Raw genomic sequence first — 72,089 nt, 5'->3', positions numbered from 1 at the left:
AATAAGAAACCCCACAATAATTCTTCAAAAATCCATACTAAATATTCTAAATTCAAGCTAAAAACTGACCACTTTAATAACATTATTTATCATTAACTTACACTAAATGAGCTGAAAATAAGAACAAAATCATAATAAAAGCACCAAAGATAGCTAAAATTCATCATAAACCTACACTTAATCAGCTTGAAAGAAGAACAAAATTACAATAAAAGCCAAAAATCAAGTTAAACTCAGAATAAATCAGCTAAAAGAAGGCAATATCACAAGAAAACAACATCAAAAACCCAAATAAAAACAACTAAAATCAACCCAAAAAAAAGGGGTAGAAAATTACGTGTTAGAAGAAGGGCCGAGAAGAGGATTCTCATTAAGAGGTTGAAAGGAGAAGCGACCCAGAAATCGAGCAACACAAGTATTAAACCCAAAATTATTTTTAGGGCAATTGTTGACGAACATAACAATTATAAACATGGCAACATTTGCAACAACAATCATGGGTACCAACCAAGATGTCCATTGTCTTGCAGAAGATTCAATGTGATACCCAGATGCTGCAACTGGGTAATTCGACTGATTTGCGTAATTAACATTATTCACGTTTACATTTCTGTTCTTCTCCGGATCTCTACTACCCATGTTTAATCAATTGATTGTTTTTCTCTCTCTGAGTTTTAATGGTGGATTGAAGAAGAATTGAGAGTGGTTGATATATGAGGAAGAAGATGAAGTGGGTGTTGGTGATTGGGTGGGTATTGATTGAATTGAATTGAATTTTATGCGAGTCGGTGAAGTTACTCTTACAGGGGAGAATGGGAGATATTGGGAGAGAAGAGAGGAGAGAGAAAGTGAGATTATTTGAAGAGGTTGTGTTGTGATTGACTTGAAATTGATCAAATCCCAGCTAATTTGTCCTGTGTTTCTACGAATTTTGTAACATTATTTTATCTATCTAACCATGTCTTAATCGCGTTTTATGTAAAGGATAATGACCTATATGGTGAAGTGGGATGATAGGGAGAAGGAATGAAGGATCCTATCTTTACTCGGGTGTAAAATTACACTCGGATGTTGTATCATATTTTTAATGTTTTTTTTACTATATATATCTATTTATTGTTATTGTCGTAGTGATTGAGCAGTATTGGAATTCAGGATGTATATGAGTAATTTTTGTTGATTTAATTATAAATTTGTCACTTGGTTTGCAAATCAATAAAAATGACATGTTGATATTATACGGAGTATTTTATGGAGTATGAATAATTTTATTGATTTAAACAAAATGTCAATTAGTTTTGTAATAATGCTACTAGCAAGTTTATTATGTTAGTGATCACTTAGGAAAGAGAATGCGATGGGTGTACATAGTACACTAGCCTAGCTAAATGTTGTACTCGTAGTAAATACAATTAGAAAAATTCGGAAGCAAGAGCAAACTTTAGTAATAAAAAATATTTACCTTGTATGAAATGTGACTTGATTATAAGTGAAGAGAAGAAAAAAAATGTGTATGTTAATTTGAAGCAAACAGATTGAAAATGTTAGTTGAAAATCACTTATGTCGAGAATTTCAAGCTTTTTTTTTCAAGCTCAATAGCCTCAATTCCAATGATTTATAATAATTCTTTTGTTTTTTGTTAATCAAAATGCAATGGGGATCAATGAAAATATTCCAAAAAAAGAACAATATTAATAGGAATAGCAATATTAATCCTATTTCATTCAAAAAAAAAAAAAAAAGAAAAGCAATATTAATCCTATTAATATTGAAGGTGACAACTCATATCATATCATCAATAATAAATTAATAATGTCTTTTAATGTTTATTGCCCATTGAAAATTCATTTCCTCTTGGACAATACTCATCTATACGTAGAAGATATTGAATCCATGCCACTCTTGGGGGAGATGGAGGGACAGTTTGTCTCTCCACTCCATGATCCTGGTTATTTTTTATTTGACTACTATCCCAACATATGTCAAAAACTCAAAATATAATTGTTTATAAAATAATGAAAATTCATTATAATGACGGTAATAATGATTCTACATATAAGGGCTCTTAAGGCCTTAGACTTCCCTTTTTATTTTTATTCTACATACATATATACATACATATACACGCATATTATATAGTTAATACTTAAAAGAGTAGACAAAATTTATTATTTACGGGTAAGACATTACGATATGACTCTCATTTGACCAAGCAAATTAACCTCATTGGAGTAATAAAGGAGTAGTAAGCACATGAACCGTCAATGTTTTATTACTATTATTACTATTATTATTATTATTATTATTATTATTATTATTATTATTATTATTAAAATTAAAAAAACCTACAAATTCAATCAATTTACAAGAAATTGGTAGGGAGCCGATATACAATCTGGGCTCCCACCCCTCTAGCTATAGCGAACCCGATCCTACTGAAGATGTGAGCAGCTGCACGAGCACCAATATCCTGAGTCTTAGCGAACGCCTGAACCCGCTTCAGCAACGCAATAGCATCATTGTCTAATTCCCCTAATGAAGAAAAGGAGAAAGGAAGAAAACCATAACCATTAGCCCTGCAACGTGCCCCATACTTGTCCCGCTTCCGCTGAGCCGCCGCCGACACAACACGACCAGGAACGAAGTCAGACAACCCCGAATGTGTCAAAGGTGAAGACCCCGTCAAGTCGACACATACATCACGTCCTCTATCCCAGGAATAAAGCAACACATCTGCTGGTCGTAGCGCCCCCTCGTTCCCACCAGTCAACCCAACGTTGACCTCCTTTTGAGCAGAAATCCCAGACCGAAAACAAATATCAACAAGGGTGTCACGAACAACGTTGTGCCGATGTTTAATACCTACTATCCCAGCACAAGATACTGCATGATCCCCATAAATATCTCCATCAAAAACCCTTGAGCAAGTAGAACACGGTGTTGAAACGGAGAACAATGGAACACCCAATCGATAGCAAAGAACACAACGGTAAGTCTTACCATTCATAGTCTGACCCAAACCCGATATCGGGACCGTTCGCAACCAGGCCGAAGAGTGATTCCCCTGTTGGGACTTCCATAAGGCAACCTGACGCGGAGATAAGGAGAAAGTGGAATCCACAGATGAAGTGACCTTCGTGAAATATATATCTGCCAATTTTTTCATGAGTCTGGGGGCAGCGATCTCACTAGGGTTATTGAAAAGGTCAGTCTCCACAGTCCTGTTAAAAAGACTAAGAGCACCATCAAAGGCCGGTCCCGGACCAACAATACCAGAATCGCGAAGAAGCGTAGCCTGAAGACCAGAAGACTGGAGACGCGACGCAAGGAAAGCGTAATGCCGAACATCACCCGCCGAATATACACCCAAACCACCATAAGAAAAAGGTAAGGTGGCAAGTCTCCATTGCCAATCACCAAAACCAGGCCCCGAAGCAGTTACAATACGCTCTAAAGAAGCTCGAAGGGCCACGTCAAATGAAACCTGCGCTGTTTCAAAAAGACGAGGAGGACAAGTGCGCATAGCAAAGTAGAGTTTTGAAACCCCAGTACACGCACGAAGAAGTAACAACTCGCATTGGGGATAATCGAGCTTAGCAACAGCATCCATTAGCACAATGGTCTTCGACACTCTCTGCGAAACAAGCTCACCACAGAAAGAGGAATCAGCACTGACAGGACCACCCAGCAACTTAACACCATGCAAAGGACGACCAATATTTGGAGGAAAGACACCGACGAGACGGCTACGAGGGTCCTCCAAGGGCCAGAATACTTCCGTTTTCTCAACGTTGACATGGAGTCCGAGACGAGGTCCCTCCGCCAAAATCAACTCCAAAACTTTCCCTACCACTAAGGTATCACCAATAATAGTACCGTCATCTAAATACCAAGCTTGCAAACATAAGTCAAAAGAATCCCTGATTTGGCACACTAATGGGTGAAGAACCAAAGCAAAAAGCAAAGGACCTAAAGGATCACCTTGTTTCACCCCCTGACATGACCATAAGATATGCTCCCCGTAGAACAACCTGGCTGGAGTAGAGTAGCAGAATTCAACCCAACGAGAGAGAGAAGGACAATGGAGACGAACCTCACGCAACAAAGCCGACCGGTCTACCAAATTAAAGGCATTCTGGAAATCCACTAACAACATGGAGAGACCAACATCACCACCACGCGCCTCAACCAAACGATTAACTGCATGAAGAATAGCCTCACCACCCGCCGGCACCCCAACACCAAACTGAAGACCTCCTAGATAACTTCCTAGACGCGGACCAATCAAAGCAGCACCAACCTTTGAAACCAGACGCCTCCAAACAGTACCCACAGCAATAGGCCGAATACCACCACCAGGCTTGACAAGTGGCGTAAGAGGAGCACTAGCAATGTATTCTCCCAACACAGCAGGACATTTCCCAGCGAGAAAAAGATTAACCACTTGCGTAATAGATTCCACCAACTCATCCGAAATAGCAACTGCAGCACCACTCAAACAATCCATAAGGTGTTGAGCACGCAAGCCGTCTCTACCGCATGACGTACCTCGCGGAAAACCCCTAATCTGATCCAAAACAACAGCAGGAGTAGCAATAAGGTGCTGATCAACGGGAATATCCGGGAAGATAGGAGCCGGAAAGGAAGGGTGCTTAGCTTGTAAATCTGCAAGAGTAGCGTCATTGTAAGGGGCAAGACCAGAAGACGAAAGAACCCTAACCGCAGCAGTGTAATGTCCGTCAGAAATCTTTCTCTTACACTGCTTAATATTACACTCAGACAAATCATGGTCCTCATCAGCATCCAACAAAGGTGGAGACACATCAGCCAACGTGTCACGCACAAGCTGCACAGAACCACCAGGCTCACACCAAGAACGAATAGCAGAGGTGATACCCTCTTCCTGTCGCTGACGCCTGACACCCGAAGAACACTCGCGACTACTCCTTGGGGAAAAGGTTTTAAGGACACAGAGAGGCAACACAAGCAATTGAACCCAACAAGAGATGTCATCAGGCTTGCCAATCACCTTATCAAGGGCCCCTTTGAGAACCCGAGAAAAACCCAAGCGACACTTAGGAGGGATAGATTTCACTGAACGAAATCGCTTAGATAGCAAACTATCAAGAAGAGCAACATCAAAAGCAAAATGAGGCTCAAGAGGCCCTCCAGGAGATCCCATCGAAGGAACCTGCGGTTTAGGAAAACCGAAAAGAACAAACCGAACAACACCATCTCCCAAGTCAGGAGGGGCCACAAAATCATCAGAACCATGACCATGCCGACACTTCATACGAAGAGAATGCGTCTTGAAACACTCCCCACAAAGCCAAATGCCCATACGACGGAAGGTCGTCTCGGCCTCCAAGAAAATAGCCAAATCCGAAGTAAGAGAGTGTCGGGTCAAATCCCGCGCATCTTCACAACAATGACGGTCACGAAGATGAGTGATCAAAGAGGTTTTAGTGAGCCCATTACCCCTGCCATCTTGACACCCCCGGAAAATACGCCGGAAAATGATGTGGAACCCTACCCAACCCTGCCCTAATCGCCTAAAACGAGAGAATTATTATTTTTATTATTATTATTATTATTATTTTATTATTATTATTATTATTAATTTATTATTATTATTATTATTATTATTATTATTATTATTTCTTTTCCATGCACGCAGCACGCTCTTATATCTACCTTGATTGTTCCCTAGCATCAACTAGGGTTTTGATGAACTTAAATATTTTTCACCTCCATTGCACACCCTAGCTTTAATCCTAATCCTAATAACCTTGGTCAAAAATTAAATTTACAATACAACCTATTAGGTTCCTTTAATCCTTTTGTAATGGATTAAGTTTAAACTAACTTTGAGAAATTCATTCCCTCAACTTAAACTACATTGATTATAGATAGTACTTTATGTTCCTTTTTTTTCTTCTAAAAATAATAAAATTGAGCAACATCTTCCCACTATAATTAGTTAAAGCGTGTGGAAAATGCACAAAGACGTTGAAATGAGACAAACTTCTTTTCTAGCAAAATCCACCAAAACTAAGAATTAGATAATTTAGAGGGTCCACATTACATAATTATTTATAGCAATAGATGTTAAAAAGGCAATGGAATGATATACATATAGTTGTTGAAACTTTTAAAAGTTTGAAAATTACTTCTCATCAACTTGTTGTGCTAACTAGCTATTTGTAGAGGTAGGGGAAGTAAGTAGCAGATGAAGCAACCTTTTTACCCATATCTTTAGGATGCGTATCAACTAATTAGGTAAGAGTACAACTCTAGAAATCATCTTTTCTTTTCTTTTCTTTTTTTAATACTTCATGATTGTAAATAAAAATTCTAGTTCTTAACCGCAATAATATTGGGGAAAGTTTTTTCTTTATTTACAGGTGCTTATTATGAGTTTATGATTTTTTGTTCTCATGAGAATAAAGCCCTTTGCCCAAATTGATGTTTGATATGGATATAAACTTTTATTTAAACAAGGATAAAGCCTAAATAATTAAAAGGTAATTGTTTACTTGCAACTTTAAGAGTGGAAGGACCATTTTAGGACCCTTTAAAAAAAATGGTTTTGCATGTCCATCACATACTCAATAATTATCTAATTTGACTTGACTCGAATTGCTTATACACAAATGAAATGATCCATATTTATTCTCTACTTATATACCATCATACTCTCTTCAAATATAAAGAGTAACCTCGCTTATTATTAACAAATAAATTATGCACGACTGAGTTTAGTGTATAATTAAAATTACAAAAAATAATTTACTAAATCATCACAATTATATCAAACTTTTTCATCTTTTAAGATAATAGTAATAATTATACATTACTTATGGAAGATTCTAAATGTTTCCATTTCTTGGTACAACATTTTATTTTACGTAGTAATAACCAATTGATCTAGCTAGTAATAAGTCTAGGTCTAGGTCTAGGTCATAGTCAAACTGTTTAGAAATAAAAATTGATAAAAATGTAACAAGTTGACAATAAAAAATAATGCAAGTAATCAAGAATAGGTATAGTGCATTCAGTTGGCGCCCGCGTTTTCACGTGTGGTACCCGGCAATCAACGTTTACGGACAACGCGTATATCTTACTTTAAAGCCTCAAATAACAGTAGACAGTAATCTCAGACAAGAACAAAGATTGGAAGTCTCCTATATTTTCGAAAAGGGTACACATAGACATAGTCTATGTATACCCCACATAGACAAATGTTTTTATTGGCTGGTGAGCTTGGCCTACTTAGTCCCACTCCAATAGTTTTGAAAATTTCATTTTGAAAAATTTTGAAAAGAAAATTTTGAAATTCAAATTCTAAATTTGAAAATAATTGTACTTTTGGGATGAATATTTGCGAGTAGAGACTTAGGATGGCCGACGACGGTGGCTTAAGGGTGAGGATCGAAGACGGTGGGTTTAAGGCGAGGGTCAACGACGGTGGCTTGCTTTAAGGCGATGTTCAACGATGGTGGGTTTAAGCTGAATAAGGTGGTTTCAAGGAGAACGACGGTGTGTTTAAGGTGAGGGTGGACGATGGTGACTTAAAGACAACGGTGGACGACTGTGGCTATAAGGTCAGTAAGGTGGTTGAGAGTAAAAGAAGGGACGAAGGTTCGATGTAATGAAAAATTGATGTGGTTTAGAGTATGAATTGATGTTCGGCGAAATCATACACTGATGTGGTACATAAGATGGTGTAGAACAACGGAGGGTGAAATAAAAGGTGCCGGTGAGCAAGCGAAAGAGACGACGGCGACCAAGTGTATTGTTGTAGTATTGAAATTGTTTAGAAAAATTATGTAATGCATCATTTGTGTTATTTTAGTATAAATATATATTGTTTTAGGAGTATATGTAATATATTTGTATAAAAAAGAAGAATGTTTCATTTTAAAAATTCATATCAAATTCTTAGTTATAGTTATGGATATAAATGACAAAAAATGTTATGATGTATATTGGTCAATTTTGTTAATTTAATTGTTAGACTAGTTGTATAATATGTGATTTTGAACTTGAGAATGAAAAGAGTTTGTGAATGTAGATTACAATTAGTGAATTTAGAAAAGTTAATTATTGTAGATCTGTTAGATGATGAATTGTGTTTTAGTATAGAATTAAAACATTTGAGAAGAAATGGTGGGTATGTGATCGTTGTTGAATTGGTGATATGAGTTGATGGTAGACATATAAATAGAGGAAGTGTTACCATTATGGTGGTTTCAAAATAGGTGTGATTATTGTTGGGTCACTAAATTATTATGAAAAATTGAATAGTGTAATGTAAATTAAAATTTGGACATGTATATTTGGTGAAAAGTTATATAGTACCTACAAGAGTACAAGGTGTGGAATGAATTGAATTGATTTGTGGGTTATTAGGCCTAATTAAAAACTTAGGGTGTGTTCTATTCACCTCATTTTGTCTATTCTGAATTTCTCTTAACTTATCTGAAGTTACATGAACTTATCTGAACTTATTAGACGTTATTCAAAGTTATTTTAGATGTAATTTTACTTTAGCAACTCTTATCTAAACTTATTAAACTTGTACCGACTAATGTGAACTTGTTACACCTAAAATAAGTGAAAATAAGGTATACTAAACATACCCGTAACTGAATTTATCCAAACTTGTTACACCTGAAATACGTGGAAAAGAAGGTGAACAAAATAGGTCTTAAGCTTAGATAAGTTCTCTAAAGTTTAGATATGATAGTTTATTATTTTAGGAAAAACGAGTTTTGATAAGGGTTATCCATCCTTTTTACTAGACTCTATTAAACTCAGTAGAGGAAGCCGGTGCGATGTATGGTTTGTTTGAGTTCTTTTTATCATTCATTTTTGTTTATGTGCTAAAATTTGTTACATATTAAGATAAAATTCCTAATATGAAAAGATAATATTATATATTTAATTAGTTTATACTTAAAAATCTCATTTGTCAATTTCCCTTAACTTAAAGAAATAAATAATCTCTTATTTGTTTGGCTACAACAAAAATTTATAATCCTACATGGCGCACTAAGAAAATAAAATCCTACGTAGAGGTGTTAATTCGGTTAACCGGATAGAGTTTGGTTCGGGTCTACTCGAGTCGGGTATGTTCGTATCGGATATATTTGGGTCAAAATTATTCTTTTAACTCGGATCGGGTCGGGCCGGATCAAATTAGGATCATGGTAAATCGATTCCGGGTCAGATATGAGTCTGATCAACTCTAAATCGGTTCACTTTCGGTTCGGATTCAAAAGGGCTTTTACCGGGTTATTTCGTGTCGATTGGATTTGTGTTAGGTTGATTTCGGTTCGGATGATTTCAATTCGGTCAAGTTCGGTTTGATTAAGATAAGGTTGATCTGTAACCTTGATTCATGATTAGTGATCAATTTCAATTCAATTCCTTTTTGTGCTTGGCTGGATTTTGGTCGAGTTGACCAAATTCATATCCGAATAAGGTTCCTTTTAAACTAGAGTTATTATTGAGTTTTTACCTTATTATTGGGTTTATATGAAGTCGTATCATATAAGTGAAACGATAAAAAATATAATGAGCTAGTGATATATTGACAAATGATAGTTACATATAGTGATATATAGTATACATATAAGAATGTCATATTTTTAAGGTTATTATAAATCTTGAATTGTACAATCTTCAATTTCATCTTTTAGATGAGACAAATGTAAAGCTTAGAAAGTAATTTTATACAATTGGTATGTACATGAAGTAAACTTGTTACTCTGGAATATTTTTTTTGTAGTAAAATAAGTTAACTTATTAGTAATTAATTAATATAGTAGTATAAGAACTAAAATAAAAAGTCGATAATTAATTGTGATCGGGTTTTTCGGATTGGGTAAAAATAAAATTGAGTTAAAATCGGGTCGTGTTTATCAGTTCGGGTCAAAACAGATCGGATTTGATCAGTTATTTTTCGGGTCAACTTCGGATCGAGTTGTACTCGGGTCGGGTTAAATCGGTTCGATTTAAGTTCAGGTCGGGTCAAATCGGATTCTGTTGTGTTCAGTTTAGATCAAATCAGTACCGGGTTAAGTTCAGATCAGGTCAAGTTCGGATTCGGGTCGAGTTCGGTTTGGTTACTGATCGGGTTTGGGTGTTGATTTTATCGGATCAAATCGGATCGGTTACAGTTTGAAATCGATAATTATTTTTGGGTCGGTTCGGTTTTGACACCTCTAATCCTATGTCGTGGGTCTCTAAAATGAAATCCTACATTAGATTGGAATTTATAACACCTAATTTAGCTTTATTGGACCTTATTAAAGACCTTTTAGAAGTTATGAGACATTATATAACTTATTGGAATTTGTTAGGTGTTATTTATGTTATCATAACCTATTGGACTATATTGAAGTTATACCACTTTATTTATACTTGTTAGAGCTTATTAAAGTTATTGAAATTTATTAGACGTGAAAAAACTTATGTAATTATAGTTAATTTAATTTTCATGTTTAGTTAACAAATATCTTCCAAATTATTTTATTTGATATATATTATACCTCTCATATTAGGTAATTCTTAATTTTCAAAAATGATTACATACAAAATCAACAATATAATATAAAAACAGACACCAGAAATGACACGTGTCAATTCCTAGTGTGGTATTTTCCGTCCAAAAAAACCCTTCTCTTTTTTGCTAACATTTTTTTTGAAAAATTTGGTACTCCATATAATATAACTATCATAGTATTATTTGAAATATTTTATACGAACTTTTTGTACTAACTCCGTTTTTACATACTTGTTCTACTTTCCTTTTGCGGCCGTTTTTAAATACTTGCTCCATTTTCTTATCTGGAAAGCTTTTATAATATGTAATTCATTTTTCTCAACTAGTAAGACCCAATTTTATTACTTTTAAATTATCTCTCCTTCAATTTACCTTCCACTAACCCCACTTGCATCTTCCCATCTTTTAAACGAGCATCAACAAACACTTTGCACCCTATGACGTTTGACCCTTTGCTTTGTTTATACCCCCCATTTTACATTTAAATATTAATCGTTGCATCATATGGTACATTGTCTCATACTTCCCTACCCCTGTTTGAGTAACACCTTCGTCCTTGTACTCATCCACTAGTTTGCTAGTTTCAGTGAAGAACATGAAACCCTTTTTGAAAGCACAGTCGTGGCAAAACTGGGCATACTCTTCTCCTGATACAAAGGTCATTCCAACTTCTGGGTCATTTGCTATTCCCCGATCCTCTTCTTCACAGTACTCAAACACCTCGTTTAGATCAATGTTTCTTTCTGAATTGCCCTCCACATTTGCCATTACACTACAACCCAACCCTGCACAACACAGCTAAACTCATAAATAATTTCCCACCACAATTAAATAATATACATGTAATAATACATAATCATACCACTATAATTATATTCATACTAAAAAAAATAATTTCATACAAAGATTGTTTAAAATCAATTTTATAAACTCACGATAAAGGTACATTATACATTATTAACTACAAATCAATAACTTCCATATTTTTTCATAATTTAAACCATGGATTGGAATTAAATAGCAAAACTATAATCATATCTATCTTCTTCAACCCAATTATATTTCCTTATAAACAACTTTTTCATCAAATATAACATATTACCTTATTACTCACTATAACTATGTCAAATCAAGAGAAAAACTTTCAATTAAAAATACTTACTGTCAATGCCCCCAATAAAGTTTTGAGCTTCTTACTTCAGCTTCGATTCAACAAATGACTTGAACTTCATTCGCCAATACCGTAGAAATTGTTTCTAAAATTATATTAACATACCTTGGTGGACTAAGTAATCGTACGCTGAGAAAGGAGAATACCCACTTCTGGTCGAATAATTGAAATTTTTGAGTAATACTTTTAGCAAAATGGCGCCATCTAAAACTATATTAACATACCTTGCTCGACTAAGTAATCGTACGCTGAGAAAGGAGAATACCCTCTTCTGGTCGAATAATCGAAATTTTTGATTATTATTTTTTAGCAAAATGGCGCCATAATTTCATCCTTACCGCTGCTCTCTTCTTAGGCGGGAATCTCACTCATTTTTACCGCTCAACTATCCCGCTCAACTTTCTTTCTTTCTTTTTTTACAAAATTGACGTGTCACCATTTCATTGGTTGTCTATGTGGGGCTACACATAGACTTTGTCTATGTGTATCACCTCCCCTATATTTTGGATACCATTTTGTTTTTGGCGGCTTATTTAACTCTATTTCTTAACACTAAAGATATCAAGAGCTTTCCTTTTCTTCTTGAATCTTGACTATGATTATTGAGGAGCATAAAAAACTTACAAGTATATTAACCTCACTCACTTCATTGAATAAAAAGAATAACTCGCTGGATAGAAAAAAAAAAGATGAGGAGTTTACCTTTATTACGATACTAGACATGGAGTGCAATACTCTTCATTTCAACCAATTAAAACTTAAAATGATTTTGAAACAAAGGGAGTGTTGTTTTTGCTTTGCTTTCCTAAGATTGAGATAATATATGTATTGCCTATTATTTCTGATATGCTTTGAAAGCAAATCAGAAATAATAGGAAATACATATGATATCTCAATCGTAGGAAAGCAAAGCAGAAACAATACTCCTTTTGTTTCAATACAATACTCTCTTTCATCATTATTTGTCATCAAATACTCTCGAATTTTCATTTACATATTCATCATATATTCTTAATGACTACAAGATAGATAAAGTTTGATATTAAATATTATGCCATGAAACCACCCCAAATCCTTTCCCTTACCCCCGAAACCACCACCCTCACTTCCCCAACCCTTAAAACCACCCCATATCTCCAAAACCATATCCGTAAGGTTGGTTTTGGGGGTGGGGAAAGGAGATCTAGGGTGGTTTCGTAGATAAATAATTTGTTTCCGGGGTAGGGGAAGGGATTTGGGGTGGTTTCCCCTAAAGCCTGGCTGAAAAACGGAAATACAATCCGCTATTAACCAAAAAGTATGTGGTGTTTTTTTTTTTTTTTAAGAAAACTAGAAGGTATATTGGGAGTATTTGAAAAAGTCCAAAAATGTGGTGTAAGTAAACAAAAAACTCGAGGTTATATGATGAAAAAATCGTATCATATATATTAGCATTTACTATTTCTTCTTGCTTTCCTAAAATTAAGATATCAAATCACTCATATATATTACCTACTATTCTAATTTGCTTTCCTAAAATTAAGAAATCATATGACATATCACTCATAATGTTAGTCCCATATGGAATTAATCACATAAAATAAGAAAACAAATATATTTGGAATCTAACATTAAAGTACAACATATTTCATAATTAGTTTACCTTATTTAACTTTTTTTATTTTTTATTAGAAAAGCACAAGTCATAATTGCATAATTTAAGGTAAAAATTTTCTTACTTAGAGGCATATCATTAATCTACAATCAATTAATTCCAAAAAAAAATCAAGATATAAATGAAAATATGAAATATATTCAATATAGGTAAATCTTTTTGAAACGCCCAAAATAGTATATGGGACTAACATTATGAAACGGAGTACCAATTATTCTAATATGCTTTCCTATTATTAAGATATCATATTTATTTCTGTAAAAAAAAAAAAAAAGAAGATATCATATTTATTACCTACAATTTCTGCTCTATATGCTTTTTAAGAAGAAGATATCAATATACGAAGTATGTACCTATTTTCTGATACGTTTTTCTATGATATTAAGATACTACCATATTTATTACGGAGTACACTTATTATTTCTGATCCTTATTTATATAGACTTTATTTAACAAAATTGATAAAATATGGTTTTATTTAGATTCGAACTCTCAACCTCAAACAAATAAATGCTACACACTTACCATCTCACCAACTTTTATTAGTGTTTTAAAATTCACATATTTAACATTATATATTCATTTTAAATTAGAGGTTATTTAATTTATTTATTTTTTACAAGATTAGAAAATAAATACATATGAAGAAAAAAAAAAAAAAACCGTAACATTTGAGACAACGCCCAAATCACACATTAGCTATACAACAGTTGAACATAATTATCAAATTAAAGAAGTACTTCTTATAATAAATTATTCTTTCATTTTTTAAGAACATTACTCTCTTAAATAAGTGAAAGAATTCAAAAAATAAAAGAATAATTTCACTTATTTAAGAACATAATTATCAAATTTATCGCCCGAGATACACACTAGTTTTGATTGGACTCTTTCATCCATCTTAGAAGATGGTTTAGGTACAACTCGATTGCTAGCAACTTGTTCATATTCCACATGACAAAGTCAAGGCCTTTTATTAAGTCGCATGTATTTTGGGTTAGACCGTCAAACCATGCTCAATTGCTTATGCATATGACAAATTGACAATGGATAACCAACAATAACGTCATTGCATGTTACTATGGTATTTAGTCCGAAGTCTTGGATTTATGTGTTGAGAGAATAATTTATATACTACGTACGTAGTATTATGAATAGTCCGCTCTCTCGCATGAAAGAAAAAGAACGAAGATTCGGGACATGATTTATTTGAGATTTATATGTATCTAGGACTATTTACTCATTTAGTCATTTTTTTTTTTTACTTGACAAAGCATTTAGTCATTTTGTGTGCTAAGAATAGAAGTATTTTACATGATAACTGAGTAAATGTAGTGGGTTACTCGTTTTATTATCCAATTTGTTATTTCGGGATATGATATACTACATCCGTTAACTATTATTTGCAACAAAAAATATTTTGTGATAATACCCATTTGTTGCAAATAGTTAACGGAGGTAGTATTTGAGATTTATATGTGTAATTGTGTATCTAAGGATCTGTTCTCATCAAATTATTTTCAATTCAGCTCTAATAAGTTCAGTTCAGTTCAGTTTTTAATTTCTTTCTCTCATAAAATATTCAGTTTAATTCAGTTTAGTTCAATTTAGCTCTATTCAGTTCAGTCAATGATAATTAGCCCTAAATGCTAAGAATAAGGGTAGTCTATTGGTCATTTTTTATGTTTGATGCGAATAATGTGACATAGTTACTGATGGTGGAGTGTGGGACTGTGGAGCATGAAATTGCAAGTGTTGGTTGGCATTTGACGTAGAATTAGGTATCAAATTAAGCAATCAGGTGGTGCAACGAGTACTTGGTAATTGTTATAAAATAGCGAGAAAGAGAGAATAGTAGAATATAAGTGGAAGATGTAGATGTTAATCTTAGTTCATTTCTTCATTAGGCAATGCCTATATATATACACTTGAGGAAATAGTAACTCTCCAAAAGCAATGAAGAGTCATCATAATGAAGAGTTACAAAGGGAAACAATAAAGCTAAAAGGAGTTACAAGAGGTTACTTAGGAAAGTAATAATGCTTAGGAGGTTACAATGGTTTACATAATGGACATACATTATTATATTTCATAACACTCCCCCTTGGATGTCCATTATTGAAGATTGTGCCTCGTTAAAACCTTACTAGGAAAAACCCTGTGGGATAAAAACCTAGTGAAGGAAAAAGAGTACATCATTTTTCATAATACGCTTGAGATGCTACCTCGTTAAAAACCTTACTAGGAAAACCCAGTGGGACAAAACCATAGTTAAGGGAAAAAGAGTGTAGCGCGTATTTTCTCCCCCTGAATTTCACATCACTTCATATCTTCAATGCAATAAGTCAAATATTGACACAACTTCTTCTGTGTAGCAGCAAAATCTTCACGAACAGTTGATATTCCAAAATTTAACTTGAATTTCAAATCTTCACTTGAATTGTTCAATTGTTTTTATTGCATCTAACTTATGAGAATAACACACGTATAATAATGTATAATAATGTAATGATGTAAGAGCCAATGTTTTTCTTGAAATGTCGTATATGTATATCTTGATAATAACTTCATTTTAGATAAAACACATTTTCTCATATAAACATAGGTTACGGTTCTTATCTATATATGTATATATATATGTGTGTATTTGATTTGTACCTTCCTCTGGAGGTCATTAGTAGTTAAAAGTTTATCAATATTTGATATTTATGAATATTTGATGATACACTATCCTCTTAAATCATATCTATATCATTCATATCATCGTCAAATTGGAATCGATAATGTAAAGCATCGATCTCATTGCATCGCCGTTGGTTCTTCGAGACCAAGATGTAATTATACAAATAAGTATGTCATTGCACTTATGTACAGTTGTACACATTTTATATTGAATATTAAATTGGTCTTGCAAATTCAGAAATAATAAGACTTTTCACGCCAATTTAGCTATGCTCAAACTTCAGGCTGAGATGTTATCTAATTAGTCAAAAATAATTTTTAAGAGTTTTATTCTTTACAAAATCTCATCAATATTTCAAAGTAAAATTTGAAAGATAGATATATAAATATATGTATAATTTCTTCGAGAACTCTTCTTAATAGCATATGCATGGTTCATAACATGCTATAAGAACATCATTATCCCAATGGATTTTGAATCTTCTTTTTATAAACTATTATAAAGCTTGCAAATTATTCATACTATAACTGGCGTGTATATTCATTTATATCAAAATTCATAATTAGAAAAACAATAATAAATAATGTGTTAATGCAATATGAAATGTCAAGCTATATAAATAAAGCAAAATTATATAATGATATGTATGAATATATGACAAATGATGTATATATCCTTCCTAAACATGCATAAGAATGTAAGACTAAAAAAAAATGCAAAACATTGTACAATGTGAATTTTAGAATCCATATATTGTTGGACTTCAGGTCCATGAGCTCATTCTCATAATCATAATTATGTCGACATAAAAATGGACGTATAATTCAGATCCCCCTTCACAAGTCCATTAGTAAGTGCATATGCGAAAGTATATCGGTTCCATCGTATACCGGTATCATAAAAATTCTTTTATGTACTATTCACAAGTTTATAAGTGATTACATCCAAATGCTTCTTCCATATACTTTGCTCATAATTTAGGCCATGCATATCATGTAATCCAGATATCTATTTCACTTGTAGAGTATCCCTTACAATATTATTTCATCAATGTCTTATGCTCTTCAAAATTATCAACTGCACTATCTTTCCATGTATCATATCTAAATTAATATTGGAACCGATCATATAATCTACACTTCAGGTGTAAATATTTAAGTAAACGTTGGCAAGATTTATACAAATCAAATAATAGAGTTATGTACAACATATCCTGATAACGTATAAATAAAAGTTGGCATGTAATAATCTTTTCAAATTACCAATTATGGGGATCAAGTAATAATTTCAAATTTTGCCAACTTATTCTAGTTTTTCTCCCCTCTAAGTTGGTAAAATATATCATATATAGGGGCATTAAATATTTGTGACCCACTTATAATATACTTTCACATGCAACAAATTTTATCCTTTAGGAGAACCATAGACAACAAATTTTATCTCTTCCGGAGAATAATGTAACTTTCAAGTACATTTCTTTTTTAATTTTTTCTTTAGGAGATCATTTCAATATAATCAATGGGCCGGGGAAGCCATAAATTGTGCAGTTATTTCTTTTTGTTATTTTATTTCTTATGTACTGACATGCGATAGCCCCGATCAAGAGATTAAATAATAAAACACTTGTATATAATACCACCATATGGTGGTCTTTAGTTTCTTTTAATTTTTACACATACAAGCTAAGTTATTTTGTCAAGCTTCAAAACACTTAACGCTTGACTACATATAGGATATTGTGATGAACTTCTGGTCACCTAGTTATTACTTGTTTGCATATACCTCGTTCAAATCCAATATTTATCTCTTGATTTTATTTTTCAAATCCAACTATCAAAAATCACATGATACATATATTGTTCAATCAAATTGTTACGTCTTGCCTTTCAATTCATATTATACATGAGACATGAGATATACAAAGTCGGCACATTATTTCTACACTTCAAATAAAACTTCAACTTCATATCAGGTATATTAAACCCCGATGACCTAATTATCCAATAATTTTCCCAAATCTAATATCTCATTATTCTAACATTGTGATCACTTTATACAATTGTTCATGCATGACCATGTATATGATGTGATATAAGAATGTCAACAAGGGTTTTTCAACAAGACATATACAATCAACTAATTATACTTTATTCGATGGTTCTAGAATATCAATGAACAACCTTGACACATATCAAATTTATTGATCAAACATATTTTACTCTTCAGGAGCATCCTATATATAATCTTGACATCATATACCAATCATTACTTGATTCATATAACTATTCTTAACTATGTCTTATTAATATAAACAATGACATTTGTTCATATCCATCTTCAGGATGGTGTCATGGTAAATAAACCATTAATATAACACAATATTGGTCATGTGCAAGGATTACTTAAAATAAGGTAATCTCACCCTAAACCTTACATATTAGGAGCGAAAATTCAACAACCTTTTAAAATGTCTTGCACCATTTAGATCTTTTAGTATCTTGACAATATCATGTATCAAGCAAAGTATTCATATACACAAATTATAAAATTTATTATAATAAGGTTTATACATAAATATGTGTGCTTAGATTTAATAATTCAAATAATTGAAACTCTTACATGTTCCTGGTGTTCGTCAATTGTATCAATCATTGAATCATTACAATTGCTTATAAGCATGTATAACAAATAGATTAATCAAGTTAATTTGCTATATGAGTCATATACGGACTCTCGTAGTCAATTTATTAAAATCATAAATAATCTATAATTATCAATTAGATAACCTTTGATCACATTTGAATTGCTCATGACTTTCAAATGAAATGCTCATACAACCATGCTTGGTTGTTATCATTTCTAATAAATAATCTCACAATCTCTTCTGGGAATGAGTATATATATATATATAATTGGTTGTAATTATGAACAAACATTTATATTTCACTATTTTGTTCATTTAACAATAGATACCATATCAGTTCTTAAAATTATTTCATTAATGTTATATCTACAAGATATAGCAATTCATTTCATGAAAGCAATGTATATTATCGTCAATAAATTTTAGAAACTATGTTAACATTCATAATCATTACTTTCTTGTACTACTCCATAAGAAAATCGCATAATATTTTCTCTGTAATAATTGCATAATGCAATAGCACTTTTTGGTACTTCATTATACACTATGACTCAATGAAACAATCTTCTACCCAACGAAAATTAGAGGTATGTATATGGTATATATAATCATGAAATCATCTTGACATAACAGAGGTAGGATCTTAACAAAGTTCAATTGTAGCACAATATATATATGACATAAAAACCAAACTAATACAAAATATATATGCTTCAACAAGTAGGAGTAACTTATAAAAAAAAAATTATGCAACTCATTTTATATAATCTTACTGCTGTACGAAGTACATGGTTATATAGCAATCTAATATAATAAGTACTCTACTTTTACTCAAGAGTCACGCTTTCTAGGAATAATATAGAAAACATATATATCTTCCGGTTACCTCAATAAACCATAATATATATATATATATTCTTATATGTGCCAAAACCAAATTAAACAAGAAAGCTTATAATTAACTAGAAATATATCATAATCTGCAGTTAAAATATAACTTACCGCAAATATGAACGGAAAAAAAACTTAAAAACCGAAACATATGACATCTTAATTAGATAAACAATAAACATAAAATTGTAGGAGTGAGATAACTTACCCAAAAATAAATAATTGCAATAAATTAAGACTTAAAATATAGTAAACATATGCCACTTTGACGTTCAAAGGATATGTACAGATAACAAGTCAAGCAAATTCAATTGTAAATCAAAGGCAATCTTTTTCTAACGCTTTTATTAACATAATCTACCTTAGGAATATATAGTGCAAGCTTTAAATATCCTTATCTTATGAATTCACTGTCTTGAAACTATTGATCATGGTGCAAACACAATATTGATGAATAAGATTAGACTATGGACTCTCATAGTAATCTTTAATAAACTATTTCATAATGAGAGTACAGGATAAAGAAAACCTCAATGAAAAGAAAATTACAATTACATAGTACATACAATAATTTTACAAATCAAACTAAAAATAATGGTAAGAACTAAATAAACAAATCAAACTAAAAATAATGGTAAGATCCAAATAAACCATGTGATAAAGTGTAATTGAAGAAAAGGATGCACCCAATAACATTATTCGTGCCACTCATCATAGATTTATTTACCCACCATCAATTTTATACAATAATATATAATTTGCTAATAGAACTGACATACATACCTCGATTGATTTGTTGAGATCGTCATCATCAATTGATTTAATACGGTTGCTATCATAATTTTTCTTTTAAATCGTATTTGTAGAGTAATGGTGCTGATAACGTGTTATAAAATAGCGAGAAAGAAAGAATAGTAGAATACAAGTGGAAGATGTAGATGTTAATCTTAGTTCATTTCTTCATTAGGCAATGCCTATATATATACACTTGAGGAAATAGTAACTCTCCAAAAGCAATGAAGAGTCATAATAATGAAGAGTTACAAAGGGAAACAATAAAGCTAAAAGGAGTTGCAAGAGGTTACTTAGAAAAGTAATAATGCCTAGGAGGTTACAATGATTTACATAATGGACATACATTATTATATTTCATAACAGTAATATACTAGTACGTATTTAATATGTTTTCGTTTTTATGCGAGCTTCTCGTTATCTGTTGCTTTTCTAATGTACTTGTGCTTTTGGTTTTTGTCTAATACGAAATACAAAGTATAATTTGAACTTACTCAAAAAAAAAAAAAAAAAAAAAAAAAAAAAACAAAAACAAGGTGGAGCAACGAGGAATTTTTCACCAAGGATGTTATTGTTTTTGTTTGGGTTTTGGTTATATCATCATCTTCAAACTTTAACGGTCCGTTTGGTAGGCGGTAATAAATTGTGGTAATGGGAATGAATTTAAGTGTAATTTACCATTAAAAACAACTTATAATCTCCATTGGGAACTCATTCCTATCCCCCAAAGCATGTGTTTTCGTTATATATTTCCATTACTCTTTATTATCTGATAGATGGTATTAGGTGGGAATGAAAATTTAGAATAGACAATTTAAGGGTCATTCTGAGTGAACATGGGAATGAATATGGAATTCCTCTCCATATTTACATATATATAAATTCATTTCATTCTCATTACCATAATTTATAAAACAAGGCGTAAGGGTTTTAATTTTCCCATTGCCGATGCTCAATAACAAATTGTGACCATCTTTTATGCTCCAACAATTGGTGTGATCGCCAGTTGGTGAATTCTTATTGTATGTGGTAGTCAATAGTTGGAGATATGTCACTGGCAATGATCAATGATGATGCATTGATGCATGGTTGGGGTACAAGTAAATGAATATGTTTGTGCATAGTAAAGCCATATAAACTTAGACGCTCTAATATGAACTAGAAACTTTAGGGGGTGTTTGGTTAGTGTATATTTTGGATTGGAAACGGATTCAATTAAACCAATAACGTTACCTTGTGTTTGGTTTGAAGGCATGGTAACAATTACCGTTACCTAAGGGTAATGATTACCCCTTATTTGTTACCTCTCAAAAACTTGGGGTAACAAATACCCTTGCCCTCCTCTTAACAAATACCCTTTCTATGTTTAATCCAAACAAATGAATAGGCAATAGCTAAATGATTCCCTTCCTCTCTCTTATTTGTTTCCTTTCCACTCCGTTTCCACTTTTCGAACCAAGCGCCCCCTTAATCTTAATGCACTTCAATACTCCAAAGAAGTAGCGTAAACTCATAAAGTTGCAAGTACATACTCGCGAGATAAACTCTGAAGAAGTGTATTTGGAACTTCTGTTTATTGTATCTAAACTAAGAATCCTGCATTTTTTTAGGCGTACCCATGCCTAATCTTTATGGTGACATTATGTGTTAATTTATGGTGACATTATTGTTTAAAATCCAGCAAGATCATTACTTTCTTCTCGTTCATCTTCATGGAGATCAGCTTAGGGTCTGTTCTCATTGACTGAACTCAACTGAATTGAACTGAGCTGAACTGAAATGAATATTTTATAAGAGAAGGAAATTAGGAGCTGAGCTGAATTGAACTGAATTGAATTGAATTTCAACGTAACTAAACATAATTGATTCGAGTCCAAAATTAAGTTATTGATGTTGCTGCAACCGATCAGGTATTGCTAGAAAGGTACAGCTAATCTCTGCATACTGTGTACAATTGTACAAAGCTTTAAACTTCTGCAACTCTGTTGTTCCGGGATTTCCAGCAACTTAAATGAGCTAAACTTGCTGTTGCTCAATCAAAGCGTAGACCCTGGCAAATCTAGCCTGGAGTAATATTATGCTCAGTTTTTCTGTCACAAAAAAAAAAAAAAAAAAAAAAAAAAAAAAAAAAAAAAAGAAAAAAAAAGGTAGCTCACTGCTCTGCTTTCAAGTTCCAGATTGTCGCAGGGTTACAGCACCTAAAGTTCAACGATCAAAATGGGCAAATTCAGAATGCTGTTCTAATTAAAACTGCAGGGGGTAAGTATCAGTTTTGCAGAAGGTTGCAAAGGCAAATTTTGAAATACTATGAACAGGTTCTTCATGGATGGTATCATTACCCCTGAATTCTCAACCCAAGTGCTACAATAGATCTTTTAGAGAAGCGTATAGTTGGCCTAGCTCGAGCTCTATCCGCAAAACCTTGTTTCGGATTTAGTTCCAAAACCAACCCTATTGAAGTCAAAAACTCCTACAATACCAGATCATCAAACTCATATAACAAGGCTTTCGCTGCATATAATAAAATCTCGAGTAACAAAATTGAGTACACAAAATTCATTTCACTCAACACCCTCTAGGATTAGAATTTTTACTACTAAAATACAAAAGGTTGACATGCAAAAAAAATTCCTCCCTTCAACAATGTCCTATGGTAGTATATGAAGAGTTTATCGCTTCCCACCTCCACCACCAATCTTTGGGCCCCTTGGAGCTGCTCCCTTGGAAGCACCTTTACCCTGGGTTTTCTGTGCCTTGGACACTTCCTGTTTCTTAGCTCTCTTTTCATCCTTGGTCTTCTTGATTCTTTCCTTGATCTCACTACAATATCATAAACATGTCATTCAAAATTCATAAAACTACCAGTAATTATTGGAAAATTCAGATGAAAAGTCCCATTAGAGATATAGAAACCATGTTTGCCACTATAACATACAGGTGCAAACTAAATTAGCAAGTGAACTCACCGCAGAGCAGCCTCCCTTGCAGCATCTCTAACTTCAGGCTTTTCGGTTCTTTTCTTCAGAATAACTTCCAATGTAGCACCAACAATAGACCTTGAATAAGGCTTCTTTGTGGCCCTTCTCCTCTTCTTCACAGCTTCAGCAGAGATATCCTGTACATATAGGAGAAAGACCAACACAAAAACCAATATTTTAAGCACTTCACGATCAAAATCAACCAGAAGGGACTCCCCATTACACAATTACAGAGTAGATAAGATCACAAATAGGAATATGGAAAGAGAGAGAGGAGGTTTATCACCTTCTTATGTTGTTTCCGATAAACGGCAGTCCAGCAGAGCTTTGCAGGCTTCAGACGGTTGTGGAAGTACCTTTTACATTTTGAATTGACAAAAAGGAATACCTTCAAGAAAGATTTACCAAAGATTGGTTAGCTTTAATTAATCCTCGTGAATATGAAGTCAGCAGCAAAACACACAAAGTTACAAAGTGAAACTTCAACAATTATCAGAATAGCTTACCTGAGAATCTGAACGAACAAACCTGATACCCCTTCCAGGGTATATCTTTGCACCACTAAAGCGGCAAAGTTCCGTCCTGGAGTTCACAGTTTGAGCAAGATCAGGTTAATCCAAAGCAAAGTAAACAGCTATATACATGGAAGGGTAAGGCAGATTTTAAAAAAGGATGATGTTATTCAAAAAGAAAAATAAAATCATAAACAGATGCACAATCACAATGTTGTCAAGAATTCAATCAGCGTATAATGCCCTTAGAATCACAATAGATAACAACCTCAAAAACATAAAACTTCATAATGAAGTGTATCAGTCTAGCCCAATGCAAGTTTGAGATAGAGAGCTAGGTCAATAAGCGTGGTTAATTCGTTCAATAGTCAATTCAAACAAAAGCTCAATTATCCACAACCCATTCACAAACCCCAAATAGTTGTCAGTATGACTCAACTCCAATTCTTTCTCCAAACCAAACAAGAACAATGAATTGATACCAATGTATACATAATACATCGAATAAACAAATTCAGAGCCATTAATTCCGAACTGTTTGATCCTCTCTTTACCCAATATCCCAAGCTCCAATCCCTTGTGTTTCAAACATTTTAGTCCAAATAAACCCTGCCAAGCAGTTTAACTTCCCAACAAATCACCTGTTTCAACTTGCTGAACAACAAAATAGGCTTAATCTAGCCACAAGTCCCATAACTTTCATATAAATGTTTAACCCAAGGGTATCGATATAAACAATCCATAGGCTATCATATCTCATACTAAAGCCACTGATCGTACCAATCTAATGCAAATGGAATCACTTAAAATCACGGTAGACAACGACCTCTACAAAAACATAAAACTTCATATGAAAGTGCATTAGTCTAGCCCAACATAAGTTTGAGATCAATAATTAGGTCAATAACTTAACAAGTGTTGCAATTTCATCCTCGAGTCAGCTCAAACAAAAACTCAATAATCCACAACGCATTCACATTTTACTCAAACCACAACCAAAGACTTAAAACACCAACTTCTCCAAACCATGAAATAACTCGATAATATGAATAAACAACCTCAGAATCATCAGTTCACAAATGCTAAAGTCCTCTCTTTATACTATCTCTTTTTCAAACACTCACTCCAGATAGATCCTGCCTGGCACTCCCAGCACTCACTTCCCCACAGTGCACAAACCCGGACTCCCTCAACTACAAAATAGGCTCAGCATTGCCACAATATTCAATTATAAGTTCACTCTGGGTATGCACAATCCAGTCATCCACAAGCTATCGTTTTACAAGACGCCAAATTTACTCATTGATCCTAGTAATCTAAGGCATATAGAATAACCCAAATCCTCAAATCTCATGAATTTTCAAATAACCCAAAAACACTAAATAAAACCACTCTTAAAACCCTAAACCCTTCAACATTCTCCCAATCATAATTTACATACAACCCAAAATACAAGGTCAAATAAGCCATTAAAACAAACTGGTTAATCTTTTGAAAAATCCCATTTCGAACCCAATAAGATGCTACATCTATAACCCATAAAATTGATATTCACAATGCCGCATTAGATTTTGCAAAAACAATCAGAAAATATGATTAATATCAGATTTCACTTAAAAATTGCAAAATTACAATGAAGAAAAAGTGAAGAGAAAGAAAATTACTTGAGAACCATGACGACTGGCTGGCGGGGCTTACAGTGATCGTCTTACAGTTGTGCTTTGCCCTGAATCGCCAAACCAGAGAGAGAAGCGACGAAACCCTAGCTTTATTTTTTGTGTTTGTGATTTCTTGTTTTAGTGTTACTTTGCTCAATCAAGTACCACCTACCAATTGGGCTCTTTTCACTTGTTTTGGGCCTTTACCTTAACTAAGATTAATGTAAAATTGTAAATGTTTTTTTTTTTTTTTTTTTAAGTGGATTGCTAAACACCGCCAACAAAAATGATTACCACCGCCAATATTTGGTGTGAATGGACAATCATACCCTTACTATTTCACCATCCCTTCATCCTTCCAGCAACCCACAGCCCCTTCCAACCGGCGATCACAACCCCTTTTGACCGACGACCCACCACACCCCCCTCTATGACAACCTACCTCCTTCCCTGGTCGGCGTGAAGGTGGTGGTTTTTTTTTAGGCAACCGGAGCCCAAAATCGGTTACCACGCACGGTAACCGATTTTGGGCTCCGGTTACCGTGCACCTTAATCGATTCTATGGTAACCGGAGCCCAAAACCGGTTACCATTTATTTTGGGCTCTGGTTACCATGCACGGTAACCGGTTTTGGGCTCCGGTTACCATGCACGGTAACCGATTTTGGGCTCCGTTTACCATACATGGTAATTGATTTTGGGCTTTGGTTACCGCGATTGCCTGAAAATCTGAAATTTAAAAAAAAAAAAAAAAAAAAGGAGGGAAGGTGGTGGGTCGCTAGTGCGGTGGTGATCGTCACCGGTTAGTGTGGTGGGGGTGGTGGTGGTGTTAGTCGTCAATTAGGGTGGTGGTGTCAAGGTGTTAGTGATTGATGGCAAGAGGGAAGATAGTAGTGAAGTACTAAGGACATGATTGTCCATTCACACTAAATGTTGGCGGTTTTGATAATTTTGGATGGCGGTATTTAACTCCCCCCTTTTTGTAACTTTAAAATAATTTTATGTGAAAAAGGTTAAAAATAAAAATGTCTAAATAATGAACCATAATGATGATGTAAGTGAAGAAAGTAATCAACTGAGTTGAAGTGAACTGATTGGAGTTGAACTAAACTTAACTGAATTGAATAGAGCTGAAATGAATATTTTATGAGAGAAGGAAATTAGGAGCTAAACTGAATTAAACTAAACTGAACTGGACTGATTGGAGCTGAACTGAACTGAAATTAAGCTGAAGTGAACAAGCCCTAAGTAATGAATAAAAAATAGAGGAATTGTCTACTAAGAGAGTGGCAAAATGATGATGTTAAGTGAAGAACAAAAAATAGATGCCTTTAATGTAAGACATATATATGTATTTGTTATGGTCATTTGACCATATTAACTCGATTTTAGAATTTTGAAATGAGAAAACACTCTTAGATGCCTTTAATAGTTTAATGTAAGACATATTTTGTACTCCCTCTGCCACTGTCTAATCTTTACATTTGGAATCATTTGTGAGAGAGAAATGATTAAAGCATAAAAATTAAAAAGTGGCACGGAGAGTAGAAAATACTCATACATATAGGTTTTAACAGTGGAAATTATTAACATAAAGTAGGTATCATTGTCTTCTATAGTCTCAAAAACGATTATCTATACATAAAGTGATAAATCTCTTTATTTTTACTCATTCTTTTTTAAAGTAATTTTCTTATGGTAAAAATTTTCAATCATTGATCTCATTTAATGCGTTTTTGGTATCAAAGTTTTGTATTGTTGGTGTCAAATTTTCTTATATAAAGTGCATAAGATAGATTATAAACCAAGACCTCCATAGATTATTTTTGTTTGTGCAAGCTTTTATTTATGTTTTTTTTCTTTTTCCTTTTCATTATTTGTGTGCTTACTTTCATCAACCTTGAGAAATTGAATCGCAAACTCTCCAGAAATTGATGCCTAGGCTAGTGCAATTATTTAAACTAGCACAGCACATCAGTACTTACAATACTAGAGTGGAGTGTAAAATATCTTATAGTCTTAAACACGGTTGAAATCTTCCAATTGCTTTAGAAGACACATTCAGAGAAATTCAAAGAAGGCACAAGACATTAGCCACAAAATATATAAATCAACCCATGTTTACATCACCAAAGAGCAAAAAATTTCCCTGCTTCAATTCCATGACCAGTGAGAAATCGTCATTAGCTACAAGCAAAAGTAGATCAGCTAACTGGTTTTCAGCCTTCTTTGAGAAAAAGCATGCCTGGATAAACTTAAATTTGTATGTATTCCTAGATAACCCAGGCTCTGGGCCTAGATACAAGCAAGGAATGCAATTTTCTTACAGCAATTCAACTCCTACGCAAAATAACAGCTGAATCTACAGAGGAGAAACTTTTTGCACAATCCGAAGTCACTGAAAAATGGAAACAGGTGGAGGCGAACCATGCTTCAACCATCTAACAGAGTAATCAGGCTGCTTTGGCTGTCTCCCTGACAAGTGATAGCTTAGCCAGAAGTCCGCATAGCTGAAGATAGGAGCCAACTCCATCGCAAATTCTCATATGGGTAAACCCAGTTTCCTGTACACATGAAATAGAAATCAGGACTTGCACCAGAAGTGGGGAATGTGAAGGTCAACAACAAGTCCTACAAGCATATACTCATACCTTCATGAATTCCAACTTCAAATACTCGGCCATGTCATAGTTTTTAACAACACGGAAAAGTGTAGTGATTATGTCAGTAGGGGAGTAACCCATATCATAGAGGCCTTTCATACCAGAACAAGCATCATCAAACTTTCCTTCAAGCACATTTCGGATCATGTTCTTAACGTGCAAAGGATGAGGCTGATCACAAACCTGTCACACAAAAGATAGTACACAATCAGATAACAATAACCAATTTGCTGACATAAGCTAAAAACCACAGTTTTCAGAAGCAACCTTGAAGACATTTTCCTGGTTGACAAATCGGAATCCACTGAAGGTAGCCTGCAAGTTATTCAGAGCTTGCCGCATATCACCATCAGCAGTGAAAATTATAGCTTCAAGACCTTCTGGAACATATGGAACCTTTATCGCCAATACACACAAAAGCCTTCAGCAATAGAAATTGAGCAAACCAACATGCAATGCACGGAAAATTGAATAGGGGAGGAGGGACGGGACTGATGTAACAAGAACAAACCTAGCCACTCTTTAGCATTCATACTTTAAAGTAACAAAATGCAGTCACAGACTAATTAATAAAGACTAAAAAGTAATGACTATTATGAAGTACGAAATCTAGATGAGCCTCAGCGATGACTATCAGACAGTCAGACTATCGCAACTCATAAAGTCATAAGCCAATAATTTATTCCCCAATAACAAGACCAAGCGGAAGCAAATCTACATAAAAACTAACACCCAACAATCCAGCTTCAGCTAAAGTAAGTTGACAGAAGGAGACTACCTGTTCAGCCTCAATGATTATCATGAGACGACCAAGAATTTCTTGATCTGACAACCTTGTAAACCGGACCAATGCACATCTACTCTGAATTGGCTCAATGATTTTTGAAGATGTATTACATGCAAGCGCAAAGCGAGTAGTGTTTGAGTATATTTCCATTGTCCTTCTCAAAGCTTGTTGAGCTCCAGATGTCATGCTGTTTCAACCCAATATAGCCCAAAAATTCAAAAAAGGAACACATAGTCATAAAAGGAGTGTCAGAAATCAAAAATGATGAACATAGCACATATTAGAATATCTCAGTACAGTTTTACCTGTCAGCTTCATCCAATATAACTATCTTGTGTCGCCCAGGAGGGAGGGTAACTTTCTTCTGCGCAAACATTTTAATTTTGTTCCTGACAACATCAATTCCCCTGACAAAAAGAAAAAAATGCAGTAAGTATCTAAGAGACCTTGTGAGCAGTACAACGTCTTTCGGGAGGAAGAAAGAGAGGGGGGGGGGGGGGTAGGAATACCTATCATCTGAAGCATTCAACTCCAGAACTCCTTCCTTGCAGTTTGGTCCTAAAAGTTCATGTGCAAGAGCGAGTATGCTTGTTGTTTTTCCTGTACCCGGAGGACCCTAAACAACCAAATGGTGTCTCATCAGTATGCGACATAGAGCATATAAAAGCCTAAGTAACTCCATCACCATAATAATTAAAGGTGGACATGCAGTCATTCAGTCCATTCCATATTAGCCAAAATCTATTTGCATAACCCCATCTTCCCATGGCTAAAACGAATACAGATTCCACAAAATGTACTGCTTGGGAATGATTATACAATTTACAAGATACCATATCAATAGTGGTAATGCTCGTAAAAAAATAAACCCTTCGATATCCCAGCACAGGACATGACAGGAAAAGGGGGAAGAAAGGATCAAACTTGAAGCTTCCCTCTTTCCTTGAGTAAATTCAGTAAATGGTTTATCTATCCTAATTCTGCCTTTTATGAATCTAAACCATTGGATAACACATCAAAAACAGCAATTTGCACTATTTTGCAGTAAAACTGCACACAACAATCAACATTTTCACAACAAACATTCCAAGAATGTATTACAAATGACTTTATTCAATTACATTAATTGCAAAATTGTTCACTACAATACCAATTAGGGTTTCCATCAAAACACGGAAATTCAATACAAACACAGATTATAGCACTGGAAAAAACCAAACCCAGTTATCTAGTACTAAATTTGCATAATAAAGCTCCAATTCGAGAAATTCCCCAACAAAAAACCCAGATATAAAAATGGCGGGAAAACAAAAATTGCAAAACCCATCAAAATACCAGTGACATCCAACAAAATTAACTAATTTCAGGCATGAAAATTGTAAAATTTTGTCTAATTTATCCAGATTGAAAGAGGAGTTAAAGAGGGGAAGAAAGAAAGTACGGCCAAGATGAGGTTGGGCATGTTGCCATCGCGAGCAATGACTTGGAGGCGAGAGACAGCATCCTCGTTGCCGACAATGTCGGAAACTTTGCTGGGTCGGTACTTCTCCACCCATGGTACCTCGTACCCGCTATTCGATGAAGAAGACGCCATTGCTAAGTGCTATTCCCCACTAACAAAGCTCAACCCAGTTTCTTCACTATTGAGTGATTTATGAGTAAGGGTTTGATTAGGGCGAAAATAATACGGAGTAGTCACTACTCAGTAGTCACTACATAGAGAAGGCCCGCCCTCAAGGAGAAAGTCAAGTTTATTTTTTGGTGGAAAGAAAGTCAAAAGTTTATACTCCGTAAGTTCGTAACCGAATACCAAAGTTTATAAGGGGTAAATGTGTAAAGTAGTACTATGTACTCGTATATTCTAGTATGTAGTGAAGGGTATAATTGTAACTGACCATGTACAATTCTACTAATGAAAATAAATATAAATGGTGTTAGATTAACATGCGTAATTAGCTGTCATATTCTTAGGTCATCAAAAATGAGCTTATTTGACCAAATTAGAGGTTTGACTACATAAATCATCAAATTTGGTTGTTTGGCAAAAGAGCTTTTTAAATGAGCTTATTGAGACAAATAAGCTAATTTGTAAAAAGCTAAAAAATAGAGCTTTTTAGATTAGCTTATTGAGTAATGGATGTCAAAAGACTATTTTATGCTAAAAGTTACTCTAATTCACATTCTTGCCCTCCCAATTTCTTAACCTAGTAAAAAAAAAATGAATGTCCTAAATTGTCATTTCATACGTTCAACTAACAAACAACTGCAAATAATAAACTAATTTTACCAAACAACTCTACATAAAAAGCTCTTATAAATCAGTTAGTCAAAACAGCTAATGCAACCAGCTAGTCAAACACAGCTAATGCAATCAGCTCTTACCAATCAGCTAACCGCTAATTACCAATCAAGACCTTAATATTCTCTATTCATAATAATACTAGATCAACTAGAGTTGTCTAAGGGGTAATACAGGCAATAATTTTAGTTAGTCGTGCTTATTATCTTAGTACCTCAACTTTTATTATTGCGAAAGCTACGGCTTTCCACTCTTCATAACAATCTTTTATTATTCGCACTATAATTTGATTGTACAATGAAAGCCCCTAAATTTTTTGTTATTATTTTTGCCCTCATTTAATGATTTTTGGCACTTTATAAGGTAGATTGCACCACCCAACTTACTATTTTACTCTATTCAACTCACTATCTTATAACTATGTGTCAATCAAACCAATACACTTAAGGTATAGATGTATGAAATTATTTAATTTTAGGCTCAATTCTCCTTACCTTATTGCCACTTTTTATGTCTATAATAAGTTCAAATTAGTTTATATAAGAAAAGATAAGGAATAGTAAATTTAGATACGATAAAATGAGAGCTAATAAGTTCAAATAAGAGAAGTTTATAATAAGAGCGAGATCCAGTTGATATCGGTGGTAAACACCTTCATTTATCTCAATGGCATTTATGTTAATAATACAAAACTTCAAAAGATGGGACCCCTTTGTTCATGAAAATTATGACTCGCGGCATTTACCTCAGACTTCCTTATTCCTCCTACTTATCACCATTATTGGAACAAATTGCCATCTCCCCTTCTTCCTATAAACCACCACCGGCAGTCCGGTAACAACCATCATCTCTTTCCCCTTTGATCCACAACTAAAAATCAACCACCATCTTGTTCTTCCCGCAATCTACCCACCTTCATCTTTCTTCTTCCCGCAACCAACCCACCTTCATCTTTCTTCTTCTTACGCCGACGCCGACACCAACACCAACACCTAGGGCTGTGCAGAGTACGGTCTAGACCGCACCAAACCGCAAACCAAACCGCAATTTTGCGGTTTGGTGCGGTTTGCGGTTTGGAAATTACAGTGCGGTTTTCAAATTTGACCAAACCGCGGTTTTGCGGTTTGGTGCAGTTTCAAAAAAAATTCAAACCAAACCGCACCGCAAACCGCAATTTAATGCAAGGACTCTTATATGGAAAGAAGACTCTTATATTGTATTTATATGTATTGAATTGTGTGGGTCATTATTAAGAAAAACCAAAGTTTTCCTTTCTTATTACTCTCTGTTTCTTGTGGTTTGGAGTTGTAATGGAGTTGTTGTGGTTTACTTAATGATTTTGCTCCATGTTTGCCTTGGCATGTTACTGGGTCACTATTAACATTGAAGTAAAGCACTACTTCTTTATTAAATTATTTGCATAGTTGTACAGTTTTCAAGTAAAAATTTCATAACAAAAGATTAGCAAATAATCATTATTTGTGAGGTAAAAAAATTATGGAAATACCGCAAACCACATCGCACCAAACCGTATTTTGCAGTGCGGTTTGTATAGAATTGCGGTTTGGTGCGGTTTGAAAAAATCACAAACCGCAATTTTGCGGTTTGGTGCGGTTTGAGATCCAAACCGCACCGTGCACAGCCCTACCAACACCGATATATTAATGGCGGCGAAGCCAAATAGAGAATTCGGGGCATAATTAACCTTAAAGGGTAATTTATATTTTCTTCCTCCATTGAAATTCCATCGTTGAAGTCTTGACGAGTACATACATTTTCAAACTCCATTAATGGGCAAGAAGCTTGAAACTGTTTGTGGTTGCTTTTTTGAGATAAAAAACTTAACGGACGTTTGTTATCTCTGTCATATTACTTTTCCTTACCAACTAGCAGTGTGTAAGAACTTTTGTTCAAAAGCAATTTTTAATGTCTGGGCACGTACATCGATGAACTTTTATTACCATTTTGCCACGAGATCAACAATACTCATTTATCACGAATATTAACTTGGATTTTCTCTTTTAATATATAAGACAAAAGATAAGTGACATTCAATTGAGAACATTACCTTCTTTTGTATGATAGGATTTAAAATAACTAATTGTACATGAAATTGGTTTTCAAATATCATTATGTATAAACCTTATTTTGTTTGAAATATTAGCAAGTAAAGTAAATCAAACCGAAGAAGACTTTATATGACATGATCGTTTGTTAAATTGTACTCCGTATAGACGTACGTTATGGAGTGTGTACCGGAAAAAAGCGGCGCTTTCTAGTGCCCAAGAATCTAAGATTAACAAGCAAACCACAATAATGCATTAATGCATTGCAAATTTGCAATAAAGTTCCAAATCACATAAATCACATTACACTTAACTTTCCCATCATCGTCATCTACATTGAATGCAACCCTATCCCCCGAACAATAGACCCCACCACACCAACCACCCAGCCCAAAACTCCATCACTCGAACACTAAAACCCAAAAACCCTTTATTTCAAAATTTAAAATAAAATAAAAAAAGATTTTAAGTGTCCCAGAAAATTCCACACTCCATCAAACGACACCGTTTCACACCTCCAAATGTCAAGCCTCGATGCGACGCCGTTCTGTCACCGGTAACCCCCGACCTACCGGCGACGATGAGAGCGCAGGGGCTCCGCCACGCAGCGCGGATGATACGACGCGCTAGCAGCGGACGAAGGTCGATGAGAGCTCCATCAATGGCGGTAAGAGAAACGGCGGCGCAGGAGATTGAAGAGAGACAAATTGATTGGGCGTACTCTTCCCCTGTTGTTGCGCTTGACGCTGCTTGGAATTCCGCCTTTGTGTTAGCTGCTTCTGCTGCGCTTTTTCTCACTTGGTCGGATTCTCTTCGTCTTCCTCTTAGGGTTTGGATTGCTGGTTATGCTCTTCAGTGTCTTCTCCATGTTTTCTGTGTTTGTGTTGAGTTTCGCCGGCGTCGGAGGGTTCGGAATGCTGTTGAGCACGGCCGTGATGATTACTTTGAGGAATCCAGGTGATTATTTCTTAATTATGATTGTATTATCTGTTTGGAATTGAGGAAACATTTGATTATTATATTATGTCTTTTGGAGGTATGTGGTTGAGATTACCATTTGATGATGATCATATTTTTTTTAATGTGCAATAACTTTAGTTGTGAAATAAACTATAAACTGAGTAATGTGTGGATGATATTCATAACATATCAAGATTTTGTGCCTATATATTTAGTAATAATGAGTCTATGATGGTATGTGTTGATTATAATGTATGTGATTATACAAAGAGTAAGTTTGGAACATACTTCTTTAATTCCTTTGACACATCTCATTTTTCATGTTTGCCAACACACAATTTAAGTGCTAATATTTCTAATCATCAATATGTAAAAATTATGAAATGTTGATGGTGTGAAAATATATCTTGAGACGGGTTGCAAATATGAAATGTTTTAACTTCCAAAAGTATCAAAGTGTTGCAATTTTAGTAAGATGGGGAAAGTATGATGCAAATTGTATTATCTGTATCATATTGGCCAAATTTTTTTAAAAGAGAAGTTAAGTAAGGCGATGTTATTTTTAATCATTTCAGGTATATTTTTGTATTTTTTTTCTTGACTTTCTTACAAAATAATCCCTTGATTTGCATTAAATGTATATCCAAGATCAATTAGATGGAGCTCAGGTTAGTTTTTTTTTTGGGAGATTTTTTCCATTTGATGTAGGAGATCCACAAAGGACAATGATGTAAAACATATTTGGTTTTAATTCTTAGGTTTTGTCTTAAGCAATTAAGCTAGGTGGCATCCGCTTGTATGCATGTATGTTAAGGGTTGTGAGATATGAATACTAGAAATTGTTCTAATTATATATTATGGCATAAGAGGAGATGCTTCTTCTTTGAGAGTTAAGATTGTCTTTAGACCCTTGTAAAGCATCGCGAAAGAAATCTATGAGAGGAATGAATGTAGTGGAGATGTGTGCTAGCTGCCAAGTTATACTATGCGGGAAGATACACTAAAGAAAGGCTCTCTTTTAATTAATTAATTAATTTTTTTTTAAAAAACATTTATCGATCTTTAATTTACTGCAATTATTTTACCGATTGACTATATTTTCTTGATTAAAACTGATTTTTGTTAAACAAATTAATTCTTTCATTTATTTCAAACTGAATTATACTAATCAAAACTTTTATTTTTAAGCCCACCAGAACTTATTTTAACTGAATATATATTACTTGAGAAAGAAGGTCCAAAACATGTGGACAAAGGTGTAAGGGATGTCCTAGCTCTAAATTTATGTGGATGTTTCGGCTTTGTACAATGGTGGAAGATGGATTTATGTATGTTGCCTGCCCGCAGGGATTCTGTGACTTCATTTAGACTTTTTTCTCACTGTTGTTACTCCATGGACGTTTATTCTTAGATTTTGATCCTGTCAAATTGTATCTTCAATGGTGGTGATACATTTTTGAACAGAAAGAATACATTGACATTTAGCCAATAAACCTGGGGCAGTAGTAAATTGACTAAATTCTGCTCTATTGTTTTTGATTTTCTTTTCCTTTATTATTTTCATACTTATAGAGGAAGATCTATTACACAACTGGACTTTAAGAGTTATTTACTCATTTTCTCCAATTATAGTCATCGTACTATTCTTTATAGTTGATTTATTTTAATTTATTTTGGTAAGTGAGAGATTGGGTTGTATTGGATTACTAAGCACTTTAAAAAAATGCACTTTGCTTGTGGTTTCTTTTGCAGTACCAAGATAAAGCATTTGGAATCTGCAAATACACTGTTTTCATTTATGTGGTGGATACTTGGATTTTATTGGATATGTGTGGGTGGCCAAGCCTTGCAGCAAGACTCCCCCACGCTTTACTGGTATGCTCTGGTTCAGATTCATTCTTTTGTTAGAGTTTGGAAATGAGGTGTTAAGTAATACGGAGTTTAATATTTACTTTCACCTTGTGATGGAGCTTGCAGGCTTTGCATAGCATTCTTGGTTCTCGATCTGTTTTTTGTCATCTTCTGCGTGGCCCTGGCGTCTGTTATAGCTGCTGCAGTTTGTTGTTGCCTTCCATGTATTATTGCTATCTTATATGTTTTGGCAGATCGGGTAACTCTCTATCATGCTTTTTTCTTGTTCCTCACTTTAGTTTTTACTTTACAAATGGCCTGCTTATTCCTTGATGTTAACACAAACTCCAATTCTTCTATTAGACTGTCTCATGGAAGTTTGCGTGAGACATGCTCTTCGCAAAATAATTACTGGCATTATTAATTTTCTGCTTGATAAGGGGTGATATTGTGCATGTTTCGGGTGTATTGAAAGTTTTGGTACCTTTTCTTGATATTTATTGTTGTGTTAGTTGCTTATTTAGGGATGGAGGAAGAAGATATTTATGGTCATTATGGATGACCACACGGAATAATCAAATTTGGTTCATGTAGCCGACCCCACTTATGGGATTAAGGCTTTGGTTGATTGATTGATTGTTAGTTGCTTATTTCACACGACTCACAGAAATCTTCCCCCAAGACAGGTGAATGAAAGACACTTCTAAAGAGCTTGATAGATTATCATTTTTAGCCAGAGCACCCTCAAAAGTTGCCATAGAGGCAAGCTGCCAAATTCAAGTGTTTGATTTATTAGTAATTTACATTTCTGTGGCCTGTAAATATAGCTTTACTTCTTTAGGTGATCTTATTTGGTGATTGGATTGAGGGAAAGTATTCAAGGAGTATAGCAGGTCTCGGAGGTTGCACATGAGTAGAGGTCACTTGGTGCTTGAACATAGTGATTTCAACCTCATTTTGGGGTAGTTTATGATTAAAGGGTAGGGTTGTACCCTTATTTGTTGGTGATCGACTCCTACTATCTCCTATATTGATTCTCTTCATGCCAAGCATACTTTTTGATAACTAATGTGTTTTCATGACTATAATGTGACAAAACTTTTATCTAGCTTGTAGCTTGATTTTGTATCTTTCTCTCATCAAGTAAGTCTCTAAGTTTTTAATGGAGCATTGGAGCTCCGTCAGGATTATAACTGCCTCATTCTCAGTCTTAATTTGAGTGCTTTACTCTTATTTTCATATTTGGCCTCCTGTTTTTGTGACCCTGCAAGTACATATGGGAGTATACTCTGGTTACTTGGGCTGTTCATGCTTGGCACTACCTCAAAATCCTTAGGTATTCCCATCCTGGTTGACCTGTCACAATGTCCACAATAGCTACTTTCCAAGGATGAAGTGTCCCACGTTAAGCTGTTTTTTGTTACAAAGTAGCAGAAGCGTAGAGTGTTTCTTCTTGCCTTTGATTTTTATTTTCATAAATGGCTGCACAGTAATTTTATCTTTGCTTCTTGGCATTCTTGTTGCAAATTGTCCTAAACTAGGTCTAGGACTCTAGGCTGTCAATGGGAGGATATGTAATAAGAGATAGGCTTGACTCTTGCTTGCAAAGTGTCTGGGACACTGTTGGGTATCAGTGCTGCTGTTTATTAAATTTGGCAAGCTGAAAGTGATGTATTTTGCAGAAAAGGGAGTTTTAGTGATTGGGAGTTGATTGCTCCTTGTGTGTTTGCTTTTCTTTTATATATTATTAAGAGCTTCGGCTTGTAGGATAATGGATTAAGAGAGGGTGTAGAGCTCAACACGGGAGATTGAGTTCCTTGTGAGGCTATGATTTGTTGTTAATTGTTTGAATATCATGTATGCTTTGCTATTGTTCACTTTATTCAACATCCCCTTTCATCGATTATTATTAGGGTGAATTATTGAAATCTATCCATGGTGAAAAAACTTGGTGTATTTGTTTGCCAATGATTTGCAGTGGTGGATGGATAATATCAAAGTTGGTGTTAATGCCAAATTGGAGCAATGGAGACAAAAGTTAGAAACTTTGGGGTTTAGACTAAGTTATAGCTCGGCTGCATGTAATGTAGTTTTAGCATTACGAGGAATTCAAATGGGGACTAGTAACATTGGATGTTAGGGATGTGCCATGAGTGAGTGTTTCAATTACCTTGGGCCGATTTTTTTTGTAGAAATTAATTAAGATGTAACATGTAACCCACGTGATTAAGTCTGATTGGCTCAAATAGAGGTATTGCATGACTGAAGCATACTTTTGAAGTTAAAGGAATTTTTTTATCAGCCGTCTATTAGACGAATGTTCTTATATGGGCCAGAATGTTTAGGAAGGATCATATGAGGAAGATGAGATCATGAGAATAGTAGAGATGGGTAGGTTGAGATGGATAAGTTGGAACACCTTAAAGGATAGAATTAGAAATGAAGATATTAGGAGGTAAGTTGGAGTTGTGGATATCAAAGATAATATAAGGCAGGGAAGACCAAAGATATCTTGGATGGAAGGAGTTAAGGACATGTAGAAGCTGAATTTGCAATTGCATATTGCTCGGGTAGAAGGGAAGGGAAGGAATGGATCATGGTTGGCAAGTATTGGAGACAAATTTTGGTTTAATGTAACTGATGCAATATTTTGGATTTAGGCTTTGACTAGGTTAAGTCCCGTGCCATGCACGGTAATAATTAAACTTTATAACAAAAATTATAAAGAATGATGTTAATTTAACAATAATTTACCAAAAAAAATATTTGTAACAAAATAATAGTCTTTAATTAAGGATATTGATGGTTAAAGTTGTGTCTCGACAAATGTGCAAATTCAACTATAACATATAAAAAAAGGAGGAGTATTGTATAATATAATAATTTTGTTTGATTGTTCTTATAAAAGTTATGCATAATTTTAAGATCTATACAAAGTATGCTACCAAAATATTTTTTTTCTATTTTTAATTAAAATAAATTTTAAGTTAGAGGAAAAAAATTGATAATATTATAATAATCTTGGATAATGATATACGAAGTATTTCAGTATCTTAATTTTAATCTATGTTAATATACTTGTAATTAAAAGATTCCTAGTATATAAAATATATGTTAAAAAATAATAATAAAAAAATTAATTGAGTATGATTGGATTAAATGTGTTGTCAAAATGGAAATAAGTATTATTGTAGGTTAAAAATTGGAAGTCATTCAAATTTGGCAAAAAAAATAAAGAAATAAAAAAAAAGCGGGAAATTTTTTAATGACATCATGACAAGTGTCACTTTAGGTTCGCTTTTAGTATATGTTAATTGATTGTTGTTATTGTATAATTTGAGGATGGACCTTAGAGCATGGACAATGGTGACTTGATAAGGGCCCTGGTTTCTCTCTTCTTAGGACTTTGGGATCTTATTGCAATGGTGACTTTTAGTCCACAGAATTTCCTAGGCCGACTCCACAAAACGGTTGGGTTAAGACAAGAATCAATCGGAATCAATGCGTGTCACTATGCAGGTTCCACTAATGTATTAGTGTCCAAATTGATGCATTTGTAGTTGTACCCGAATGCAAATTTTTTTGTGGTTATTGTCTCAGACGGGGGGTAACAAATATTGATGTTAGATTGTGGATCCAACGAGTGCACAATTTTAGGACACTCTATAATCAGGTCGAATGTGAAACAAACCTAAAACATAGGCCTGCTGAGCAAGTAATTGACACGCTTTTCTAGGTCAAAAAAGCCCTTGAACAATAGAACTATCAAGCCTTAAGTATGGCTTACTCACTAAAATAATAAACGGAAATTAAGAGTAACACCTACTAGAACATGGAAACTCCCACTGTGTGTGTAAAACTTATATCATGTAATAAGGTAAATATACTGCCCTTTGTTATTCGTAAAGCGTAATAGAATATAGAAGTAGGACTTGCTTTCTTAAATACCTACAGTAATAAACTACAACTAGTAACTGTGAACTAATGTTTTTATCTAAAATGCTTGTTTGCCAACTTTTAGTTCATTGTTATTACATTAACTAAGTTTGGGTGAGAGTAGTACTAAGATGGGTGACCTGGGTAATCCGCGTATTGCACCCCTTTTTTGCAAAACCTTATTTCCAAAACAACATGTTGTAAAAGCCTACTAGGATGGTAAGTGAGTGATGCTTTATCAACTGTCTGAGTGTCTGATCACCTTTAAAGCTTTTTGCCTCTTGCATCACTAATATAGAAATTTATGCCTCACAAATTAGCATTTGAAGCCAATATTTCATTCGTGTCATTACAAATTCACTGGATATTATTAAATTTCACTCATTTTCAGGACTAATCTTATCTGCAGTGACTGCCAAGAATACCCTGGTTGAAATTCTTAACCTATTCCCTGTATTCCTGTACTAGAGATTTTTTACACACTGGTCCTATGTCATCTGGGACAAGCTATGGGCTGATATAACTCATATAAGATGTTAAAGTTTCAATTGAGTACTTAAAAATTTGAGGTCGCTTGTTTTCTACAAACGTGCTGCCTTTGTTTTTTGTTTTTTGTTTTGTTTTGTTTTTTGTTTTGTTTTTTTTGTTTTTTTTTTGTTTTTTTTTGTTTTTTTTTGTTTTTTTCCTCTTTGAAATCATCTATATAGTTCCGTTTCTGCCTCTGAGTAGCTACTATGTCGTGCCCACTCAGAAGTCCAAGTTTATATACTTGCAAGATGTAACCTTTGTTGCCTTCGAGCTTTTAATAGTTCTCAACTCTCAATTGTGTGATGATGCTGAGTACCAAAATCTAAAGCCTATGCCAAATTGCCAATTGTATTCTGTAGCCTAAACTAGATGTCATGTTTCACACAATAGCGTCGACCATTTAATTTAAAGCAAGAATCTGCTAGGTTTCTTCTTATGTCCTATTTGAGGTAATAACAGACAGCTAATCATAAAATGATAGGCCAAATGCTTAAAGTTGCTTTGAATATCTTTACTTAATTAGTGGATATTTTTTAGTCGTGATGTAATGGTTTTTGCTGTTGCTAATCATAAGATGATAGGCCAAATTCATGAACTAGAACTTTCTGCTATTGCTGCTGCTGAAATTTATTGCTGTTACTAGTTCACTTGGCATGTTTTTCTTTTCTGTATATTCCCAATGGTGATAAATTTGCTGCGGTTTGAAGCAGGCGGGAGCATCCAAAGAAGATATTGATCTCTTAAAAAAATATACATTCCACAGGGATGATAGCAAGAATAAAAATGATGAGGAAACAGAAGAACCAAGTGGAGGGATAATGAAGGAGTGTGGAACAGAATGTCCTATTGAACGTACTCTTAATGCAGAAGATGCTGTATGTTTTATTATTTACATACCATTCTATGTCATCTTACTTTCTATGTTATGTACTTGACATTCCTAGAATTTTTGTATGCTTATTTCCTAATTGCACACCAAAGGGTAAGTTTAACTTGTGATGAGAGTAATGCACCAACGCAAGAGTCTTCCTTAAGCCCTTTTAGTAACTGCCACTGTAGGAACCATGCTGCTCCCAGGATTCATGTTAAATCTCTGCTACAATCTTAAGTTCTTAACCAATCCTATGCTGCAGAGTGAAAGCTAAGTTTGTCAGTGCAAAGTTATAAAGATGGGGCTTGTGTTAGTGTGTGTATGAACGTGTAAACTTAATAAGATATTAGTGTCACTTGCCTTTTTGTTTTTTAAGATAAGATAATTTTGAATCAAAGTTTCTTTGTCTGTTAGCTTTTTTTTAGTGACGCTTGCCTTTTTGTTTTTAAAGATAAGATAATTAGTCTAATGCCGAGAGGATTTTTCCTTCTATTTTTGGGTCGTTTTGGAATTAAATTTAACTGTCATCAAAATTATCTGGTGAGTTTTGGAAGGATATGTCTCTGGTTTAAGAGTAATTAAGTAGTTGTTCTGCCATTCCAGAGAAGTCCGGTGTTACAGTCCATACAGAAAATAGAGTGATAGAGAGGTCATGGGGAGGTGTTTGAAATGAATATTCAAGTAATTTGAGGGCGCACATATGATTGGGGAAGGAACCTTAGGGAAGGGTGTTTGTTTCTTAATGACACCTAGAGTGACAGTTTCTGAACAATATACGGATTACAGTTTGGCTGTCGAATTAAGTTATTTTTGTTCTGGTTTTGGATATGGTTTTGGGTGTCAATGAAGACTATCTTCCTTGGCATATGTTTTCTAATTGCATTGCTTTTTAGGATGGTTGGGGTAGGTCCACCGTGAACTATAGGTTCAAACTTTGGACTTACTGCAGAGTCAGAAGGTAGAAGGTTATATCTGGAACTGCAACTGTAATGGCAACTTGATGAATGGGGAATTGCCTAAAGTTCTCATTAAAACTTTAATCGAAGGTCTAAAGAAATGGCGGTGGTATTAGGTATGGTGAAAAATTCTAGGTTGCTAGCTAGTTAAGAATAAAGCGCAAATGAAGTAGAGCAGAGGTGTGGATACCTTTCATAAAGTGCATCCCTGCTAGGGATCACAAAATTACAAAATTAGGTGCTTTGGAATCTGGAATTAGTGAAAGTGGCAGTCATTGGAGACATGAAGCACAAAGTTAGGTTTGCATAAGATGGACACATTAGGAAATGATACCCCGATCTTTAGTGATTAGGTCTCAGGGTAGCAAGATCAGTTGGTTAAATAAAAAGAAGAAGAGGACCTGAGACTTGGGGATAGGTGACCAAACACAACTTCACTCATAAAGCCTCGAAGGCTATAGAGTATGTACAGTTTGGTAGAGCTGTTTCAGCTCCTTCATTGCCTTTTCAGTCGTATTTTTCTATTTCCTTCTGTTATCTCTTGATTTGTTTCCTTAATTTATTACCAGTTCATTGTTTACGTCAACCCTATTGCTAGAACACATTTACTCATTTTCCGTTGTTATTATTGCTCTCTGTGGCTGTCTTAGTCATTATTCTAATCTGTTGGTGTAATCTTTTGGAAAGAATGTCTTTTTGTGGCCTTGTGGGAGTAACCTATCCCGTATTCTGCTAAGGTGATTGTCTTCTTTGGAAGTCATCAAACTTCTTTACTTATTTTTTTTTTTTTTTTTTTATTTTTTTTTGAGAAGAGAAGGGCTGTTATTGTTCTTGTTATTTGTTACAATTATAGGCATTCCTTCAATGGATTTTAACAATCTCCTGTTCATATATGAAATTTTAAATAAACCTATTGATTTAATGCAACTAAAATCTATGTCAGGAATGTTGCATTTGTTTATCTGCATATGAAGATGGCATTGAGCTTAGAGAGCTTCCTTGTGGTCACCATTTCCACAGCTCTTGTGTGGAGAAGTGGCTACATATCAACTCTACCTGCCCGCTTTGCAAGTATGATATATCGAAGCGTTACAGTCCAGATGGAGAAGTTTAGACTTTTTAGGAGTGAAGATTTTGTTGTGCAATTCATAGCAATAGGTAAAAATGTTGCATGTGTAAATAAATTTAAGTTCATATCTTCATATCTGCTTTTTTTTAATTTTTTTTTTTATTTTTTTTTTTATTTTTTTATTTTATAGATAGAATAAGCCTTGAGACTGTAATCTCCCTACAATTCTACAAATATACCAATTATATATACCAATTATATGTTCTTTAAGGGTTTTAATGTTGTAAATGAATTTTTTCATGGTTGCTATACATGTAATGAGGAAATCCAAGTTACTCAACATGAGTAGCAAAATATGCTATTCAAAGGGGTACTATTGTAATTTCTATACTACCATTCAACTTTCTCTCTCCTCACTCCTCTTCTACTTCAAGTCTTCACCACCACAACCACCATCACAACCATGGTGTTGCACCCCGACCTCACATCTTCACCACCACAACCAACAACACAACCACCATCTCTTTGCCGAACACATTACAACAGCCACCACCATCAGCACTTCTTTGCCCATCTTTGAAATTAATCTCAATTGAGGGAGCTTCAATAGAGGACATGGTCACCCTTCCCTTTGGGGTTGACCATGTCCTTAATTTCACCCTTCATTTATAGGGTTTTCGCTTTGTTCCAATGTGAGTTGAGATTAGGGGAGGTGGGTGGAGATCGGGGAAGATGGAGATGGGTGGAGATTGGGGAAGCATTTGTTTTGTTCAGTCGCGGTGTTGTGGGCTTGAGAAAGGACGAAGAAGAGGAGGTCAATGTGGGAAGATGTAGATCAGAGGTCGACGGGGAAGAAGACCGGCTGTGATGATGGTGGTGGTTGTGATGGTGGTGGAAGCAAGGAGGATGAAGGATGAGTCTGCAACAAAAATAATAAAATGTTGTCAAATTTACAATTATTTACAATTTGTGTCATTTGAGTAACAAATGTTGTTACTCAAAATGAGTAACTGGGGCTAGCTCGTAATGAGATTGCTTCAATACCCATATGAGCAACTTATCTTTACTTATGTTATATCTTTGTTAAAATTTATCATTAATGTTATAGTTGATTTAACATAAAAAATTTAGATTTACCATTGATAATAAAATTTTAAAATGTTTATAACTTAGAAAATTAAAAAGTTGGAGATCACCAAAGAGAATTTCCCATACTCATATATTATCAATTATATAAGTCAAGGGAGAAGGTTGTGATGTACCTTAGAATATCAATTATACCCTTTGTAGCTCAATTGGGCTGGATGGAAAGATAAATAAATGATGATTACAATCATAATTGAAATGGTACGTATCATTAACAAATCAATCACATTTGACAAGTTAAAATATGACACTAAAGTTTTGAATAAGTAGGGTAGTTCCTACACGGTAATTTACAGTAGCCATTATTAAACTATCATTTTGATTAGTTATTTATAAACAAAAAAATCTAAAAATATAGTTGACATATTTTTATTATCAAAATTAAGGATTAAGATATATTAGATATAAAATGATGAAAATTATGTTAAAAATTTTAGTTATATAAAATTTTGTGATTAGTGAATGATTTTGTTCATTTATTATTATTATTATTATTATTATTATTATTATTATTATTATTATTATTATTATTATTATTATTATTATTGTTGTTGTTGTTGTTGTTGTTGTTGTTATCATCTCAAAAACAAAAAGTCATACAACCTACAATAAATTAGTGGGAAGCCGAGATATTATTATTATTATTATTTTTTTTTATTTTTTTTTATTATTTTTTCCTGAATTGAACTGAACTTATTAAAGCTCAACTGAACTGAACTGAACTGTATTTTTTATAAGAGAAGGAAATTAGGAGCTAAACTGAACTGATTAGAGCTGAACTGAACTGAATTGAACTTAACTTAACTGAACTTATTATAGCTGAACTGAAATGAACTGCAAATAATCGTATGAAAACAGGCACTAAGGATTTACAATTTAATTTTTAAATAAATGTGAATGATTAGCTACTACATCTGTTTCATATAATTTGTTATTTTTGTCAAAAATATATGCTACACATTATTTGCAACAAATGTTTTCTTTCGTTTTTAAGGTTGTCATTTCTGTCTATCTCTTTCCTCATCACATGCATCCATAATACTATCTTTTTATTTTACACTCACAACCGCATTTTGTCTAGAAGTTCGTGCACTCTCTAAAGTTACAAATAATATGAAACGGAGGTACTCCACAGTATATTTTTATTTTTTTTGTTTTGTTTTTTTTGAAAAATTATAGCTATAATTATAAATATCACAAAATCATAAAAATACTTTGTATAGTACAAGTATTATTACTTCCTCCGTTTTCTTTTAGATGCAACACATCCTTAATAAACTTTAAAATAAGATGAGTGGTTGTTAGGAGTGTAATTTAATGGGTCATGTGCTTTAAATAAGGGAAATAGTATAGTTTTTTTTTTTTTTTTTCTAAAGTAACTTTCCTTTTATGACATTTTTTTTAGGGAAGTGTTGCAAGTAAAAGAAAACAGAAGTATTATTTTTCTCAAAAGCAGCACCCATTTTGTGAAACTTTCTCAAAAAAAATGATTTGGTGTTTTCGTCAAAGTCCCATCAAAGTAAAAAAGAGAGGCACATAAAAAGAAAGAAATCAAAACACAACCAAAGCCAAAAAAGTAACGGACAACATAACATAATAAAGCCTTCTGTTTTTGTTTCAATGCTTTTGTAACAACAACAGAACTCGTCAAAAGCGTGTCGCACGCCTTCTTCACTCCCCTGGCTAAGCTCCACCACCAAGTCACGGCTGAGTTCCTCTTCTCTGAAACATTCTGTTGATAATTTGAGAAAATGGAGGAAAATTCATCAATAATGTTAGAGCGTTATCGGCGTGATCGTCAGAAACTGCTTGAATTCATAATTTCATCATCAAATTTAATCAAACAAGTTCGTACTTCTTCTGGTCCCACACTTTCTCTTTCCGACATCAACCTTGATACTCTCAGTGCTGATTATGTTCTCAATTGCATCAACTCTGGTTTGTCTTTTATTCGTTTTTTTTTAATTTTTAATTTTTGCATTTTTTGTTGTTGTTGAATTTAAGCGTTAATTGGTCTTTTTTTTTTATTTTTAATTTGGTTTTGTAGGTGGAGTTTTGGATGTTGCTGAAGCGACAAATAGTTATTATCATGAGTTAGAGTACCCGACAATGGTAAATGATTTTAATTTTAATTTTGAACCATTTGATTGTTGTATAATGAATGACATGGAAAATGATGTTATAGTTTTGATTTATGATAGTGAAAATTGTTAATTAGACAATTTGTTTGTGTTATTTTTTGCTGGATGTTTTTGATTGTGATTGTTTTTTCATTGTTTGTCTGTGCACCATTTATATGGTCAGATACTGATATGAAAGGTACAAGGGATTGTATTTACTAGTCTGGACTTTTCGTTGTTTATGGTATGCTGAACCGCGATTGTACAAGGGATTGTTTTACTGAAAGATACGTCGTCTGTATTGTAGATAGTTGTTGTTGATGTTAGTTGCAATTTGTAAGTGCACAACTTTATACCTAACCTATTACAAGGCAATGGCACACTTTTCTCTGACATTGTCGTAAGACTCAGAACCCTAGTGGTAGCACAAGTAGAATGCTGTCTATTCCTACCTTAACCCCGAAACAACCATACGAGTAGGCCACGATCTGGTCTATTGGTAATGAAAGACTACTAGGTTAGTACTTAGTAGGAATTAGGATGGCAAGTGAGAGATATAACATAATCAATTGATTGATAAGCATAATCAATTTCTCAGACTTCTGACTTCTGAGCTCCCGCATCAGTGCTCTTTAACCTAATTTATTAAAGAGAAGGGTACTTATGAACTATGAAGTATGACAGAATTAAAAATATATTGTAGCAGAAGTTTAATAAAACCTCAAAAAGTACTCATACAGAAGACTGAAACAATTGAGGTATACAAGCAGTGAGTTCCTTTAAGTAACAGCAGAGCAGAAAATGGGTAAGATTAATCAGGTATAGAAGATCCCCTAGCTCAGTTAGCACAGGCATAGGCATAACTGATACGAAAACAATAATGGGGTAGATGAATATCCTAAGAGAGCCAAAGAACTGATACCAAAAGATTCGATAATGAGATGATCATAAGGGAATAGACTCCATCCATGGTTCAGTGGCCATTAGAGATAATCTCTCGGCTCTGGCAAACTTCTAAGTGACTTGGTTGGAAGAAAAATACGTTAAGACTTAAGATACCGCAACATGCATGACTTACATACTTCACTTTGACCATGATTGGTTATTTATTTGTAAAAATATACATAGTCAATTTGGATCTTGTTAGGTTTGTCTCAATATATAGTTTCAATATATGAACTTCTATAATTTTTTTGTAATTTTACTAATTGACAATTAACAATATAAGGGTAAAAGTTGTGTCTTGACTAACATGCACAGTAAAAATGGAACAGAGAATAAAACACTGGAAGTATTAGATATTATTCTATGGGATACAGAATATAAGTACTCAAAATTGGTTGTTTTGAGAGAAATTTCTCATTTTTACTAGAAGGGGACAAAATTTAAATCTATTGGTCATTGGAATGTTGGTTTTTAAAGTGCCCGACTGATATACTCTTGTTATGCTCTTTAAGATTGTTTCTTTCATCTAGGTGAATCTTCAAAATTGGTGCTTTCAATGTAAATTTTGCCCCCAAACTCACAATGATTAACTTATAGATGTTTCTGTTGAATAAATTCCCAGCAGATCTATTCTCAGTCAGGGAATTCTTTTTATACCCTCACAAAATCCCAGCTATCTATATCACCTCCTAAACGTCGGCCTCCTCCAGCTGGGGCTAGTGAGAAAAGTAATGTCGCACCAAAGTCATCAATCCAAGCAGGACGAATATCTAATTACAAGGCTGCTTCAAGAAAAGACGAAAATGGGTTCAAGGTTGGAAATGTAATGACTAGACCCTCAAAGTCTTCTGAGAGTGGTGTTGTTCCTCTTTTAGGATTACCTCACTTACAAACAGGTGTGGTGCTGTCATACATTTATATTGTTCCTTAATATTTGCCTATATAAGGCTCAAATTTGCAAAATGATAACTCATTAAAGCATTCTATTTTCATAAATTATATTGGATTTGATAATGTATTGTTTGGGTTAATCTGATTATACATTATGAATATTGGCTCCTTTCCTTTAGAATTTTAAGTCTTGGATTTCTGTTTTTTAGACAACTCATATTTAGTTCTAGGGTTTCTGAAGGATTGTCTGAGGATGATTTGCGGGAATCAGCTTATGGAGTACTGGTGGCATCCTTAGCCTTTTCTAGGTATACATTTCCCCTTGCTTTTGTGTAAAACTTTTATTTGCTGTATTATCAACGAAGCTGGTTCTTTCGTATACAACCTTTGCCTTAATTTAGTAGTAATGACATTAATACTGTTGTTTACATGTTTTAGGATTGAAGTTATATGTGAACAAGATCGAAAAAAGGAAAAGTCTTCTAAATTTCTAGCAGGTTTGAAAGGAAAAAAGAGTAGAGAGGTGGTTTTGCAAGCTCAGTATCAAGATAGAAATTTGGAACTACTTAATACCATACGCACTCAAATGGAGGCAAGTTTCTCTACATCTTTTCTTTTGACTTATTAGCTTTTGTAGCTTGTACTTGAATTCTTAATTTTTATGAGTTTTCATCAATTGTGTTGAATTAATTGTTCTCATGTATATAACACATATAAATCATCCACAATTCTTCTTTAACAAAGACTTAAAGATATGGAAAATTAAGTTGTGAGTGTGTGTTAGGCTAAGCCGATTAGACAGAATTAGTGGTTTAGGTCTTACCCTGGGATTCGTGAGAGAGAGGGAAGAAAAGTAATGAGGAAGTAGCTAGTTCAAAGTCATAAAGTATTTAAGGGTGGGTCAATTTTTTCTTTTTCACTAGGTTAATTTAGCAGTTGGTGCTGCATAATTAATTTTAAAGGGTACTCCATTCGTTATTTCTGGCTCTCTATAATAACTGTAGACAAAAAGATCAAGTAGAAGAGGAGGGAGAGACCATCTATGTATGGTACTTTTACTTTTTGGAGGAGATAGAAAGACTGAGGAGTAAGTGACGTGCTAAGACATTTAAAAGATTAGATGTAAATGAAAAGTGGGTTGAAAATAAAGAACGGGAGTAGTTGTTTTAAAAAGTGCCATCTATAGGGTTAGTTTCAACATTTATCTCTTTATTTATATTGTGAATGTATTCATTTATTTATCACAATGCACATGTATTGATCAAGTAGAAAAATTGTGCTCTTAGTGTAGATGATTTATTTGTAATTTTGCTTTAATTCATTCAATTTTGATATTTCCCTTTTTAATTTTTCTTGATAGAATATCGAGTATTTTATGCTTGATAAATGCAGTATCTTTGATAGTGTTGGTGACTTTGATGTGTAGTCTGTGTATTCATATTCTTTGTGTTCTTTTGACAAAACTCAGTGCCTAGACTTTGATCTGTTCTTCATTAATTACAGCATGTAATATGTTTCTCATTCTGTTTTCCTGTATAGTATGTCAAGTATGGTACAAATTAGGTAAGTAATTTTAATAATAATAAAACCCTTTGCTGTTATCCATCTCTGATTGATGAAAGATTTACTAGGTTTCTGAAGCAATGGATTTATGCATCAGGCAATGCTTGACGCGATGCGCTTCAAGGTCATCATCTTCACAATTTGATGTTCTGCAAATTGTACTGGGCCTTATTAAGAGCATTACAAGATCAAATTTTTCAAATGAAAAATCTTATGTTCAATGGAAAAATAGACAGGTAAAGGGTATAAGAAGTGTATGCTTGCAACTCCTCTGGTTTTAAAGATTTATGTTAGTTGGCATTCTATTTGTTAACATGGCTATATAGTGAATAATGAATTATGTTTTGATACTGAGAATAAACTGATATTGAGAAAGAAATCATATCTGGTTTGGTAGGGATATGATTTATGTTAGTTGGCATTCTATTTGTTAACATGGCTATATAGGGATGCCCTTGTACTGTTTTGGACCATTTACAAATCCAGCATATGAACTTGGAAGTTGAAAGGGGCATAAAGTATAGAGTTAGGTTGCCTGTTTGCTATTAAGTAGGTGCTTTGGGTGGAAAGGAACCAGGAGCTTTCGAGGTTGGGAGCCTCCTTTTAGTTATCTGGTTTCTTTTTTGGATTGATTTGGTGTATTTAGCTTGTCATTTGACTCCTGTTCATGGAGCATTTCTTGGCGTATACAATTACTGATGTATTGCAAGATAGGAGCTCTTTTTTCTGGTGGACTTCTGGTCCACTTCTTTGTAATTCTTCATTATCTTCTTTCGTAATGTTATTTCTCTTATCCGAAACAAGGGGAAAAAAAAGAAAGAAAGTTACGCTTTGAATGTTAACTTACGTGAATGCTGTAAACCTAGACTTTGTTGGTTATAGTTTCTCTTATTTCAAATGAGCATGAAGAACCAAAAATTACTATCCACGTTCTTGCATGGTTTGATGAGGAATTGTCTTTGTTGGTCCATGTTAAGCTTTGTTGCCGTTTGCTGTATGCATTGAGAATTTGAGAGTTGGTGGCAAATGCTCCTCTTATTTTTCGGTAGGATTTATTATAATAAACTTTAACTGCTAGAATTTTAAGGACGGCCTTTTTAAGCCTTAGGCTCCACCCAAACATCCTGCCTACCTGACATTTTTAATTGATAAATTAGAAATTTAGAATACTTGGTTAGATTATATTTTAAATAAGTTTAGGATTGCAACTTCCTGAGCAACTCTTTTGTCACAGGCAAATATCATGGAAGAACTCTGTTGCCTTGGTCATTTGACGGAGGAATATACTACCATAAAATATTCTATTGGAAAGATAAGAAATGCAAGGGTATGGATTGTGATCAGTTATCTATCGTTCTTTGGTTGATTTCAGGCTTTCAGCATTTTTCATATCTAAGTAGTTAATGGGAGTAATTTGTCTTATTTAGGAATGGGATATGATGTCACCCAGTGAACGAGCTGAGATTCTACATTCTATCAGTAATTCTGCTTCGAAAATCTTCCATAAGCCAGGATATGGAGATGAAAGATGCGACTTGCCTGGCGGTCACCACTTGAAAGTCCGGCTTTATGAGAAACTGCTTTCTTCAGTGTTTGACATTCTTGAAGAAGGACAAATTTTAGCGGTATCTGCTCACATTTTAATTTCTGGCTTTTTCTTATAGAGTTGTCTGTTAAGTATTACAATGAGAAGTAAAGTCCCTGTGATAAACATATACAGGAGGCGAATGAAATTCTGAAACTCATCAAACTGACCTGGTCTACTCTTGGGATCACTCAGATTATTCATGACGCATTGTATAGTTGGGTTCTTTTTAAGCAGGTATTTAACTATCGTTTTTGCTTCGATTTTTTTATTGTGTTTGATGTATTCTGAGCTGTTCAGAATTCTCAGACTTCTTAATGGCAATCTAGAACCTAAGTCATAGATGTTTCTTAAAGTCCATCTCATTTATTTGTATTGTAAAATTCTCTTGTAATGTAAATAACCGATTCTAGAATGGGAAGTAGAGTGGGTGAGGCAATGGTTAATCTTGGAGAAAATCTCCAGGGGAGCCAAAGAATTCTTGTAAGAACAATTTTAGTTGTTTTAACCTGGTAACTTTTGCATTTTATTCCTTATCGCTGTAGAATTCTGCTTGATAATATACTCCATATTCTGGTAAGTTTTCTTATACATCCTTTAAAGAACTGTATTGACATTGCTTACACACTAAGCACAGCATGTCCTGAGAGAACTTTTTTCGTCTGCCTATTAAAAAACTTCATTGAGTTTGTTCTACCCCTCGATATGAAATAAATTTATTTTTCTTAACCTTTTATCTTATGTAGTATGTTCAAACAGATAAGGAAGATCTGCTAGAGTACACAACTATCCAAATACAGAATGTCCAAGCTGCTGAATCTCTGTATGAAGAAGGGGAATGTTTGTTATGTACGATTGAATGGCGAGATAGTGTTGTTCGACTAAATTTGGTTCCAGCTATATTGCTCTCCATGCATATTTGGTGTGAGGGGAAACTACAAGACTATCATAGGCATTTTAGTCAGGTTAGTTATTTGGTATCAGTGTAATTCCAGTATAGTTTTGGAGTCATACTAGATGAATATGTGTTGTATTTATACGCTAACCCGGTATTGTGCCCTTGAATGCTAATTTGTTTGTTTTTTACTGTTAAAAATTACGGACTTCTTCTATGTCATAGCCACTGTTGCCTATATATGATTTCTGTTTTATGTTTGGTGCTTTGACCTGAGTAATTTAACATGTATTGGTGCCATCACCTTTCAAATCTTTTTTTTTTAATCCTAACATTAAGCTAACTTTGCAGAAACCATCCAAGTTTAAGAGGATATTGACCTTTGCAATGGCAACTGCAGTCGTTGTTCTTAATGAATTTGGCAAGGTTAGTTATGGATCAATTGTTGTTAATTTTTTATTTATTTTAAAACGTGTCGGAATTCTTAAGTTCTTCTTGCTTAAAATTTTTATGCTTCTTCTCTTCATAGATCTATTTGATATGCAGCTGTCTGTAATTGCCTTTTTTCCCCCAAGAAATATTAACACCAGCGATTTTAATACTGGTTTTTAAGAGCATTATGTTTGATACAATAAATCTCTGATTTAATTATTTTTCTAAATGTCGTTTAAAGAAAATTTTCATGCTAGAAACAAGTTTATAATGCAATTATCCATGATAAGTCTTCTCATACTATTTAGCTGGTATTATATTCTGAAATCACCGTTTTAATTACACGTCTTCTTCTCCTTTATTTCACTATGCAGTTGACTAAAACAGATGGTTCCACAAAAGATGCATCCAGACAAATAAAGATGTATGTGGAGAGCTCTGTTCAAGCAGCATACATGCTAGTGAGTCTGAATTGAATTATCTATTTGAGTCAATTTATTGTTCTTGGCTAACTTTTTTAAAAAACTTATTTTTAAAATAGGTTCTTGATGGCTTGGATCTCAAATCAGATATAGAGAGGATGCATCCGTTGGCATTACTTGCAAATGCTGTAAAATTGGTTGCTGAGAAAGAATTTTCTGTTTTTAGCCCTGTATTACATTTGTGGTGTCCTGAAGCTGGGATGATTTCAGCCACACTATTACATCAACACTTTTGGGAAAGATTGGTATTTAATGTTATTATAATTTATAATTAATAGTTATACCAATTCATAGTATTAGTTTATCTTTTTTGTATATTTTTATGTTATCTGACTGGTTCGCCCCCCCCCCCCCCCTCTCCGATAAATAGAGACCATTTATTCAGGGCATATCGAGTCTCTCTCAAGATGTCAAGTTGGTTCTTTCTGCTGCTCATATGCTGGATCGGGAGCTGACTCAACTCTATTCTTTCAGCTTTAATGGGAATAGCTTACATCAGCCTTTCAAAGTTGATTTGGATCATTTTCAGGTGAGGGTACTTGTGTAATCTTTGGTACAGGAATCCCATAGATTGCTGTTATAATGCATATAGAATCTATGCTCCGGTGATCCTTTCCCTTCCCTTCTCAACCAATTGTTTATTTCATCTTGAATTCCTCTAAGGCTAAGCGCATTCTAGTTATATCATATATGGAGTACCTTATATCTGTTTTGAGTATTGGAGCTAGCCATCTAATTGCATTCCATTATAGATACTTCTGTATCCTGTGGGTTTTCTGGTTGGCAGTAAACATTGACTCTTTTTAGATGCCAATTTCTTGTACGTCTGCAAAACTGAAAGAGATGGGCATAATAGGAATTAAATAGGACCTGTTCTTTAAGTTATTGATTGCTTAAAATTATTGGAGGAAAAGTATAAGTATCTTATAAATTTCATTTAATTTGGCAGATTGGAGATGTCTCTGCTTCACTTATTCTTGATTGGTCAATATCTCAACATGCATATATACTGGACTGGATTGCCCGTGTCTTTGATCTTGAGGTTCGTATCTAACTTATATGTGTAATTTCAATGAGATACTATTGAAATGGGTGTAATGTAGTTATGCATCATGTGTACCTTTTTCTTTTTTCATTACCCTTGCTTTTATTTGTGCAATGTTTCTTTCTGAGTCTTTGAGAAGCAACCTCTCAACTATTTTACCTGGTCTATGAAAAAAGTGCGCACTATTGGACCTCCATTGGATTTGCCAACAGGGGTGGATGTTATTGCTCATTGCTGTATCATTATGGAAATCTATAAGCCAATAATTGTGGTAGGATTTGAAAAAAATAGTAATAATAATTCTAGATAAGATATCTTATTGCTGAATATATTATGTTTCATCTGTTACTATGATTTTGTAAAACCATGAAAGATGTTCTATCTATAGATCTATTTTGACTGATGTGATTAGGTTGTGTTTATTATGTGAGCTGCATCTTTTGAAGTGCAAGAACTAGAGGTTTTTTCCTCAAGTAAATTGACTTTTTGATTTTTGCAGTTGTGGGAACCTTTGACATCTCAAAAGAAACATGCAGGATCTGTTGTTGAAGTATTTAGGATGATTGAGGAGGTAAATCTGTCTGGATATTTTTTATTTGATTACTTTTGTGAAATCTTGTTTAAGCTTCACAATGAAGCAAATATAGAATTTAGGAAGAAGACCTGTGAATATATCAACAAGGCCTTCCACGATTTCGGGGCCACAATTCATCTGTTAATTGATGTTGTCCAGTGTATACTAGCTCAGTAGTTTTAACATATTGAACAACAAGCCAGAGCTTATAAAAGCTATACTGCTGCAAAATTAGATTCCCTTAGACTTGAATTTTTAGGAACTGCTCCCTCCATTCCCTAAAGTTCCACTCAGTTGTTTTACGTTCTTGTTTCTATGGAAAAGTGAGAGGGTGTAAGGCCCTGTTTGGTTGGGTGTAAAATGTTTTCAATGGAAAATGATTTTCCATGAAAAACCTTTTTCATTAGAAAATGTAATTTCCTACACATTTTCCTTTGTTTGGTTATATGTAAAACAATTTTCCAATTTAAACAAAATAAAACTAATATTAAGTGAGGCAATTTATCAAACACTTTGTGGGCATGATAAAAACATGTAATTATATGAATAAAAATAAAATTTGCAGCAAGTAGATTACATCTAATAAAAAATTCCAATTTATAATCATCTTTAGAAAATTTAATCACATCAAAAAAAATAATTCGAATTGATGTATTTAATAATTTTTGTGCAAAATACCCTAAAATAATCAAAATATGGGCAAAAAATACAACGTAACCAGATTTTAAACCAAATTAAACCCTAGAGTAATAATCAAGTCAAGAAGAGAGAAAGAGAGAAAGAGAATTGCCAAGTTACAGCAAGAGATCGAGTGAGGAGATCTACTTGAGTTTGCAGTTTAAGAAGAAGGGGAAAGATAGAAGGAGAGTGGAAAACATGGCTTCCCTTCTAATTTGGGGGAAAACTATTTCTTGTATAAAGGAAAATAGTTTTCAGCCCAAAATTTTCTTTTCATATTTGGTCCAAACCAAACAATGTAAAATAAGGAAAACTATTTTCCTGGAAAAGGTTTTCAACCCAACCAAACAGGGCCTAAGAAAAAGATGGATCAAGACAAGAGAGATGGAGTTAAAGTTGAGTGGTTTTTTTTTTGTTTTTTATTTTATTTATTTATTTATTTATTTATTTATTTATTTATTTATTTGTGTGTAAATAGTGTAGGGGTAAGGTGGACTAGGTGGTAATATGGAGTTGAATAAAATATTATTAATTAAAAGTGAGCTAAAATATGCTTCCTCCGTTTTCTTTTACTTGCAACACAACTTTAAGGCACGCACTTTAAGGAGGTGAATAGAGAAGGTAAAGAAAATCAACATAATTTTAACACCGAGATTAGGGAAGGGTTGGATATTATATGTGTAAATTTCTTTGATTAATTTGTCCATTTACATTATCTAATCTCTTCCTAACTGTGCGTGTCATGAGACTGTGTTACAAGTAAGAGAAAACAAAGGAAGTATGAAACAACCCAAAATGGAAAGTGAGTCAAACTTTCAAGTGTGTTGAGAGTAATAACTAAGAAGTTTATTAACATAAAAAGTAGGGTGGATTCAAGATATCTCAAAAAAGCTTCCTAGTGACTAACCAGACAAGGTTTCCAATTTGTTTTTGTATCAGTGTGCCTGTGTAAATTTCTAGTCCCCTTGTCTTTGTATGTTCTGTTTTATGGTTTATAATCTCGTCCCTATGTTACTAAATCTTTGTTTTTGATATTTTCAGACGGTGGATCAGTTCTTTGGGTTGAATCTTCCTGTGAATATCACACATTTACAAGCTTTACTTTCTCTAATCATCCACAGCTTGGATTCTTATTTGTCCAAAATGGATTGCCAATTAGGTAATACTTGCAGAAAAATATGCCTGTTAGGCTGCAATTGCTAACTTGTAGACAATGCTTTTGCAGTTTGTTTTTTCCTTTTTATTTAGTGCTTTATAATGTGCTCTTTAAATCGGGGGGGTTTTTTTGTTGTATGATAAAAACACGCTGGAACTTTTTCTTTTTTACTTCTGGTTGAAGGATCTGAAGTGATGCCAAACATGATATGTTGCACTTGATTTAGGTCATAACTGATAAGTCATGCCTTTGAGAAAATTTGGACACTATCCAGAAGTTTTAATAGAAGGCACTTGCATCCTTCAAGGTTAATCTTTAACAGTTTAACATTTGGCTGTTAAATTCTCTGATTGTATCGATGAAATGGTGGAGAGAAATATTAGGAAGTAGAGTACGATATAATACAACTCTGCCGTAGGTTCCCCGCAGCCTGGATAAAGGAGAAGGGTTACGGTTGGTCAGTGACAGCCGGTGTAAAACTTTGTCACATTGCTTGACATGAGCTACAATAATTGAGAGTAGTACTAGGATGGGTGACCTCCTGTTAAATCCTCATATTGGTTCATGTAACCGACCCCGCTTATGGGATTAAGGCGTTTAAGCAACAGAAGAAGAAGAGAGTACAATATAATGCAAGTATTGAAATATACTCCCTCCGTTTTTAAATATTTGCTCCATTTCCTTATCTGGAAAGTTTTTACAATATTTAATTCATTTCTCTCAACTAATGGACCTAACATAAATCATATTTTGCTAATTTCATATTCTCTTTCCTCTAATTCTTTCAACTACTTTTGCTTTTTACAATTTTTTATTCTTCCACCTACCCCACTACCTCTATATATTTTTTTCCTCCAATTTCTCCTAAAATTCCGTGCATGGAAAAATGGAGCAACTATTTAAAAACGGAGGGAGTACAATTAGATTTATGTAAGATTCAATATGTTTTAAGGGAAATTAGGTTAAAGCTTGATCTCTTAAACACAGGGACCTTATGTTTTAATAGAGGAAAATGGTTTTAAGTTTTTGTTTATATCTCTGATTGTATTGTTGACCATCGTTCTTTCTAATTGTTTTTTTTTTTTTTCGCTGACTTTGTTCATTCTTATTTCATCTGTCTTGTTTTGCTTGATGATTTCCATTTTATTAGCTGATTCTTCTCTCTTCCATCATTGAGATTTGGCTGTGATATTATGCAGTTGAGAAGAGCCACCTTTATCCATCAACTCCATCACTGACACGGTATGAGGAATCTTTGGTTACTATCCCTAGAAAAAAGATGGTTGAGCTCAAGATCTTGGATGATAATACTATTACTACCCTGAATCAGTTGACCTTACCCAAGCTCTGTATCAGACTGAATACTCTTCAAGTGAGTTTCATCCTACTTCCCAATTCCCATCCTCTCCCTCATTCCCCCCCCCCCCCACCACCCCCACCCCTCCTCCCTCCTCCAGTTATAATAATAATAATAATAATAATAATAATAATAATAATAATAATAATAATAATAATAATAATAATAATAATAATAATAATAATAATAATAATAATAATAATAATAATAATAATAAAATAATAATAATAATAATAATAATAATAATAATAATAATAATAATAATAATAATAATCTAAGAGAGTGTCACAAAAGTTCGTTTTATACTTTTGAGTCTGGTATCACTTTTTATGTGCTATTTTTTGCTTATTATGTTTTGGTATTTTACAATGATCAACAACGGTTGAATGTATCAATATAAACTTGCGTGATATTTGATACTAGATCTCTGGTAAACGTTTAGCTCCACTTATTGGATTATTTCTCATATTTCTATTCAATTCAACTATAGAAAGCTGGTTATATTGTTGTCTCAGTTTCTATTCAATTTAGTGAGTGAAGAGGTATTTGACTGTAGAGTTGTAGACTTTCCTCAACTTCACCGCAATTTATAACGTAGGAGAAACTAAGCAATTAGCAATATGAATGGAGAATATCTGCTTGTAGTTGTGTTACATTTTTTACTCTTGTTTATATTCTAGATATTCACACTGAAATTTGGAGGGGATTATGGCTCTGTTCTATGATCCGAAAAAGCTTTGATTTAGTTCTTTATCATGTTAGCTGTTGAATAGTTTGTTTTTGAGTTGTTTGCTTGGTTCATCACTGACTTTTCTACTGTTAATACTGTTCATTTTCATCTTTGTTACTTGAATTCCTGTTTCCTTCAGGACTTACACTTCTGTTATCAATTTTTATACAACATTGCCTTTATTAAATTGTTTTCCATATTCGTGTACAGTATATCAGAAATCAAATTGTTATATTGGAAGATGGCATGAGGAAGTCATGGGGACTTGTCAGACCAGCTGTGAAGCGAAGTTGGTGTAAGCGCTTGGACATCTCTTGTTATTCTCTTATTGATACTTTTTGCTCTAATAATACATGTCTAAGTCTTTTAATTTGGAGCCACTCTGCCTGGTGAACAGAGGGGGGGGGGTGGATGAAGGTGAGGACGGGGGTGGGTTTGGGCTGTCTTATATATATGAAATTCAGGTTTTGACTTTTTGAATAACATGGTGCTCACTTGTATTGTGCCAACTGTCTCTAGAGGCTTAAGGCTGACTGGCTGAGTGCTATATCGGTGAAATCCAAAGAACATAAAACATATTTAATCTTTATTATTGTTGTTTCACACTTGAAGAGACTTCTAGAAAATAAAGACTATGCTCAGATTAAATGGTGGGATAAGAAGTACAATGGTTTAAGGGTCATATATTTAGAGGAGAAGACTGGGACTGAAATTTGTTATATAGCTGGCTTGCTGGATATTATAATGTAGTAGTTGATGGACCCACATCGTTTTTATTTTTTAGTTGATTGACTAATAAAACCCTTGTAGCTTATGCTATTTTCATATTATGGAACTTTCTATGTGTATTGCGCAGTTAACATTGTAGAAGAAGAAACTCCTGAAATCTTGGAGAGAACTATGAGTGAAGAATCAATTGATGAATTATTTGCAACGACATTTGATGGTATTAGAACCAGTATCACAGATTCTATTGCCAAACATATTGACTTCACAGGTGAGATATAAACTCTTAAAGTTATGTCTTAAATGGTAATAAACTTTCATAGTTGTATGATTTTTGTAATGGTTTTTTGACGAGGTGCCCTTATCGTTTTAAGCCTATATACTATATACCTAGCGGTTTGCAAATAAAATTACCCAGTGCCCTAATGAGCAATGGATGTTGACTTCTGTTATCTAATATCACCTAACCAGTTAACGCCGTAACGCTTTATTAGCTTAACCTCCATGTTAACAATATACCATAACTTTCACTTGACCCTGAATTGTCAATATTTACATCACTTCTGTCACATCATGATTGAGAACTTCTGCTTCCACCCCTTAGTATATAACTTTATATAATCTATCATTCATTCATTCAAAACACCACTGAATTACTATATTTTTTTTTATTTAGAACTGTCTTTCTGTATTACTTGTCACTAAACCTTGAAAAAATATAATGGAAATGGAGTTATACTTTTAAAGATGATTGAAACTTAATAAACTATTAAAAGGAAATAAAGTCCTACTTTGAAATAGTATGCGCATTGCCTGTTATTCATACTTTTTTTTTTGGGGGGGGGGGGGGGTGGGGTGGGGTTACATTGCCTTTTGTAATTTAAGTGACTGATGCTTTTGTATGTTGCAAAAGAGCTTTATGATTATTTTGTATATAATCCTACAATAATCTTTCTTCATATTACATTTCGTAATGATAGCAGTGACTAGAAATTGTGTTGTTGCTGACCTCAGTTTTCATGTTCAATTAACACACATTTATTGGTTATGCAGCAACAAAAGCTGTATTCTGGGACCTTAGAGAGGAATTCCTTTTCCAATTATATCGTGGTGGTGTTGGAAAAGCTCGTATGGATACTGTGCTTCCCAGTGTTGATTCTGTAAGTAATTGAGCAATTTTTATTTTTATTTTTTTCCTTTACGTGCAAGCCTATATTCTGCTCCAACTGAACAAAGGTTATTAAATGCACTGATGAAGCATTTTACTCATTTACGGAGTAACAATTTGCATTTCATGTTGGGTACTATTCAGTTGTAAATTTGGTCAATCAATATTATGCTTGAGTGATAGTTACAGCAATATGAGATGCATTGATGTAGGTGCTGAACCAAATATGTGGATCAGTTGATGACACCGTCAGGGATCCTGTGATTTCCAGTATATTTCATGCATCATTGGTATGTTCTGAAGCTCTATTAGCTCTGGTATCTATTCTCCTTGTTTTTCATGCTTCTGATTTTTCTTGCTTTGTTCAGGAAGGTTACCTTTGGGTATTGCTAGATGGAGGACCTTCACGTGCATTTTCTGATTCAGATATCATATTGATGGAGGATGATTTGAGAGCACTACAGGTATTTGATGTCTCTTTTTATAGTTGGTCCAATTTGTCTCAGTTTCTTTTTATTTTTTTTATATTTTGGGGGGTTGGGGGGGGGGGGGGGAATGGTTTTTAATATCTCCTTCTCTGTTGCAATTGAACAGCTTCTTCTCAGATTTTTTTTCCTCTCTGTGATTCTGTGTATGTGTGTTTTGGGTGGGTGGGGGTGGGGGGGGGGGGGAAGCAGGGTAGTTAATGGGATCTTATCACATAATTTCTCTTATTAAATGGCCCAATTAAGCAGTATAGTGAAAGTTGTATTGTTTATTGCTAATTTGTGACTAGTGTTTTATTTTAACAATTACAATTACGAAAGAGACTTTGAGTGTCAGTGAAATTCTGAAGCAGACTACATATCTTTTTAATTGTCTAGAAGAAAGTAGGTAGAGATCTATATTACTCGGACTCGGAATTGGATACCCAATATCTATGTCCGACTCTGCTATTTTGTTATCTTTTTCCATGACGTTGAACCAAATTGAAGTGGCCAAGTGTTGTATCCCCGTCCGAGGGTCAAGGGTCTGACATGGGTACTTGAGGTTAAATGAAGAGTATGAGTAACATAGGTGGAGATGCAACAGAAATAGATGTGTGCATTTATCTTTTAGCTGCTTAATATTTGTTTTTCCTCTTTGAACCCAGGGGAATTGGGGGTTAAATTTTGCTTGCTTGGACGTTTGATATGATATATGTTCCGTTTTGTAGGATTTCTTTGTGGCTGAAGGAGAAGGTCTTCCTCGTTCTACAGTAGAGCGAGCAGCGAAGTTTGCTCATCAAGTGTTAAGCTTGTTTTCCCTTCAGGTCTGATGGTGGTCTTGAGAATGAGGTACATGTTGGTTGAGTTGCTTAAAAAAATTAATACTTAAGTTGTTTCTCCTTGCCCATTCTTGATCCTTTGCAGACTAGTAGCGTTATCCAAATGCTAATGAATGCAAGTGAGCACATCTCAACTAGGGTTCAGTCAGGTGATCACAGTCGTAGATCACTGGATGATGCTAATACTTTGATACGAATATTATGTCACAAAAAGGACACAGAAGCTTCAAAGTTTCTTAAGAGGCAGTACCGGCTCCCACCATCCTCAGGTGACTCTCTCTTGTACTCTGTATGAATTAGAATATATAAGCATAATCTAGGCTATTGATGATTTACAGTTATAGTTGGTATAAGCTACTAGTTAAAATGGGTGGAATGAGATCAGTTGGTTGTTGCCAGGAAGCATTCTTTTCCCTTCTTGACCACTAAAGAGTAAAATAAGATTGATTGTGCAAGAGGACAGAGGAGAATGCAAGAGCAGAATATCAGCAGAGGGAATGTTCAGTCATTTCTCATTGATTAGCAGAAGAGCAGTACAGTCTGCTTATGTACACCCCAAAACAAAAAAGGAGAATACCCTTACACTGAAAACAAAATAACAGCTATAAGGAACCTTCCTAGCAATTACAGGACAGTACAAAAAGGCATAAAAATATCTAGCTAATCATTGCTGTAAAATAACGGCTTTGATACTATTGAGAAAATGACTGTAATATCCTTTATTAACCACTTTAGTGTGCAATGGTCACAAGCAGTCTCCTCGCTGTGTGTAGATCAGTATGACGGGAAAAGGTCATGGTACATAAAATATTTCTCTAGCGCTGCTCTGGTATCTTTGCTTTCCTCCTTACTGAGGAATTTTTTTTTCTTTTTAAACTACGTAATTGAATTTTTCTCTTTGCTCTTGATGGTCTCACTGTTATAGTGTTATTTGCCTTTTATTTACTTCATTCATATTTCAATGAATTTGTCTATCGTTATGGTTTCGGTTCTGTAAACTCTTAAGAGTGGTACGCTGACTGATTGTCACTGTATGCTGTATGCAGAATACGAAGAAAATCCTAAAAATGAATCTACATCAAGTTCAGCCATATTTTCAGATCTGCTAAAAAGAAGTACATCATTTCGGTTTCCAGAAACAGGACATAGTAGCTTCAAATCATTGAAGAAGAAATTCCAAGAAGCATGGTGAGAGAAGGTCCGGCTTTGATGCTGAGGGGTATACATTATGATATTTTGGGCTTAAGGTAATATTTGGTTTTTTGTTGGCGTATAGTTTATAGTGTATGTGACGGGAGAAGTAATAAACAAAATTATTATTCCTAAAAGTGTATTTCCTTTCTTAGTTGGACTAACTGGAATCGTTTTTATGTTGGTAGTATTGTGACACAAAGTCTCTTTTCCTTCATTTCTCCTCAGAGTACATGCTTCGCTTCTTTGCAAACAGTGGCTGTCTTATATATCCTATGTGAGTGACTGCCAATAACTTCCAACGAGGAGCAGCTTGATGCAACTTGATTGTATCTTTGACAAATGGTGTGAAAACTCCAATCTTGCTGGAACAAAGACGAGGTTCAGTATAGCTTAGTTGCAAGATGAGACGATTTAAGGTTTTCAAGTCTTGCTATAGTTAGTTGGTGAAGATTTTGTGTATACTGCCCTAGTGTCCTGAGGTTGATCAATTTGAGATAATCAATAGGACGTGTTAACATTGGGGTTCATTTCTTCTACAACCCCTCTAAAGTGATGTTGTAACAAATATTAGCATTGGATACCGGATACAGAATATGAGCAAAAATTGAGTCCACAATTTGTGTCAATTGTTTGTTATTGTAGATTTTGCCAATAACTGTTGTTCATATACCAGTTGAGGATACAGTTCAGATAGATATTAGATGTAGCTTCTGTTAGTTCTGCAAGGCTTCTTTCTGGTGTATTGTGGATCTTTTTAGGTCTGTTATAGTTTGATAAATGTGTCTAATAAAGTTTTCATATAGCGCAAATTTACATTTTTTTAAATGATGCCAAATATGCCAATCTGTTATCCGTTAGATTGTAAATCTCTATGGCCTGGATTAATTGTTACGTTGATAGTGTTATTTACATTGATTGCGGCTGAAGGTGAAAAGAACCTTCCTGTGTTGCTGTTGCGATAATATCACTGTCATACTCATGTGGTTATTTATGATGAATTAGAGTTGGAGGAAACTTCGGATGTCATTAAGCCAGCAGGATGCTGATTTGTCAATGACATCGAGTCTAGCTAATTGTGCAACAGTTAGATCATTATTATGATGAAAATGTTGATACTGTTTTTTAGCCCAAATATTTCTGCTATTTGTAGTTGACTTTAATCTAATTTGGGTTAGGGGTGATGAAGCTCATATACAAATTACACACACCTGTAAATCTGTTATATACCAACTACAAGTTTTTGTGATTGGTTTGCATTATTCTGGTATAAATTTTATGTAAACAATTTTGGTGACACTAGTCCCACTTTCTTCTCCAATTTGTAATCACATTAGCTCTTCATATCCCCTTATCCGTATCTCAAACGGCCTAGAGTTCAAGTTATGAACTACCCTATTTCGAGATTGTTAGGGTTTGAGAGAATCTATGAGGACTTCGAGCTGTATCGTTTCCTTTACAAGAGTGGTAAGAACAACGTAAACCATTCCAATGCTATTAATCAGTCTTTCGATGTACAAAAGTACAATAAGAGTAAAACCCAACACAAGAAACCTTTGAAAATGCACCAAGCATGAAATTTGTAAAGACTACTCTAACATTGCTTCAATTCTCTTCTCATTACTGTGAATACTGTCCGATGTCCACAACCATAGTCTCGGGTTCGAAACTTCTTTCTGCCGAAAGCTATAAAAATACCATAAGGATTAATGGACTATAGTTTCCACGCACACAATATTATTGTCATACATGAAGTCAATTTCTAATTACTCACACACAGCTCATATGGTCATGTTTTGTGTACTGATTGCTGATCTTGGTATAAGGTGCATAAATTTATTCCAATTTCCATGCCATAATTAAGGAAAATATGTGGAAAGGCAGGAGCATTTTTGTTTCCGCCGAAAGATAAACAGTATTGGATTATTAGTATACGTGTAGCTTGGAATTTATTTGACATGAAAGAGGCAAATTATTAGGCAACTTACTTTTTGAAATGTCATGTGATCAGTGTTAATCATATAACGCTAGTCTACTTATTAAGTAATCTGTACTCGTATACATCTTTAATACTCCATTTATTTTTTAAAGATTGCTCATTTGACTTTTTACGATATTTATACAATTTACATTATTTAATAGTTTTTTGTGATGTGATTTAAGTAAGGTAAAAACATAGTATGTTCTTGTTAGATTATTGTCAATGATTACCTCTAGTTTTTATAAAAGTTTATCATTAGAAATGTTAATTGTTAAAGAAATGGAATGACAAATATACTTAACGATGTGTTTGGATTGAAGGAAATGGAGGGAAAGGAAGGAAAGGGAAATGGAAAAATGGAGTCTCTTTCACTTGGATAACAAATGAGGAAGGAAGGGAATTGGAGGGGAGAGAATTGGAGGGATTAAATTGTTGGAAATTGTTCCCTCCAACAATGGAGAGATTTGGAAGGAAAATTCAACATTCTTCCCTTCCCTCATCTTCTCCTCCCTCCCCTTCTTTTCTTTCCTCCTTTTTTTTTATCCAAACACAGTGTAAATGAAACGAGTCATCTATATAAGAACGGAGGAAGTAATAAGCAAGGGCTGAAAGATAATATTATTCTTAGATCATCATTTTCTTTCAACTTTTAGTGTAGCCAAGTATCTAATTTAAGAAATATACAAGAATATAGTAATGGCCTTTTTTGGTTTTTTCTTTTTTTTTTTTTTGGATAAAAAGAAGGGGTTCATTTGATGAGACTTATTTTAGTTGCATCAAAAATTAAAATGTAAAATTGTTAATATAATTTAACTATGTGTTCTTTTCAAGTAAAGATCTTTTATATCCCATCTTATACTATCCTATTCTATATATAAAGTGAGAGGGGGTTTTAGATGATAAGTTTCACTATAAAATACCCTTCTCAATTGCTTTTAGGGCTACATATAAGAAGCTAAAAGTGAAAAGAATTAACAATAAATAAACATTTATTACACCGATATACTCGTAAATTGTCGATAAATTTCCAACTTAATACTAAAAAAAGGAAGTATAATAAATGCTTAAGGGCTGCATCTAAGTATTATCCATAAAAAAAATAAAATAAAAAAAAAACCTTCATCTTTTATTTTTAAAATTTTTTAAGAGAATTCAAATTTTATTATTTGGCGTACATGTCAAATTTTATTATTTAGCCTACATGATATCATCAATATATTTTTTTAATAACATGTTTTATTATTATTTTTAATCAACAATTCTTGAACCCACTAATATTTTTAAAATAAAATTAAGGAGATAACATTGTAAAAAAAAATACACAATTAAACTTGATAGATTATTTATATTGCATACACATATTGTGTGCGTTTCTTAGTTTAGCTTATGATGTTAGTGTAAGTGGAATCGAATTCAAAAAAAAAAAAAAAAAAAAGAAAAAAAAAAAGACAACTCAAGTATCCTACAACAACCAATAATTCCACATTGACATTTTTAATCCACAATAAACCAATCATATCAGTGGAAAGAAACTGGAGAAGAAAAATACATTAGAAATTTGAGAAAACGAGAAGTTCTGTTACAACCGTCCAAGTTCTTCGGATTAGCCGCAAATCTTGTATGAAACGGACGGTTTTAAAAGATGCGATGACCGAGTCATCCCTATAGAGTTACGCACTTCAACTTGTAAAAAGTTGTAAACGACTTTAACAACTTGTTAATTATAACAATGACTAAGACACCAATCACACCACGTCCTTTACAAATTACAACAGTATATATGAAACGGAGGGAGTATAAAATATAAATGTACAATCGACTCTTTATATACAAGTTTTTGCAGACCCACATGTTTAACGACATGCACTCTCGTTATCTAGTCTATTGTTTATAACAAGTACGTGCTACATTGTCCATCTTATTTCTACACTTGGTTTTCTTTGGCCACGCTGTCACCGGTATACCAATCACCGCCTTACACGTGTCCACAGCCGCCAAACGTCTTTCACCTGCACTGCAAGGTTGACGTGCAACCGGAACTTCACCTACAAACTTACAAGCAACATTAACAACCCCATGCCCTCTTGAACCGTCTCTTTCCCGTAACCGGTAACTCAAGTGATGGGCCAGCCCAAGAGGAAAATGACCATCAGATATATCGGAACCAGGTATTTGGATCCAGCCCATCAAAGCAGGGCCCAATAAGGCCCGTTTTCTAAAGAATTGTAGATAAACACAAGAGTAGTTGTTAGTAAAGAAAGTGTTATCTAGTGGTAAAAGGAACTTGTCACCCCATGTAGGATTAGGACCTCCTCCATCATACACCCTTGTCGTGTGCACGTTACAACTACTATTATAGCCCTTGTTGGTGTTGCGACACGGTTGCGATGATGGTGAGGGGAAGGTGGTGATGGTGATAAAGGGTTTAAGGTGGTGAGAGAAGAGTAAACATGAGGAGGGATTTTTGAGTCCTTGAGCTGAAATTATAGCTCCAACATGGATGATTGAGTAGGAGGTTGAGAGTTTTGTTTTAGTAAGATGGAAAAATAGGGAGTTTAATGGTGTTATATAGTATTGTTAGTCTTTTTGTGTAGGAGGTTGAGAGTGAAGTGTAGTGTAGTTTCCTTTGTGGAATATTTGGAAGATGAGAGTTTAATGGATTATCATTTGTGGAACTTTCTAATTTAAATGTATTTGTAAGAATTTTCTTATCTTTTGTAGGTCAACTCAAGTCATGGTTAATTTAAGATAATCTATTACATTATTTTATATACTTCTTTCATGATTAATTTTTTTTTTTAATTTTATTTTTTTGACAAGGCCATCTATTTTATTTATTTTGGAATTCAGTGTTGTTAATTTTATTTTACAATTTGCAAGGTGTGAAGAAGTACTTTATTAAATTGGTAGCTTTTTTTATGTGAATACTAGATTAGCACTCGTGCGATGTACTAATTAGAATAAAAATTTCAATGCAATATAAAATAATTAATTCACAAAATGTGGGTTTTTGGAAATAAAAATCTCACTAATACGCTTTTGGTTAATTGATGTTCACACTTTAATTATTTATTAAAAATTATCTTCCTAATATTGAATTTGAAAGGAGAAAAATATGATATAAATGATGTCATAAGCAATTTTGGAGGGAAATTTTTTTATGAGAAACTGATATGTGTACGGTGGTGATGTAAGCGGTTTTTATTTTAGTTATAGTTATAGAAGATAGATTATAGACAGTCCATAGTCTAATTTGACAAATCTAATTCATTTGGAGTTTGAGAGAAAAATAAGGAAATTTCCCTCCTCTTTAAGCTTTTTTAATAAAATTTGTTTTCATGACTTTTAAGTGACAAGGCCAACATTGGATTTTTAATGTTATGATGGCCTAATGGTCTATTATGAATTATTAGTTTAATTCTGACTAATAATTTGTAGGGGGTGTTAAATTAGCTAATTAGACGAATTTAGTGGACCATGTTAGTTCACCACCAAATTGGATGGAACGAATTAATTTGGAATGAACGAAATTCACATGCAAATCATAAAAGGTACCGTAAGAAATTATTAGGATATATCATATAATATATTTTTGGGAAGATATTATTTACCAAATATTATCTTGTGTATTATAGTTAACTTCCTAAGATTCTAGGATATCTTTGATTCTAGGTATATGAGGATTGTAGCTATTATATATTCTGTCAAGATTAATGAGAAAGCTAAGCCAAATATTTATATTTTCTCCATATTTTATCATGGTATCAAGAGCAGGTTAATTTTTTACAGTTTCATTTTCTTCGTCGGAGGCCGAATATAGGTGCATGTCAGGGGCATCTTGCGAGCTCAAATGGCTTAAGGCCTTGCTATTAAGTATGGGTATTCGACATCCAAAGGCAATCAAATTATTTTGCGATAGTCAGTCTGCTTTGCACATCGCCAAAAATCCAGTTTTTCATGAACGAACGAAGCACATTGAAATTGATTGTCACTTGGTTCGGGATGCTATTAATGAAGGCTTAATTTCTCCGTCTTATGTTCCTACAAAGACACAATTGGTTGATATCTTTACTAAAGCTCTCGGAAAGTCTCAGTTTGACTTTCTTCTTTCCAAGTTGGGCATTTCGAATCCGCATGCTCCAACTTGAGGGGGGTATTAGGATATATCATATAATATATTTTTGGGAAGATATTATTTACCAAATATTATCTTGTGTATTATAGTTAACTTCCTAAGATTCTAGGATATCTTTGATTCTAGGTATAAGAGGATTGTAACTATTATATATTCGGTCAAGATTAATGAGAAAGCAAAGCCAAATATATATATTTTCTCCATATTTTATCAGAAATATAGTCAGCCATATGATTGCACCAAATCGATGTCATACCCACACTTTACACCTCTTACTTCTCATCTATATATATATTAAAACCCAAGGCAACAATTGTAATCATGCCACGTGTCATCATTTTTACCACGTGTCATCATTTTTATCACATGTCGTCATGAATTGATAAATGATGTAGGGTCATGCGATTCATGTCATATTAAAACTAATCATCAATTTTCCCTCACAAAAAATTAATGTTCATAAATGCTAATTTTTTAATCCTCATTATTTCGTTTGCTCATCTATACTTTGAAGAAATTTATAATGGTAGATAAAAATTCATTTAACGGATAAAATAAACTAATATGAAGTATAAAAGTCAGGTTACTGCATATCCCCATAATGAATTTTGTTAATGTTCAATAAAATTTAAAAAAAAATAATTTTTTTAAAAAATTATAAAACCGTCAATAGATTTCCCTTTAATTTATTAAAGTTATTTTTTTAAAACAATATATTTACTATAGTTTTTTTATATAAAAAAAATGACCCGGGGCTTCGCCCGGGCCTCAAACTAGTTAAATCTTAAAAGTAAATAAATGTACAAAAAAGTAAAAGTAAAAGGAAAGCAATTGTGGACTTACAACTTAACTTAAATCACAAGACGACGAGAATATTCAAAAACCGTGGTTGATAATTAAACATTATAGTGTCATTAGATTAAATCCCGTGCCATGCACGGTAATAATTAAACTTTACAACAAAATTTATAAAGAATGGTGTTAATTCAACAAATTTATCCAAAAAAAAAATATTTGTAACAAAATAAGTCTCTAATTAAAGATGTTGATGGTCAAAGTTGTGTCTCAACAAATGTGCAAATCCAACCATTAGGGGTGTCCATTCGGTTTTCGGTTTCGATTTAGGCCAAATCCAATCCGATCCGAATTATAATTCGGTTTTCATTTTTTCAATCCGATCCGATCAGAATTACTCTTCCAATCCAATCCGAATTAAAATTCGGTTATTTTGGATCCGATCCGAAATCCGAATTAAATTAAGTTGATTTACAACGTCTAATAAACTAATACGATAACATAAAATGGTAGTCAAGATTAACATAAATTATTTAACATCAAGACTAATTAAATTGTTCAAAATAAATAGTACAACTTAAAAGCAACACTAAGAGTTCACTACAACAAAAAAGACTAGCAGGAACAACTTAAGAAGAAAAGTAGCAGCAAACAGCAGCAAAAACAGCAGCAAACAGCAACAAAATCAGCAGCAAACAGCAGCAAAATCAGCAACGAACAGCAGCAAACAACAGGAAAAACAGCCCACCAGCATTCTTTAATCAAGGCAGAAGCTTAGTCATCTAAAACCTCAACTATTTCAGGCTCAGCAATGGATATCTTGCACAAATCTTGATATTGAGAGAAAAAATAAAGAACAAATAATAATTAGAATTAAAATCAATAACAATATTAATACATAATTAAAACAAGAAAATAAAAAGATTTAGCAATCACCTTCTTCAAGTTGCTCAACTTCCTCCAAACATCAACATTACTTTCAGCATTATTAGCTTCAACATTATTAGCTTCAACCCCCCCTTTGCGTGAGACTCGTGACATACTGCAACTCTGCAAGTATAATTACGAATAAATTAAAAAAAAAATAGTTGAAATTCAACAAAAAAAAACAAAAAAAAAAACAATAGAAGAAGGGTAGCAAATTACCTTAAGTGGTTTAGGATCGTGAGATCAGAATAAGGAATGATTTGATTTAAATTTTCATGAGATGAATAGATGATGAAGAAAGAGCGCTTGATAAGTTGAGGGAATGAGGGAGTCAAGAGGCGTTGAGGTCTTGAGGAGTAATGAAGACTGAAAGAGGCAAATTTAGGGTTTTTAGTTATATAGTCTGTATTTGGGCTAAATTTTAAAGGCCCAATTATAAACTACAGCAAACCATTATATAAATGTTGGTAACTAAATTTCGGTGTTCGGTTTTAATTGGATCCGAATAGGGTCAATCCGATCCGATCCGAAAATCCGAATTTTCAAAAAATCTCAATCCGATCCGATCCGATTTAAAGTTCGGATCCGATCCGATCCGAATTGATAATTCGGTTTGGATTGGATTGGATTTCGGTTTTTATCCGAATTATGGACACCCCTACCAACCATAACTTATAAAAAAATGGAGGAGTATAATATAATAAAATGATTTTGTTAAGCTG

General features: G+C 33.8%; 5 protein-coding genes across 10 annotated transcripts in view; 2 read left to right on the top strand and 3 right to left on the bottom strand.

The window, feature by feature from the left end:
* LOC110702492 (RHOMBOID-like protein 2) overlaps positions 1-938 on the bottom strand; it is a 4,317-nt gene extending 3,379 nt beyond the window's left edge. Inside the window, exon 1 of the mRNA XM_021880211.1 lies at positions 338-938. Within this exon, the coding sequence (XP_021735903.1) occupies positions 338-639 (302 nt within the window). The 5' untranslated portion in view covers positions 640-938. The remainder of the gene's footprint in view (positions 1-337) is intronic.
* Positions 939-22,892: 21,954 nt separating this feature from the next.
* Positions 22,893-25,712, bottom strand: LOC110702491 (60S ribosomal protein L24-like). Its single transcript, XM_021880210.1, has 5 exons — positions 25,561-25,712; positions 23,891-23,966; positions 23,671-23,772; positions 23,373-23,521; positions 22,893-23,226 (listed from the first exon to the last, which is right to left on the bottom strand). Exons 1-5 carry the CDS (start codon positions 25,569-25,571, stop codon positions 23,076-23,078), a joined length of 489 nt encoding a protein of 162 aa, XP_021735902.1. The 5' UTR covers positions 25,572-25,712; the 3' UTR covers positions 22,893-23,075.
* A 1,911-nt stretch (positions 25,713-27,623) lies between these two features.
* LOC110702490 (replication factor C subunit 2-like) lies at positions 27,624-30,752 on the bottom strand. The gene is made up of 7 exons (XM_021880209.1): positions 30,445-30,752; positions 29,513-29,619; positions 29,309-29,410; positions 28,995-29,190; positions 28,484-28,612; positions 28,205-28,399; positions 27,624-28,117 (listed from the first exon to the last, which is right to left on the bottom strand). The coding sequence occupies exons 1-7, from the start codon at positions 30,595-30,597 to the stop codon at positions 28,007-28,009; spliced, it is 993 nt and encodes a 330-aa protein (XP_021735901.1). The 5' UTR covers positions 30,598-30,752; the 3' UTR covers positions 27,624-28,006.
* Positions 30,753-33,652: 2,900 nt separating this feature from the next.
* LOC110702488 (E3 ubiquitin-protein ligase At4g11680-like) lies at positions 33,653-43,721 on the top strand. Its single transcript, XM_021880208.1, is given in 6 exon segments — positions 33,653-33,914; positions 33,917-34,325; positions 36,081-36,203; positions 36,306-36,438; positions 41,354-41,518; positions 43,414-43,721. Coding segments are annotated over 6 exon segments (1,026 nt in total). The 5' UTR covers positions 33,653-33,889; the 3' UTR covers positions 43,585-43,721.
* Positions 43,722-46,059: 2,338 nt separating this feature from the next.
* LOC110702487 lies at positions 46,060-64,334 on the top strand. 6 transcript variants are annotated; one of them, XM_021880204.1, is made up of 27 exons: positions 46,060-46,623; positions 46,733-46,797; positions 48,376-48,646; positions 48,883-48,949; positions 49,080-49,233; positions 50,273-50,440; positions 51,439-51,531; positions 51,632-51,829; positions 51,925-52,026; positions 52,536-52,754; positions 53,036-53,110; positions 53,491-53,577; positions 53,658-53,843; positions 53,969-54,127; positions 54,548-54,640; positions 55,143-55,214; positions 56,937-57,054; positions 58,251-58,423; positions 59,349-59,433; positions 59,995-60,135; positions 60,918-61,024; positions 61,245-61,322; positions 61,401-61,496; positions 62,228-62,323; positions 62,424-62,607; positions 63,385-63,585; positions 63,758-64,334. In XM_021880204.1, the coding sequence occupies exons 1-26, from the start codon at positions 46,437-46,439 to the stop codon at positions 63,528-63,530; spliced, it is 3,420 nt and encodes a 1,139-aa protein (XP_021735896.1). In that variant the 5' UTR covers positions 46,060-46,436; the 3' UTR covers positions 63,531-63,585; positions 63,758-64,334. The 6 variants fall into 6 exon arrangements, with proteins under 6 accessions (XP_021735896.1, XP_021735894.1, XP_021735895.1 ...); XM_021880202.1 differs by having other exon boundaries at positions 48,373-48,646; XM_021880203.1 differs by having other exon boundaries at positions 48,373-48,646; positions 63,718-64,334.
* The last annotated feature ends 7,755 nt before the right edge of the window (positions 64,335-72,089 follow it).

The sequence above is a fragment of the Chenopodium quinoa genome, unplaced genomic scaffold (genome assembly GCF_001683475.1).
Source record: "Chenopodium quinoa cultivar QQ74 unplaced genomic scaffold, ASM168347v1, whole genome shotgun sequence".
Taxonomy (NCBI): domain Eukaryota; kingdom Viridiplantae; phylum Streptophyta; class Magnoliopsida; order Caryophyllales; family Amaranthaceae; genus Chenopodium; species Chenopodium quinoa.
This window is presented reverse-complemented; position numbering and strand designations above follow the sequence as displayed.

What these genes read in the sequence shown, in the direction of transcription:
- LOC110702491 (XM_021880210.1), bottom strand. An exon ending in ATCGGAAACAACATAAGAAG is followed by an intron (nt 23,522 to 23,670) that starts GTGATAAACCTC and finishes CTATATGTACAG; the next exon opens with GATATCTCTGCTGAAGCTGT. An exon ending in GCAAGGGAGGCTGCTCTGCG is followed by an intron (nt 23,227 to 23,372) that starts GTGAGTTCACTT and finishes ATGATATTGTAG; the next exon opens with TGAGATCAAGGAAAGAATCA.
- LOC110702490 (XM_021880209.1), bottom strand. Translation starts at nt 30,597, where the DNA reads ATGGCGTCTTCTTCATCGAATAGCGGGTACGAGGTACCATGGGTGGAG. An exon ending in ACCAGGAAAATGTCTTCAAG is followed by an intron (nt 28,400 to 28,483) that starts GTTGCTTCTGAA and finishes TTTGTGTGACAG; the next exon opens with GTTTGTGATCAGCCTCATCC. An exon ending in TGAAGTTGGAATTCATGAAG is followed by an intron (nt 28,118 to 28,204) that starts GTATGAGTATAT and finishes TCATGTGTACAG; the next exon opens with GAAACTGGGTTTACCCATAT.
- LOC110702487 (XM_021880202.1), top strand. Translation starts at nt 46,437, where the DNA reads ATGGAGGAAAATTCATCAATAATGTTAGAGCGTTATCGGCGTGATCGT. An exon ending in CAAAATGGATTGCCAATTAG is followed by an intron (nt 57,055 to 58,250) that starts GTAATACTTGCA and finishes GATATTATGCAG; the next exon opens with TTGAGAAGAGCCACCTTTAT. An exon ending in GTATATTTCATGCATCATTG is followed by an intron (nt 61,323 to 61,400) that starts GTATGTTCTGAA and finishes TGCTTTGTTCAG; the next exon opens with GAAGGTTACCTTTGGGTATT.